This window comes from Lissotriton vulgaris, chromosome 9, assembly GCF_964263255.1.
Source record: "Lissotriton vulgaris chromosome 9, aLisVul1.2, whole genome shotgun sequence".
NCBI classification, from domain to species: Eukaryota; Metazoa; Chordata; class Amphibia; order Caudata; family Salamandridae; genus Lissotriton; species Lissotriton vulgaris.
The window spans coordinates 209921335-209993423 of NC_141697.1; positions in this window are offsets into that span (position 1 = coordinate 209921335).

The window sequence follows — 72089 nt, forward strand, 5'->3', positions numbered from 1 at the left end:
CACCACTGGATTCAAGCTAGCTTGGCTGATGAGGGGTGATACCCTGAAATCGGTCCCGGGATGCTTGATTCCGGTCCTGGGAGGACCTTGCTTGGCAGTTTGGGCTGGAATGTTCACGTGAGGAGCAGGGTCAAGACTGATTTGAATATGGCTAGGTCCAAACCAGGGTGGCATGGTGAGCAAAAGAATGATGGATTAAACCCAGATCTTGGTGACTGTTGGTGACTGTTTGCATTGTTCATCATTCCGTCCATCATTTGTTTCTTTTGCTTCTGCCCAGTACTGGCAATGTCAGTGTAGAAACATATTGGCTTATGACGGATGGTGAGACCATTGTACCCGTACACCATCCCCTCCTTATCTCTGGATTCATCCTTATCCAGTTAGTTTTATTTAAGAACTCCCTCTTATTTTACATTGAGTCTGTCATGGTACTCTGTTCTTACCAGTGTGGGAGGAAGTTGCCTATGATGACGCTTCCCACAAATAATGATTGAGGCCCGCTTTTCCAATATAACTGGCTCTCTGGATAGCTGGTCCTTCTGGACCCTAATTGGAATATCCTTGAAGGTTTAAGTCACAATGAGTGTGTTAACAAAGTTGCAAGCTAGTGATTAGGGGTAAATGGTGATGCATGTGGGTGGCTGTTAGTGAGTGGGTTGAGGCGAGTGGTGTTATGAGTGACTATTGGCAACTATGTACACCTGATTGTATATGTATGGTGCTATGTATGATTTGCTGAATATCGGTGATTTTGCATGCCATTAGCTTCTGGCAGATGGTGTTGAGGGAGGATGTTTCTGGGGAGTGGTGATATGTAGGAATGTTTCTGATTGAGTGTTGTTGCACGTAGGGGGCAGTGGGTGAGTAGGGATGTTTGTGGCATTTTATATGTGTATTGATGCTGCTGACTGTTGCTTTGAGAAAATGAACAACTGTAGAAGAATAGTGTTGCATGAAGACAATGGATGATTGATGTTTTGTGCCAATTGTTGTAAGTGAGATGTGAACTGCACATGACAGTTTAAATGAATGCTGCGTTTTGTAAATGGCTGTGTGAAAGTGCTGTGTTATATCATGTGCTGTGGAAAAATGATGTCTTGTAATAGAAGAGTAAGAGTGGATTTGCACATGAGTAATGGTGGGTGTTTCATGCAATTCGCGATTGCCAGCCTTAAGTAACTTCGAGGGGGTATGGTAAGGACAACGAATTGTGATCATGTTAGTAGCTATGGGAGAGTTTTTTTCTTTTTAAGTGGCTAGGAATTATTGAAGTTTTGATATACTGGATTATGCAAATAATGTTTTGAGTAATTTGCTATGGTTTAGTGCCCATGTGAGATTGGTGTGTGAATAAGTGGCTGTTTTTTAATTTGAATGATTTTGAATGAGCATAAATGAGCTAGCAAAAAGAATGAGTTGGGATATGAACAAATGGTTGTAGATGAGCACCTGGGAGCACGTGGCCTTTTGAGTAAGTGCGTGTGGGTATGTACGGAATTGCTATTGATAAGTGATGATTGTGAGTGGTAGTGGTCAAGACCTGTTGCATCTGAGTGGTTGTGGGTGAGTGATGTTACATGCTAACGGCTGTTCCTGCATGTTCATCACTGTGCATGAATTACATTGCATATGAGTGGTTGACTGGTGCTGTACCTTAGTTGAACTGAGTGGTAGAGTTACAAAAACGGCTATGGTTCAATGGTGTAGCATGCAGATGGCTGTGGTAAATTGTGATTCATGCAAATAGCTCTGGTTGAATACTGCAGTCAGAATTACTGTGAGTGTATGTTTGTATGTTGCTGTGTATTTGTTTGTGAGGCACTGTGGGCATATGGTATGCCATGGAGCATTTGTCTGTGTGTAATGCCACACATCAGTGGTTGCTGGTGAACAGTTTTGTAAATGTTTTTAATGGGAATTGTGTTGTATCACTGTGAGTAGCAGTGTACAGTGTTGCCTATATATGTATACTATTGTGAAGGATGCTTGGGCAAGTGACACTGCCAGTGATTTGTCCTTTGAGTGATTTGTAATGTAGGAGTCTTTTGACAAGTAGCATTGCTTTTTGCATGTGTCATTGCGTGCGTGTTGTTGCATGTGAAGGGCTGCAAGGGAATGGAACTGTGTGTCAGGGATTGTGTTGGTGTGGTGCTGTATGGAAGTTCCTCTGGGTGAGTGCTGTTCCATATGAGATACCCGCCACCCCCTCTCAACGCAAATCCCCAAGGATGGGAAGACGGAAACGGTTCTGAACTTTTGGAAGGCGGGAGGGAGTTACCCTTCCCGGCCGTATTTATTAAAAATATGAAACAAAATTAAAACATTAAAATAACAGTTTCATATCATGTACAATTTCATTTATACAGTACGATGTTCTTGGCTGACCTTAACACATCTCTAATACAAAGGTTCTTCTAGCCGATACTAAACATCCTGCAAATGCATTTTCTGAACATTGAAATTGTACATCCTAACGTTACGGGCCAACGGCAAGGTCGTAACCGGTGTCAGATCCCCAATACCAATTCCCCCCTCACTTGTGAGGGGCGGGCGCACAGAGGACTGTACCTCTGTGCCAACTTCCAATTTCCCCTGCCTTAGCGGGGGCCCCCTGTTAACTCAACGCCATCTTAGTGGTCGTCCGAGGACTCGTGTGAGGTGTCTAGAAGGTAGCGTAGACCCCCCTCCCACCCCACACAACTTACCACACCTGCCGTCGCAGATGTCCGGGCCCCGGGAAATTCCGAGGAGGGGTCCGTAGCCCCTCCTCCCCAGTGAAGGGGCCTATGGCCGCCTTCCCTTTCGGCGTCCCATCCTTAGATGGGACCGCCTCCCGTTTGAGGGGCCAATGGCCGCCTCCCCCCGGGCGCTCCCATCCGTAATGGGTGACGCCCAAACCTCTAGGGATCTTCCAATTACTGCTCACCGATCATGACCTTACCGCCACAGGCCCGGATAGTTGACCGGCTATCCGGACCCCCCACAAAACTCCTACTTAAAGGTCATGGCTACAAATTCCTCAACCAAGCTATGAAGTCTCCTATGAGTAAATCATTCCCCACCCGGGACAAATGAACCCCGTCCTCCAGATACATCTGATCCCCCCTGATACACCCATGCGGAATAGAATGCAATGTATTTGTACGAAACAATCTACCAAGTTTGTTATTTACTTTCTTCACAGAATGATTTAAAGCAGACACAGAATTAGCCCCCCGCCACACCTTCCGTGGGATCATGTGGGACCATGCAATTGTGCACCCAGGGACCCTTTTTGCCAACCAACTTACAGTGGATAATATTACCTCGAGAAGCACTCGCCGACCAATGGTCACCAAATCATTGCCCCCAAGATGCACTATGAGTATAGATGGCGGTGACCTCGTCCGCCCTAACAAACCCTCCATAAAATCCTGAAACTGGTCAATACAGAGCCCGCCCCTTCCGTAGAAGGTCACCCTGTACCCGTATTCCCCAGCCATGTGAATCATGTCACCTGCTTTGAATACGTCTGCGGCATGCCTCACGTATGAGTGTCCCACGACCCACACCACTCTGTCCACAGCCGGTGTCCTTTGACCGCTGGTCCCCTGGTGTCGGGTCGACTGCACAGTCTGCCCCGCCTCGTAAGCTTGCGAAACTGTAAAACCAAACAAAAACAAGAAGCGTGAGTTCATGATATTAGCTTCACAACATGTGCAACAGCACGTACCGTTTATAACAGTTCGAGGACCAACGCCCCAACTGTTTTACTTTATCAACACTCAGACCCCTGGCTGTGGCCTCAGTAGCAGCCCCTATCCTGAAGGAATGGGTCCCAAACTCGCACGGGTTCAAGCCTGCGGCTGCAATCGCCATCGCCAGCACCCGTTGGAACTGAAACCTCGTCAGTGGGGTGGCGTCGGCGTGCCTCAGTAAGCTTCCCCCCATGCTGCCGCCCTCTGCGCCAAATATTCCTCAACGCAGGCTACCGGGCACATGGGCGATCCGGGAATCCGGTGGACTACTACACAATCCCCGTTCGCTCCCTGATCGGTCTTGGACCTGGCAAACGAGACCACCATTGATTCCCCTTTAATTCGGATGTGCTCTCGGCACAGTCCCCCCCGTATCCTGCTTGTTCCTTGCTACCAGCTCGCTTATCCTCATAGCCCCATGGAATGCTAATGAAAAAGCGGCTCTAAATAGTACTGTCTCAGATTGAGATGAACACTCTCTCCCACGAGGTCTTGTAGTCCGGGGCACTGAGAGACCAGAGAGCTTCGGGAAAAGGTGCCGCCACCGGGTCCGCTGAGGGTAGGAAACCCCAGAAGGCCTGCATACGGGAACGAGAAAGCGCATCAGCTGCATGGTTTAACACCCCTGGCACATGTCTTGCCCTAAAGTGGACGTTTAGCCTCATACACAGCAAAACAATTTCCTTCAGTAATCTCAAGATCCATCTGCAGCGGGCAGCCTGACTATTGATACACTCAACAACGGTCATATTATCAGACCAGAACACCACAGCGCGGTCCCGAAATCCCTCGGGCCATGTTTTCAAGGCCACCAGAATAGGGAACAGCTCAAGAAATCCTATGTTACCTGTGAGCCCATTCTCGTGCCACCATGCCGGCCAGGTTTGTGCTGACCAGTGATTACCAAAAATGGCGCCAAATCCGACACTCCCTGCCGAGTCCGTCCACAACCCCAACTCCTCCGAGGAGACCCCTGGTTTGTTCCACACGACCCGACCGTTGAAATCCGCCAGGAATGCCAACCATATGAGCATGTCCTGCCGAACCTCTGCCGAGAGCCTTGTGCGGTGGTGGCCTTCCTTAAGGCCAACCATGGCCTGCGCAATAGAGCGGGAAAACGGGCGTGCCATTGGGATCACTCTCGGGGCAAAATTTAGTTGACCCACAACCTGCTGTAGCTGATGCAATCTCACTTTCGTCGCGCTAATACATGCTTTAAGCGACGCCTCAAATTTTGCCACCTTTTCTTTGGGCAAGCGGAAGCACCTCTCTTCGGAATCGAGCTCTATTCCAAGAAACTCGAGCGAAGTAGACGGCCCCACTGTCTTACCGGGTGCCAATGGCACGCCAAAGCGCCTCATGAGATCACAAAATTCATTCAAAGCTCGTGCACACTCTATGTCCCCAGCTGCCCCCAGGAACAGAAAATCATCAAGGTAATGCATCACATGAGTAAACCCTGTTACTCTTGTGAAGGCCCATTGCAAAAAACAACTCAATCTTTCAAAATAATCACAAGAGATGGAGCAACCCATTGGCATACATTTATCCATGTAATAGCGACCCTGAAACATGAAACCAAGGAGACGCTGATCGTCTGGGTGTACCGGGAGCAACCGGAACGCTGACTCGATATCTGATTTAGCCATCAGCGCTCCGGGCCCTAGGCGATTCAAAATGGCGACGGCCTCATCGAAAGATGCGTACCGCACCAAACAAACTCCCGGGTCAATCGCATCGTTCACCGAAAGACCCCTTGGAGCTGACAAATTATGTATCAACCTGAATTCCCCCGGATCTTTTTTGGGGACTACACCCAGGGGTGAACAAACAAATTTAGCAACTGGCGGGTTGTCATATGGTCCAGCAACCCGACCTCGGGCCACCTCCTTACCAATCTTTGCTTGTACCACTGCCGCATTCTGCTGCACCGATAGTTGGTTCTTACATCGTGCTTCACCCTGAAAATCCCCCGCCGGGATGCGGAAACCATATGAGAAACCATCTCGCAACACCCCAGCGGAGGTATGATCTGGGTATTCATTTAGCCAAGGGATCATTGCCATGATATCAACCGGGGTCGGTAGCGGCGCCCCCTGGACCATTTCAGACCTGTTTGGCGCTACCCCTACTCCCCGTATCGCTAGTCTTGGCTCTGCACGTATTCTCCGGATGGGAGGACTGGCCACACCCCGAACATTCGTGCCTGAATTTACAAGAACCCTGTGGCCTAGTACATTTTCCCCTGTTAAAGCTCCAGCAGACCCCTTTTTTCCCTGTGCTGCCGCTATTCCTTGAGTTCCAATCATTGTTGGAACTTGCTTGAAAGGGCGTCCATGACGAATGGCGGGAATACTCGGCCATCTCTCCCCCCAATGCTGGTGACTTCCCCATTTCCATATTTTGCCATGAAATGGAGTCAAAACAATCCCATGTCAGGGATGAATCATGTTCCTTGGATTTACGAAATATATTATCATAGGCAAACCTTTGATTTCCTCCATAAGTTTCATAAAAACCGATGATACGTGTCTGATACACAGCCAATTCCCCCAACACATCGGGCCTACGTTCCCCCATAATTGCAGTGAACATTCCGAAAGCTCTGCCCCAATTGCCTATCGATTCATCGACTCTAAAACCGGCCATCCTGGCTCGCCACACACTTGGATGCAGAAACTCTTTCTGGTTTTTTACATGCTCGATTTCGTAGTGATCGGTCAACAAGGAAAATATGTTTACATATTTGTCTGCCCATATCCTCTCCTTCACCTCCTTCGGGATATGCTGCACAATTTTCTCCCTCCTCGAAGGTACCGATCCCTCCCCAACCATCGGCAATGGCTTACCTGAAGCTGCCGCTGTAACTGTCGACCCCGCCGTACCAACGCCTGATCCTGGTTGACCCACGGGCGCCTGCGGGGAAACAAAAGGACAAGGTGGTTTTGCGGCCTCCCGTGATTGCCGCAACTGCCTCATTAATTGCTTGGCCTCCTCGGCCGTGTCCCCTGGGGCAACGGAACCCACGTCGTTACTACCCAACCATGCCGCCAGCTGGGCGGCCAACTCCGGGGGCATGTCCCCCTCGTTCACCGGGGTAACCACAACAGGGATTGGCTGCCCCGCGTCGGGAACCGGCACCGGAGCCTCCACCGGTCTGGGAGGGCTCGCCTGGGGAGCCTCCGGAACTGGGACCTCGTCTTCATTTGCCCCGTTCCTGGCCCTCTTTCTTCTCCCGGCAGGGACCGCCCCTGGGATGGTTCTTTTTGGCCGTCCTGCTCCATCCCTGGCCGCCATTTTCCTCTTCATCTCCGCCATGTCTTTCATCAGCATACGGAGCATTTGGTCGGTGCTAACCTTCTTTGCGACCCTTTTGCCCGGCATTTTCCTCACGTAGATGGAAGGTCCTGGACAAGACTTGTAGCGCTAGAAGAGAAAAAGAGAAATTACAAATTTCAAAATTGGCTCTTCGTTCCGTCTCGAGCTCACGTGCAACGCAGGGGTGCAGCTTCAGAGCACAGGAACATGTGTGTGTCAGTGATTGTGTTGGTGTGGTGCTGTATGGAAGTTCCTCTGGGTGAGTGCTGTTCCATTTAAGGTGGTGTCTGTGAGTTTTGTTCTTCTTTGGTGGCTTTATTTGAGGACCATTGAGAGCAAGGCTTGGTCAAATTATTCTGAGATACCAGTTCTCCATCACAAGCGTGCCAATGCTAGTTGCACCCTCTTTTGAACCCCTCCATCTGACCCATATTAAATATTTAAGCGAAGACAAGAAAGAAGATAAGGGAATAAGAGATGAGTATATACCAATATTCTAATAGGAAGTAATCCCTCAGTCTTTGCTCGTCTGTTCTGCGCAGCAATTCTCTATTTGACTGTTCTGTCATATGGGTTTCAGAAGAAACCACAGTGAGTACCTAACCCTTCGGTATCCTGACGTATCTTCTAAATGCCCTCTTCTTTTATCACCCACATTTCTATTTGTGGGCATCTCCATGGCAACTGCATATATGTGTGCTCTCATGTATTTATCTGTACAGCTGTTTACACTAATATCTTACATATTTGTTTGTTATTATGGATTTGCATGCCATCTCTTGTAGTTTATCATACACAACTGGCTCCTTATTATTGCTCTTCAGATTTCCATATATTATCTCATATACCGCAGACAAATCTAAATACCTATCAATTCTTAACAGTGGAAATTTCTATTCTTTTGTCTGGTGAACAAAAGTCTCTGGACTTTTATCAAAAGATACAGGGCTCAGAAATGTAATATTCTCAGGAAAAAGGTTCAAATATTATCACTTATATTCTCAAAGGATATATTACTTAAAAGGATACATCCACGGATATGCACTTTCATAAGTGCAAGCTCTTCCTAAAGTGTGCAAAATACTTAAGTGATGATCACATTGATGTAAAATATCTCCTAGCCTTAGTCAGCAAAACACTGTTGAGGGCTGGTGACAAGCCCTTCTCCTGAACCGCCTCTATCACCTCACTGTTGGGTCAAGCTTGAGGATGCTATTCAGCTTCTCCAAGGAGCAGCTCTTTAAAGCACCTCTATATCCTGACGGAGCAGGAGTGGTGTGTGCTGACATAATTGTGGACCAGTTTTCTAAGTCCTGGCCCCACCCACCATTACTCCTTGGACCTTGCAAGAACATGAGTGTTGTGTTCCTGAATCCCACAGAACACACGCCAGACGTCGTGGTGATACACAGGTACCTTTATTATAGATATTAGCGTAGATCATACAGTGTTCCTTATCCTGCGACCTCTCGCCCTGAGGTCCTGACCCAATGTGTCTCCCTGATCCCTCCCCTGACAGGATGTGGTGTCGGGTGTCCCTTGTCCCCGACCCCTGCCTTGCAGGGTCCTAGTGCCACCTTCAGGGCACGACATCTCCCCCTTTCTTGTAAACACACTTTGCTTGTCCTTAGCTCAGTGTCTCGTGAGAGAGAGAGAGAGAGAGAGAGAGAGAGAGAGAGAGAGAGAGAGATCTCTCGCACGTCTGTTCCTGCATCTCCGCCTCCTTACATCTCTTCAATCAGTCTTTTTACATTCCCTTCTTGGTCGCTGGTCTCCGGCGTCTGTTGGTTGCTCCGCCTGTGTCGCTTCTCCTGCCTGCTCTTGTTTCGGCCCGTCTTCTTCTTTTGTTCTCAGTTCTTTGAAGTGAGAGCTGTTTCTCGTAACATGGTGCTGACCTGCTGATGCGGTGATCATTGGTCCATTTATTTTTGTTACCTTCAGTAGGTCTTTGGAGAAGGCGCAGTCTGACTTCCTTGCTTGCTGCTGCCTCATGAGCACCATGTCGCCTTCCTCTATTTTGCCAGTCACCACGTGCCTTCTTTGGTTGGCGTATCTCTTCATCTTTTCTTTCTGTTTCTGGTCTCTTCTGGCAATGTCTTTATGTTCTGCCTTCTCTCCTTCTTTGATTTGCGGCAGTCTTGTTCTGCTTACTCGCCCTAGCACCAGCTCAGCGGGGCACCGTCCCGTGGAGCTGTGAGGGGTATTTCGAATAGTCCCTTGGTACTTGACATAGGGCTTGGCCAATCGATATCAGTGTCAATTTTGCCCTTTGTACTGCCTTTTCGATGGTCCCCATGAACCGCTCCGCCATCCCGTTTCCTTGCGGCCACAGTGGTGTTATTCGCCGGTGGTTTATTCCCAGGTATAACTAGAGTGAAGGGGGAGCTCGCACAGCTTAGTTTTTTACAAGTGATCCGTTTTGTGAATGTGTAGTGTGCTACGAGAGGAAACACTGTCGGGCCAAGCAGTGTGAAATCCAAGGAACTCGTACAAAGCTCACTCTATTGAGAGAGAGCACCTCTGTGCACAACTAGAAAGACTCGTGGGTCTAATTCATTTAAACATCAAGAGTTAATGCAGATTAAACGACGAATAGTTCATTAAGTCTTCACTGTTTATTTAACAGTTGTTGAAATTGCTGCTTCATAATCAACGTAAGATATCCAAAATTAAATTTCCATCATCAGATAAATCATTCTGAAGCAGGTTATCACAAACCCCGATGCATTTCGGGCCACGCCCTTCTTCAGGGAATTACTTTAAAGCCGAGGTTGGAAAACTACGCGGAGTTCCGCGGAGTCAGTGTTATTCCCAGGTATGCCATAAATTTCTTGAACTCTTCCCCTGAAAATGGTGGACCATTGTCTGTTTTAAGTGTTTGGGGTGAGCCCCATGCTGCCAGAACATCGTCTAGCACTGGTAGTGTCGCACTTGCTGAGGTTGATGACAAAGGTCTCACAATGGGGAACCTTGAATACTCATCTATGATCACCAGCAGGTAGCTTCCTGTTTCCAGGGGGCCGTAGAAATCTGCCGCAAGCTCCGTCCACACCGCTATTGGTAGCAGGGACATTTGCAGTGGTTCTGGTTTAGACGGCGGCCCTATTATTTGGCAGACATGACAGTGTGTCACTATCTCTTCCACAATGCTGTCTAGTCCTGGGAACCACACCTTTTCCCGCAGCATCTTCTTTGTGGCTACCATGCCCCAGTGTGATTCATGTGCTAGCTCCACTGTTCTTCTTCTCAGGGTCCTGGGCGTTACAATCCGCGTGCCTCTCATTATTATCCCTTTGTCACTTTCAGATAGTTCTTCGTTGATTCTTTTGAAAGCCAGCAGCTCCTCCTTGTCTACTCCTCTTTCTACGCTGGTGTTGGCGTTTACATGTCTCCAGCGTTGTGATTTGGTGATCTTCATGATCTCCTGCATGGTATTGTCTTTTTTTGTTTGGTGCTCTAGTTCTTCTAGTGTTATTGTTGCAGGCGTACTTAGCTTCATTGCGAAGTTGAGGTATTCTTCCGCCATTGTCGTAGATTCCGACTTCTTTGGTAAGGGGTGCCGTGACACATAGTCAGCTGGATTTTGCTCTTTTCCGGTCTTGTGTATTATCTTGAAGTTGTAATCCATTAAGCTGATCCCCCATCTTTCTATCCTTGGCGGTATTTTTGCATTTGGGTTGCCGTATATCGTTATCAGCACCTGGTGATCCGTTATGATTGTGAAAGGCTTCCTGTATATGAACATGTGGTAATGTTCGCAGGCCCATACCACTGCCAAACTCTCCTTCTCTGGTTGGGAATATCCCTTCTCAATGTCTGACAGACTCTTGCTCCTATATGCCACTATGTTTCTTGGGGAGTCTTTTCTGGGTTGATGCTGTGCCAAGATCGCTCCTAGTCCGACGGGACTCGCATCCACAGTTAGCTCTGTGCACAGCTTGGGGTCGAAGTAGGCTAGGTGATCCACCGCTGTCACAGCTCTTCTTATTTCTTCAAACCCTTTGTCACACTCGTTTGTCCACACGAAGCTCTGCCCTTTTTTTGTCAGCTCTCGTAGTGGTGCGCTTACAGTGACAGTCGCTACAGTGATGTAGCGCGCACAGTAGCTTGCTAGCCCTAGGAAGACCTTACTTCCGCCACGTCTGTGGGCGTCTTCGCCTTTTCTAGGGTCTCCACTTTGCTGTGATCCGGCCTCATTCCTCTCTTGGAAAAGATGTAGCCGAAAAATACGAGTTCGCTTCTCCCTAGTTCGCATTTTTCTTCGTTGAGTGTCAGACCCTCATTCTCTAGTTACGAGCACACTTCTCTGAGTGATTGGTCGTGCTCCTCGTCTGACTTTCCGAACACCAGAATATCGTCGCTATAATTTAAGCTGTTCTTGACCAGTCTTATTATTTGTCATATTGTCTCTTGAAAGATTTCTGCTGCGGAGGAGATCCTGAAGCTCAGGCGCTTGTACCTGAACAGGCCTAGATAAGTGGAGAATGTTGTGATGTATCGCGACTGAGGATCTAGTTCCAGTTGGTGATACCCTTTGCATAGATCCAGTTTTGAGAACCTCATCGTGCCTGTGAGACTGCTAATCATATCGTCCAGGTGTGGTCCAGGATGTCGCTCTCGCTCGATTGCTTTATTTGGGATCCTCATGTCCACACAGATTCTTATCTTTGATTTATCTTTCTTTGGGCCTGCCACTATTGGTGATACCCATGGTGTCGGACCATCTGCGGGCTCTATTATGTCTTGTTTTAGTAGCTCTTCCAGTTCTTCTGCCACTTGTGGCTGCAGATGTATGGGCACTCTCCTGTGGTGTTGTGCAACTGGCCTGACCGCCTCATCAATGTGCAAAGTTTTCTGCCGTGCCTTTAGTTTTCCCAGTCCTTTTAGCAGTTTGGGGTATTCTCTTAGAATGCTCTTCCTGTCAGACATGTTGTACGTCATCTCTATCTGCCCCATTACCTGGGCCGTGACGTTGCTCAAGAGGCATGGCGCGGGGATGTCCCCTTTTAGCACGTGTATTTCTTCTCTCAGCCTTTGATCCTTGTATTGTAGTTCTTCTTTAAATGTTCCCAAGTTGATCACTGGTCTCTTCGCCCCCCAAGTGAATACTTGTACTCTTGATGGCTTCAGGGTTGGTTGCACCTTTATTTTTTCGTACTCGGAGACTCACATGATGTTGCACGTCGCCCCGCTGTCCAGGACGAACTTCGTTTTGTGTGGTCCTACCTTGATGGTCACCAATTCAGTCTTTTTTATTTTCTTCTTGTCCACCAGACATAGTCTTTCTTCACTTTCCTCTTCCTCTTCGTCTGATTCTGCGGTGACATCTGTCATGAGGTACAGACATTCTGTTCTTTCTTCCTCACCTTCCTCTCCTGACTCCGCAGACGAGCTTCTCACTCCCGCTTCAACATGCCTGATGTGTCTGCTTGTTGGCATCCGTGCTCTTCCAGGTCTTCCCCGGTCGTTACTAAATTGTGTCCCTTGGCACACGCTGGCGTAGTGATTCCGCCCGTTGCATTTTCGGCATGTCTGGCCAAATGCTGGGCACTGACCTCTGTGCGGAAACTCCAGTCGGCATGTGTAACAAATCCCCTCCTGTTGTTTCTTCACTGCCTGGTCTCCTCTGTCCTTCCTCCAGCTTCCTGAACGATTGTTAGTTGTCATCCGTTGTATCTGTTCTCCTCCTCTTGCTTTGCCTCTTTCCATCTCTTTTGCGTGAGCAGTCGCTCTTGCTTCTGCCCTTCCTAGTGCTAGGATGTTCTCTAGGGAAATTGGTTGTTTTAGTACCCTTGCTCTAAACTCTGTGTCACGGCACCCTTTAATAATAAGAAGCCTTATTGCCTGCTCATTGTCGAATTTGTCGAATTGACAATGGGTGACCAGTTTCGCAGCCATGTTGCGAAATCATCCAGGGACTCCTCCGCTTGTTGGAGCGCAATCATGGAACTATACCTCTCGAAGTCCACATTCCTATGCGGGTCAAATTTGGCCGTTAGACACGTAATTAGCTTGTCAGATGTGGCGATTTATTCCTTTGGCAGTGTCACTAGCAAGTCCTCAATCTCGTCTCCAACTAAGTTTAGGAACAGCCCTCTCTTCTTGGCCGCTGTGACATCAGTTGCGTCGACGTAGTTTTCAAAACGTATAACACATTTTTCCCATCTGATCCCAGTCTGTGGTTCAGATAAGCTAAATGGCAGTGGCCTCCTATATTGAGCACTTGGTTTTGGGTCTGCCATTTGCACTCCTTCCTTTGTTCTTTGTCTCCTCTTGTTTACTTTTTCTTTTATATGTTTTCCTTTTTCATTTTCTCCAGTGCCTTTATTTCTGCCTTTTCTATTTTGTGCCCTTTTCTGTGACTCTTCGTCACTTTTATGACCTCCTTTGCCTTTGTCTTGTTTCCTTTTCCTTGTGTTTTGTTGTCTCTATTCTTTCACCCTTCTTTATCTTTTTGGTGATCTTTATTTGCTCTTTGTTCTTTTATTTTCTGTTGGCCCAGTCTTTTACACTTTGTATTTGTGTTTGCCAGTGCTTTTCTTCACTTTTAGGCAACTTTTCCTCCTCTTCGCGCTGTGCCTGGCCTCAAAATGGCCGCCACTCTCGATCTGGGCTCCTATTGGCTCAAATGCCTGTCTCTAAGATTGCCGCTGTGTTCTCGCGGGACTTCGCGGCCAATCACAGTGCAGCCTGACTTCAAAATGGCCGCCGTGCTGACTCTTATTTCTTATTGGTTCTAGCGCCTGGCCCCAATATGGCCGTCGAGACTCTCGCAAAAGCTCGCGCTGGCTTTCCAGTTCTTTTAAAGTTTGCGCTCTTTTTTTTTTTTTGCTGGCGCTTACCGGATCAGTTGTTTCTTTACTCGCTGCGATCGGGGTGGGCTCCCACGTCGCTGCAGACACTTCAGATGGCACTTCACTCTTCTTTTTTTGACCACGACGCGATCCAGGGTGGGCTCCTGGTTTTAAATCGCGATTCCTGCACGCCGGACCGCGATCCTTCCTTCGTCGCCAGATGTCGTGTTCCCGAAACCCACAGAACACACACCAGACGTTGTGGTGATACTCAGGTACCTTTATTATAGATATTAGCGTAGGTCATACAGTGTTCCTTATCCTGCGACCTCTGGCCCTGAGGTCCAGACCCAATGTGTCTCCCTGATCTCTCCCCTGACCGGATGTGGTGTCCGGTGTCCCTTGTCCCCAACCCCTGCCTTGCAGGGTCCTAGTGCCACCTTCAGGGCACGACAATGAGCTCTCAGAGAGGAAGTGCAATATCAGAATATCCCTGATTCTGGTGATTCCTCCACATAGCTCTTCTGCTTCCTGATACGTTTCTCTCACTCTGATGTTACTCATTCTTACCACTGCAATGTGACAAAGCATTAAGCACTGACCTTCTTTGCCACCCTGTATTTGTCTCCTACACATTTGACAGCCATTGCAGAAGTTGTAGCAGTGATCGTTGCTATACTTCCTTGAGGCTACCTTCTCTATTATTTTATGTTAAGAATATGTCCTCCTATTGATCTAGACATAGATGCCATTCCACATATTACCCAATCGGACGCACAAGACTCTCAGTGATCCTAAAAACATGTGATTCTTTTGGGTAGATTGTGTTGGTTGAAATGAGCTATTGGTGTTTGGTGTACATAAGCATGACTGTGCAGTATTGTTGCCAAATTTCTTTTGGGTGAGTGGTTTATTAACGTGCTTGACTTCCAAAGAGTAGTGATTTATGTTGTGTTTGTTGAATGGTTTTGTGCAGGAAAGAATAAAGTCAAGAGGATCTGTGCAAAATTAGCTGTGGGTAAGCACAGTTTATTCAAAGTGGCTATTGAGTACTATTGCATTAAAGGGGCCGGTGGTGAAGCATGCTGAACATGTATGGATGTGGTTTGGTATTGTGAAAATATGAGTGTATGGAAATTATGCTAAGTTTGAGAGGCTGTGGACTATTGATGCTATGTACAAGAGATATACTGATTGGTGAAGTGAGCAGCCGTGGTTCGAAGAGTGTAGCTCTTCATCAATTAAGGTACATGGAGCACACAGCTAAGCATTATTGTATGTTATGAATTAATAGTAATGTATAGCGTGCTGTGTGGCAGAAGTGGCAGATGTTTAGTGTGTTGCATAGTTGGTGTTGAAAAGAAAATGAGTGGTCTATATTTTCAGTGTGAGGTGTGCTAGAGTCGATAGGTCTACGGATGAGGATAAATGATGTGATAAGATGATGGCTGCAGATACAGGACTTTAAGTCTTTCCTAAGAATGACTTGATTGATATTGGATCTCTAATGTAGAGACAGAAGATCCTATTGTTTTGGATGCACAAACAAGAAACGACCACCTTGCTTTGGCCTTTCATAAGCAAGTGCCTTAGAAATCTCTGCTAGAGATGAGCAAGTAAGTTGTTTTTCGAAAGGCAGAGAGCAAATGGTACTATGAGTAATTGTAGATGAGAGGGGTTGGATTGATGAAGGTAATCTGATTGTTTTTCACATAGCGATAAGAAGGGATGTAGTCAATAATGTTATCAATCAATCAAATAAAGGAGATAGCCCCCTGCAAATCGATGCGGGCACTGTTAGTTGCTCCTCAGGCAGGAGCCTTGGGGCAGAGTCCCTTGTTTGTGTCACCATGAAGTGAAGGAGGGCTAGATGTGGAGTCATCAGGAGGCACCCAGGAAAGGTGCACTTAAGGCAAAGAGAGGCAGGGATCGGCCTCTTTTTGTCTCCACTACGCTCCAGCTTTCAGCAGGTCGGTGCTCACACCCATCCACCCACACACACCTGGGTAAAGGTAGAATTGGCAGAATGTTTAGCAGCAGAAAAAGGGGGCTACCAAAAGGTTTGCACCGATTTACTGAACTGACCCCTTGGAGGGGTGTTGATTTGTGTGGACATGGAGCAGGCAGAAAGGGGGGACTGACCTGCTGGTGGTCCTGGACCTTTCTGAACTACCCCGGTATGCCTGGAGTTTAACATTCTAAGGGGATTTGTCTGGTGAAAGGTGCCCCAGTGGCAGGGAGGAAGTGCTAGGCTAGTGTTAGTGTTAGTAGGTAACTGCGGGTATTGCCCATCCCTCTGTGTGGTGGGGAAGTTTCTACTAAGGCATGCTTGCCAATAATCTCCCGGATGCCCTTGGCTGAGGGCAAGGGTGACGGTTAAGAGAAAGGGGCCCTCTGGCACTTTGCATCCTGAGTGTTGCACTGTATATGGAAAACTGAGACAATTGTTGTATTGCTTGACATCCTTGAGCTAGTTTTGCTGATCTATCTACCTCTATCCTCATAACAATAACACTGGCACTATGTGTCTATGTGAATAAAAGGCTACGTCGTTTCAGGGGAGGGCTGCGACTTGTACATTGTGAGTGCACTATCATTATGAGTATATTGTGAGCAGAAGATAAATGAAGGAAGATGTGTATTGGTAGTGTCTCTGGATGTCTGATCAGCAACTTGGATGATTTTTTGGGTAAATGTGAGTCAGCATTAAGAAGTGCATGTTTAAATAAGGGTATGTGTTTAGTGTGTCAGCCGCAGTTTGTGATTAATGTAAGATGGGTGTTGGCTTGAGTTGCTTGGTAGTAGTGGGATTAGTTCAGGTCTGTGTGTGAGGAGAGTAGTGCAAGTAGCACTGTGAATGCTCCTGTGCCTGACACCTCCTGGGGGTATACGTGGCAAGCAAACAGTGGGATAAGCAGAATCTTTGCAACTGAGTAATAATGGTATTGATGACAGTGATTTTTCACAGTGTGACTCGTGGTGATTAGAGCTGTGACTTGATATATTACACCGGCTTTGTTGAGTTTAATTAAGTAAAGCATAGCTTGACTTTCTGTTATGAGTAGCCTTGTGAGGGATACCTGCATTGCAAATAATCATTGAGCGTATGAGAGTGATTTCTTTTGAGTTACTGGAACACAGTAGTATACTGAGTGTGCTGTGTGAGTGAATGTGGGCAGTACCTGTGAACAGAGTTGTTAAGAAGAGGTGTCACTATCGGAAAATGATGTCACACCACAACAAAGCATGCGTAGGTCAGAGCAATTGGACCTGAGATAGCCAAGGTAACTGGTAGTGGCACTTCAAAGGTGGCTGTCAAGCTTGCCACAAGTCACAAGAAAAATTGGAAAAGAAGGAGTTAGGGGCCCTCGATTTAAAGCACTATGACATTTGAGTGGAATGTGAGTAGTGAGCGTTTGCTGAGTTTGTGTGGTACACAGCAATGGGACTAGACAGCTAACTCACAGAAACACAATGCTCGCCCATGCCATCTCCATCCAGGTCATGTGGCATGTCATGTCATTCAAAAGCTAGACACAACCAAATAATCAGCCCAAAACAACTATTTTGCTTCTCAACCCTTTATTTCTCTTAATTACATGATTTGCTCTGCAAGGGCCTTTCACCTTCTTTCAATATATTTTTTGCAACGCTTTTCTTGCCTCTTTTCTTAGCGCGCAAACTCCTCAAAACAGAGTTCAAAACTGTAAGAAACTTGAGACATAAGAAATCTATCTTTTGGGAGGGCGTACAGATTTATAATTTCTGCAATCTTTGGAGCTGTATTTTCCTAAAAAGTTTCTTTCTACATAAGATATTCTTCTGTAAACATTTTTCTTGTATACAAGTAAAGGAGTTAGCACTCATTGGAATATTTGATTATGCATGCTCTGACCTGACCATTTTATTATTGTTCTTCACAAGTTTTCTTGATTCTATTTTAAACTGCGATATTGTGATTGATACAACCATATAATGGACGAAAAATTGAAGGGTATCAGGTTGGCACGATTCTTTTAGAATCCACTTTTTTGTAGGTGATTCATTCAACTATAATTTATAATTTATAACTTTCCTTGAGGAGGGAATAGTGAAACAAGTGGTGGCTGAATTATTTAAAAAGATTTGAACTATTTAGAACGTTTTGATTAGTAAATAAATTATCTACACAGTAACAGACTCACTGGTGTCGCTTCACATTTTCTTTCTTGATTCATAATGCACTATGGATAAGGGGTACATGTCTGAGTACACTCTAGGCCATTTCTATCAATTCAGCGCTGGTCAATACACCTTGATCATAGCCTGAGAGGAAAATGAGTTAGCAACAAATGTGAATCTTAAGATACAGTGTGATCATTAGGATCAGACAAATACAGTCTGAGTCAATAACCTGCAGTTAAAAGGTTTATTACAAACTCAAAGCCAGACTAATATTAATCAATCTCAAGAACACCCTATAAAAGTACAGCATTATCAAACAAATACCAAAACAACATACAATACAGGTCCTCAACAGCAAGGAGTCTATAGGAATTTTGGTGTCAGCAATGCAAAAATTAAGGAAAAGGATTTGATGACTAGACTAATAGTTTAGTTCCTGCTCACCATACAATGGAAACATTCTCAACATCTACAAAATCCTACACTAAACAAAGGATAGGGGAAACCCTATTGAATCAAGAAAGCAAGAAAGGTGTCAGTATCAGAACCTTTGTAGGAGTTCAATAGGTAAGGAGTCATGTATTGCATGAATCCACACAACCAGAGATGACAATGAAAGGTCTGTACCTCTCAACATCTAAAGAGAATCTGACCAAACCCAAGATGGGTTCACTAATTTAAATGCATGAAGAACATTTGAGAAATAGGACCTCATACACATCATTTTTCACTATCCAAGAAAGAGCATGGTGCCTTGAAAATTACTCCAATAATCCATGTTCCGCTTCCAAGGAATCCTTGGATTCCTCCTTTGTCTAATAGTATCAGCTGGTAACACTCCCTTTGTTCTTCATTAAAATGATTCTTTTTGTTCTTCCTTGCTTTACTAAATCTGAAAAAGAATGTACTTATTTACTAATTAACGAATGTCTTTGGTCTGCTGTAGAAAAACAACAGTCACGTTAGTATTAAATGTCTTAACTGTAAGCTTAAAGCCCGCAATCACACTAACTTAACAGTTTTCTTTAAATGTATATTAATTCTACAACTTAAATATAATTCAAGAAATGATACTGTACTCCTATATGTGGCACAAAAAAACTAATACATGTATTATGAACCAAGAAGGCCAACTGGCCACAATTTCTAAAGAAAGCATTGAACACATATACGATTCATTCTCACTAATCCTTGGGGAATGTACTGTATAAAATGCTTTTTAGCTCACCATCTTACAATCTAAACCTATAGAAGAGTAATATTAGCAATCCAGATGTCTCTGAAAAAGGAAAAACAGTATTATTCACACACATATATATATGTCTAAACACACAATATATACACCTTCTATACCTTTAGTGCACCATATTTCATTAGTATAATTGCATCACACAAGTATAAGTTAAGTATATGTACATGGCTTAGACAAATGTAAAGGGATGGAGCCAAAATGATGCTACTTAATGTATAAGTACATAAAAGGAGCATGAGCTGGTAGAGACTGGACCCACAAACTCCAGTGCCTTCCATAAAGGCTGTTGAAAGAACCTTTATAGCCTTCAAAGTAAAATAAAAATTCTTTGACCTGTGTTTTCTCTACTTCTGGCATTTTTATAACTAATAATGAGGATGAACACTCGAAAAAGGGTGCTGTCTCCACATATGTCTTTCTAAACCAGTGTGATAAACTGTGGTATTCCTTTGCAGCTCTTGCAACACCTATTGGCTGACTTGGGGGGCTGGGTGCCCCTCTGATACAAAAAATCTGGCTTCCAATCCCACTGCAGTGATACTGAAGTCTATACAAAGTGTTGCAATTGCATATTGTCCTGTAAAATGTACGAGCAACTGCTTATTGTAAACTTCAGTCTAAGTTTTGATTTATAGTGTGTCATTTTTTTCATATACATTATATCAAAGAGTTTCGCATTCAATGCAGAAACTGAGCTTTTGAATGTTATGATAAAGCTTACATCTAGGGGGGCGTGGCTTACGCGCCGACGCAAGATGGCGGCTCTCCCGTGAGCTCTGGAGAGATACGGGCTCCCGATGATTTTCTAGCCTCGTATTTTCCATTTTGAGGCCGGAATTTCGAGTATTTATGCGGCGGAACATGTGCGGAACATGTGCGGCGCTGCTGGTGTGCAGCCCCGGAGCTTCTGATGCCGTTTTTGGAGTCCTACGAGCCTTTCCTTCTGCAACAGCATCGGGACGTGGGCGGCCGCCATTTTGAGCCGCCGAGCCCGCGTCGCTTCACAGGAACTTGCTATTGCTTCAGGCTGTCTTCTGAGCTATTTTTGCTCCACACTCCACCTACCTTGCAGCCCTTCATAAGGTATGGCGTACTTGCATCACTGGCTCCTCCTTCTGTGACTCACTTTTCTTATCATGACTTTTTTGCATTAATAAGCGATGACCGCCATTTTCCCAATTTTATTGCGCAGGTGTGCTGGGTACCTGCTTCTCTCAACTGCTGTGATGTGGTGCTTCATTGCTAGCTCCTACCCCTCACATCTTTAATGAACGCTTTGCTGATGCGCTTTTTACATCACCTTCTGTGGTTCTCCTCACCTTGCAAGTTTGCGGAGTCTGACTGACCTACTCTCTCTTACTACATTTGTACGGGGTGTGCCTCGGGGATCTGGAGCAGGTTGTCTGAGTCATTTTGCTCTTCCTTTTTGAGTATTTTATTTGCCTTTGGTGATTTTTTTGTGCTGCTTCTTCGCAACCATCATCCTTTTTATTTATTTTTCTTCTGCGCTCCTGGTGTGCCCCTATACTGGAATAATGACGCATGTCACAGGCAGCTTAAAGTCGTCGAACACAGGAACCACGCCCAAACGCCTTAAGAATGATTCTCCTTCTCCGATTCACACCTCCCAGAATCCTATTCTGGACTCCATCTTAGAGGAGGTTAGGGGTCTCCAACCCTTTATGTCTGCCACCAATGAGAAGCTCAAGCAGATTGAAGAGAGGTGGGTTGTTAAGGAAGGCAAGGTTTTGAATCTGGAGCAACGTGTTAGTGATATTCAAGATGTCTCTACTAAGATACCCCTGCTGGAAAAAGAAAGTCAACAGCTCAAACTACACACAGAGGACCATGAAAATCGCAATCGTAGGAACAACCTACGTATTTACGGAGTTCCGGAGAATCTTGAAGGGTCTGATATGGTGTCTTTCATTCGTAAACTCCTGCATGAGCTGTTGGACCTTCAACCGAATGCTCATCCCCTAAATATCCAGAGAGCTCACCGTCTCGGACGTCCTACTTCTATTTCCTCAAAACCTCGGGGTATCATACTCCTTTTCCTCGAGTTTACTGAATTAATGACTGTCCTCAAAGCTGCCAGGCTCAAACGTCGTCTTGTGTGGTCGGGTCATAACATCTTTATCTCTCAAGACTTGTCAAATGCCACCAACGCCCGACGTAAGGAATTTCTGAACCTCCGCCCTCAGATGAGAAAACTAAATATTCAATATGGAATTCTACATCCCTGTTTCTGCAAAATCACACATAATGGTCGTACCCGCGCATTTGATGATCCTCAGAAGCTGCACGAATATCTGCAATTTGCCTCTGCACCTAACATGGATGTTACTACTTGATGCCTTCCTTAGGCGTCTTTTGTTTCTCCTTTTCCTCCAGCCTTCTGCTGAATTGTTGTACTGTTTCTAGCCTCAACATGTTTTCAACATGTTTTCCTTCTCTATGTCGTGCTGTTCTTGGTTTTTCTCTACTTCTCTCCTGACGTCTTGGGGGGGTCTGTTTCTCCTTCGGCGTCTCCTCGCTCCAGATGTCTTGGTGTTTTCTTTCCTCTCAGATCCGGCATTCTTGCCTTGATCTGTCTGCGTATTCCTCTTCCTTCTTCTATCTCTTTTCTTTCCTCCCCCTAGTCTTTCTTTTTTTTTTTTTAACAGTTCCAACTACTTTATTTTCCAAAATAACATGTTATGTGGGGGTTGCGCCAGGAACAGCTGCTGCTTGGGAGTTCTGCACAGACACTCTGGTGTGGGTCTTGGCCAAGTGATCGGTGTATTCCTGGTATGGAGACTTGGTAAAGACTGTCTCCTTCCAGAGATCTGGGGTCAAGTAGCTGTAGGTCTTTGAGATAGCATCAAAGGTGGCCTTTGCAAAGTTGCCCAGCGTGGCTGTGCAGCCCCTAGCTGAGGTGTAACAGTCATCGATACCAGCCATCATCAGCAGCTTCTTGGGGACCGGCGCAGACACAATGCCAGTACCGCGGGGTGCAGGAATCAGACGCACAAGAACAGAACCACAGCGCCTAGTCACCTTACAAGGCACTGTATGGGGTTTGCCAATCTTATTACCCCAGTAACCTCGCCGCACAGGTACAATGGACAACTTGGCAAGAATGATATTATTAAAGATCACCAAATGGCGGACAACGCCGGTGAAAACAGGGGAGGCTTCCGAGGCGGCTTTGGCGGCAGGGGCCGCGGCCGTGGAAGAGGACGGGGTCGCGGACGAGGCCGCGGGGCCCGCGGGAAGGCAGATGAGAAAGAGTGGGTGCCGGTGACTAAACTAGGTCGGCTGGTCAAGGACATGAAGATCAAGTCTCTGGAGGAGATCTATCTTTTTTCTCTTCCAATCAAGGAGTCCGAGATCATAGACTTCTTCCTGGCCTCTTCTCTGAAGGATGAGGTTCTGAAGATCATGCCTGTCTAGAAGCAGACCAGAGCCGGGCAGCGTACCAGGTTCAAGGCTTTTGTTGCCATCGGAGACTACAATGGCCATGTTGGGCTGGGCGTGAAGTGCTCCAAGGAGGTTGCCTCCTCCTAGTCTTTCTTTTCTTGTTCTACCAATACTTATTTTTGTTCAACATCTCTTTCCCTTTTCTTTCTTTTTTGACTGTTCTATTCCTTGATTTTTGTTTTCTGTTACTTGTTAGTTCGTCTTTGGTACTTTTTGGCATATTTTCTCAAATCAATGTACTTTTCTCGGATATTATTTGTATCTCTAATGTTTGTGTTGCTTATCTCTTTTATTTTAGTCATTCTCCTGCAATGTGTTCGCCCTAGATGTTCGCCCCCTTCCTCACCTCCCATCATGTGTAATCTTGTCACGTGGAACGTTCGTGGTCTGGGTCACCCCGTCAAGCGTCAAAAGGTATTGTCACATTTATCCAAGCTTAATTCACAGGTTGCTTTTCTTCAAGAGACCCACTGTACGGATTCAGAATCTTCTAAGCTGAAGAGACAATGGGTGGGTCAAGTTGTATATTCTCCTGCTGTCAACAACAAGGGAGGTGTTGCAATTTTATTTCACAAAGGTTTATGTGTCCAAATTCTCTCCTCCAAGGCTGATACTGAAGGTCGATGGGTTATGGCTAAAGTTGTGATCCAAAACAAAACGCTGGTTTTTCTGAACATTTACGGTCCTACCCGCCCTGCTCCTGAATATTGGAATGATGTTAAAGTTCTTATTTCTTCTATTGACTGTCCCAATATAGTAATTTCTGGTGATTTTAACCAATGGTTGGATCCCTTTTCTGACAGACTCTCTTCAACTAAATTTCGTCCTGACAAAACTCATAAATGTTTCCAATCTGCTATCTCTTCCCGTCCCCTATATGATGTATGGAAAACTTGTAATCCTGATACTTTGGAATACACGTTTTATTCGAATGTACATCATACTAGATCTAGGATTGATTATATTTTAGTTATTAAGTCTCTCCTCCCCACACTGCACATTTCTAAAATTGGTTCTATTTTTATCTCAGACCATGCCCCCGTCTTTGCAACCCTTGACCTTACCCTCACCTCTTCCAAATTCAGTCGCTGGAAATTCAACACGTTCCTTTTGTCAGATGCTGTCTATATGAAAGAGGTTCCGAATTTTATAGCTGAATTTTTCACTTTTAATGTTCCTACGGACACATCAGTTCCTAATAATTGGGATGCCTTCAAAGCTGCCCTGAGGGCTTTTACAATCTCTAAAAAGAAGAAACTTAATACATCTAAATATTCGGAACAACTCACTTCCATTAAAAAATTGGAACATTTGTATTTCTCATCTAAAGACTCTGATGCCCTCCATATTCTTGTTAAAGCGAAATCTGAACTGAATAAAATAGCTACAACTGAAGCATGTAACACTTTGTTGAAAATTAAATCTAAGTTTCATGGAGGTCAGAATAAGGCTGGTAAAATGTTGGCGAATTACCTAAAAATTAAATCTGAGCGTAAAACTGTGGGCCCTATCCTGAATGACTCTACAAACACACTAGTTACCTCCGATGAAGATATTGCAGAAGTTTCACTGATGATACACACCCCACCGATCAAAATGTATCTTCTTTTTTTGAGAGTCTCCCCCCTCCTCCTACACTCCCTGATGAATTTGATCAATTAGAAAAGGATATTACCTCTCAAGAGATACTTCTGGCCATCAACTCCCTCAAAAAATCAAAAGCTCCTGGTCCAGATGGATTGCCAATTGAGTTTTACTCTGCCCTCCAAGCTATTTTTGTGCCTAAATTACTGCAACTGTTTAATTCCTTCATTGCTGATGCTAAGGCCTCAGGATCTTTCTTGGATGCACTCATCGTCATAATTCCCAAACGTGATAAGGATCATTCCCAATGTAAAAATTATCGCCCTATTTCCTTGATCAATTATGACTGTAAAATGTTTGCCAAAATCCTCGCATCCCGTCTTGATTCTATCATCCCACTTTTAATTAAAATGGACCAATTTGGTTTTGTTAAAGGCAGACTTGCTGCTGACAATGCCTGTATGTTTGCTAATGTGATTTCCCATAGTAAACACTTCAAAACCCTTCTAGCTGCCTTATCCCTAGATGCAGAGAAAGCTTTTGACCGCATTAACTGGCAATTTATGTTTCGCACCTTGCAATGGTTTGGTTTTGGTTCATCTTTTATCTCCTTGGTTAAACTCCTATACTCAGCTCCCCGTGCCAGTATTTTTGTTAATAACCAATTTTCTAGATTATTTCCCTTATGTAGAGGAACAAGACAAGGGTGCCCCTTATCCCCGTTACTGTTTATACTTTGCCTTGAACCCTTTCTTGAACGAATTTGTTCTAATCCCCAAATAACTGGCTTTAAACTTTCCTCTGTTGAAACTAAATGATCTGCCTATGCTGATGATATTTTAGTCTACATGTCTAATCATGTTACGTCACTTCCCCATTTTCTGAACGAAGTCCTCCTTTAATCCTCAGTCTCTGGGTATAAACTCAACTTATCTAAAACTGAAGTAATACCTTTAAATTCTACTTGCTACCAATACATGTTTTCCTCCACTGACTTTGCATGGTGTCCCTCCAAAATCAAATACCTGGGCATTTGGTTCTCATCATCCCTTATTGACACTCTCAAAGCCACATTCACGTCCCTCACTCAGAAAATTCAGTCCCTCCTTCAAAGTTGGTCCCCTTTATTTTTATCTTGGTGGGGTAGACTTGATACCATCAAAATGATGATTACGCCTCACATATTATATACTGTATCAATGCTCCCCATGAAAATTCCAAACATTTATTTTACTCGTTTAAACTCCATTTGCTCCAAATTCCTGTGGAACAACAAGCACCCTCGCATTGCCTTACATAAACGTATACGTCCTAAAAAGGAAGGCGGGGTTTGTTTCCCTCATTTCAATCTCTACCACTCTGCCTTCCTCATTAAGCAATCCTCTTCTTTAGCTTTTGACTTTCATAATTCCCCGATTCCTAAATGGATTACCTTTGAACGATCATTGTTACAAGGTTTTTCATTTCAACATACTGTTTTTATGTCCAACTGCTCGTTTTTATCTAAGCATACAGTTTTAAAATACTCACAATCTCTATTGTATGATATATTTGCTAAAGATTTATCTCCACTCCAATGTTTTTTGTCATCTTGTGTCTGGTACAACAAATTCCTCAAATATAAGGGCAGATCTTTCTATTACAAGTACTGGAAAGAAAAGGTTATTGTCTTTGTACATCAATTCTTCGCCAATAATGTCATTATTTCTTTTTCCGAACTGCAAGTTTTGTATAACCTACCCATGTCTTTTCTCAAGGAATATATGATTATTACTAATGCTATAACTTCATACTTATCAACCTTTCCTTCCTCTGATACTCTACCCTCATTCTCTCCTTCCTCCCCCCTTTATCCATTATTTTCCCTACATCAACCCAAAGCTGCCCTTGTCTATAAAATACTGTCTTCAAATGTTTTGGAACGGTCTAAGTCAGCTACTGAGCTTGCTTGGGAATCTGATTTGTCCGTGTCTCTTTCTGTTGATGAATGGAATTGTATATGGAGCAAATTGTTTAAGACTTCTGTTGCAGCCCGCATTACTCAATCATTATATTTTACTTATCATAGCTCTATTCTCACCCCTCTTAGTATTGCCAAGTTCTCACCCTCCTCTACTACTCTTTGCTGGTCATGTTCTTCACTCACAGGTACACTCAAACATCAGCTATATGAATGTCTCTCTGTTTTAGCTTTTTGGAATTCTGTTTGGGGTATTTGCATGCGCATGTTTCATTGTTCTGTTCCCTTATCATTCTTGAATGTGTTTTTAGGATCTGCTTCAGTCGATATTGATATTGCTCCTTCTAGTGTTAGATTACTGGATCTTTTTATTGCTATTGCGTTTAAAGTAATTTTATCTTGTTGGAAGGATAATTCCAAATTATCTGTTCTTACTTGGTGGAACTTCATATGCGATGAACATAGGATTGCTATTGCTTCCCCCTCTTCTGTCTCCTCTGAAGTTAAATCTGATCTTCTTTGGCTCCCCTTCTCCAACTATCTTTCAGCACCCCCTTCTCTCTGATTGCTGGGCCTGTACATCCTCTCTTTTTCTTCCTCCCTTCTTCTTTCTTCTCCTTTCTTCTTTCCTCTTCTCTTCTTTCCTCTCTCTCTTCTTATTCTACTTCTATCTCTTTTATCTCTCTATCTTTTCATTTCTTCTTTTACAGATGAACCGTTATTTTATAGCTTTTCTTTGCCTCACATGTGTTTCACTTGGTTCTAATGTACTATTGTACTATCTTTGTATTGAACTTTGTTTAAACAAAATAAAAACTTTCTTAAACTGAAAATGATAAAGCTTACAAAGAAATCACAGCAGTGAGTGTATGGTTTCAGTGAGAAATACAATTATTAAAATGTTCCCCAATCCATAACTGAAGATGGCTAATGCCTCCTGAAAGAATGCTATGGGGAATTGATAGTTGCTGGCAACTGTTTTTAAATGTATGGGTCCCGTTACTTTGTGTGCGTGCCTCAGGAAAAGAGGGACTCCACCATATTCTCTCTCATACAATCACTGTAATCTCCTATAACTCTAGTTCGCCCCCAATTGGGTGTAGTTCCTTACATGTTTGTTGGTTCTGAGGAACCAGGAGGCAGTGTGCATGATGAATTGTTACATAATATATGCCTTTAGACTACCTTAAAATGGTGATCACCATGCATACCTTTGTCCCTCTATTGATGTGATACAGGTAGTTTAGCATTGGGGACATGTACATCTGTTCTCTGCCAAACCCTTCATTACCTTCACTTTACCTGCTGTTCTCTTCTTCTTTACATTTTTTTCTGTGCTTAGTCTACCCGTGAGATCAGCTTATTGCAGGGTGTTTGGTGAAATCCACATCTTCAATAAATAGGGGGAACCGAATCCAGGGATACATTTGCTATTATTTAACAAAATGTGGAGCATTTGTGCTCTCTGATTATGCTTGGCCACTTGCGCTGCCTAGTGTCAACGCTGGCACCATTGCACCTTCCTGAAAAAAACAATCCTTAGAGGTATATTGGAAAAAGCAATCCTTTGAAGCATAGTCCTCTTTCTATGTGTGCTGTGGAATGCAGCACACTTTGAAAGGGTTAGATAACGAAGCCTGAGTGGAGTTCACGGACTTCCGCTACATGAAACTCTGTGAAGTGCAAACCGCTACATGAAACTCTGCGAAGTGCAAAAGAAACTGTGCTGCACTACACTGAGCTCCGCGAGAAGTGGAGTACTTTAGCCAAAGACCGTTTGCTTTGAGTTTCAGTGCCAGGTGCTTGCCGGTGCTTCCTTTCTGCTGCTCAAGTAGATTTTTACCTGAGCAACAGCTTTCTCAACGTGAACAGACAGTTTGGGAATGCGAACGGTCGCCAGCATAGGCTACCACTCACAGTGAGAAATCTTACCTCCCGTGTAGATGAATCTCACCAAGAGGTGGATTTTCCTCGCTTGTGCTCACCAACTTGACGTTGATGAACCTGAGCGAGGAAAAAACTCAGCTCTGCTGCATGAATCAGAGTCTTTTTTAACTCTTCGAGCTCCGCATAATGGGGAGTGCGGAAAACTCCACAGACTCTGTGAGCGGAGCGAAGTTCACTGGCCAGACTTAGAGATATAACACGTAGAAATAATGCTATTTCTCTGTATTATGCCTCTGTCACGTTGGAGCACCATTTTGGTGCAAACTCAAGTTTACAAGTGGGTTAGTGTCAAAATTGATTGGTGGATGCATGGAACACCCATGCTCCACCCATGAAAAGCCGACCACATGCAAAGAACCGCAAGGCAGGACTATGCTGTGTGTTAGGCTTCCTTGTATTTACTAAACCTAACAAAGCCATGCAAAGTGACTTTGCATGCCTTTGTACATGACAAAAATGATTTTATGTTGTGCTGCCCCACAAAAAGTGATAAAAACTCGATGCAAAATCATGGTAAATCTTGTCCCCTTGCTTTTGCTTCCCTTAAGAAAGATGGTAGAAATGCCTGTGGAGGCCACGTTTGATACATTTCTACCAATTGAATGGAAGGAGTGCATTATTTCATTGTTTTTCTTGTTGCACAAATAAACTGTCCCTACTACAGTTTGCACCCCACGGAATAAATAAGTATTGAGTACAACTAAGGATTGAAATTATACACAATCATCACCCCGGAGACAGCGAGAGGACATTTAAAATCGGAGTGGTGCTCATAAAGTGACAATGGATTATGACGGACTGACACCACCAAGTGAGCTGCATACGGTGTCTATATTTATTATTTACGCAGACATCTGTTTTTTTCATTTATTTTAAAGCTACATAATTTTGCTTGCGTATTTCATGCAATTTTGGGTGCACATTTTAGGCATGTTTTTTATTGTTTATTTGATGTGGGGGGCTTACATTTAGCTCACGGTGAATGGAGGAGTGGTTACCGGTGTATGCATGGTGTTTAAATGGGGATTGTTTTTCGTTTTTACCTTTTACTAAACAACTTTGAAAGCTGTCCCTTTAAACGTTTGAATTTCCACTGGATTAGGTCATGGGGGTTAAACACACCTGTGTCTTGTAGTGCACGTGTTTATAAGAGCATTTTTGGAAAGGCTTGAGTCAAACTGAATGCTGGAAGTGACGAATGAAGTTGCAGTTAAGATGAGCCTGCCGGTTTCGGCTTGGAAGGAGATTTAGTACTTTAGAAGTTAATAGTTTACTAGAGGGGTTGGAACTAGTTTAAGAGGACGTTTTTTACGGATGGCTTTTCTGTGGGATGGCATTATTGGGAGTATGGGCAATGTTTTGGGATTATTATTTAGCTCTTATTCAGTTTTCATGTCATATGCTGGACTAATTGTAATCTAGAGTCTAAGCAAGTGATGACGGGGTAGAGGGATATAATTAGCACTTGGAATGGAGGTTTATGTCTGTTAGCAAGGGTGAATAGAGGGCAAAATGAATTTTTCACGTAGGTAGCATTTTGTGTACAGATGGTTGAGATGTCTGTTTTATTATCCATTTCAGTGACCCCTGAGGAAGGGCCCATGTGGCCTGAAATGCATTGGGTGATAAGAAATAAATACCTTTGACGAGCCTACTTGTCGAATATGATTTATTCCAACGTGTCGCTGTTGAAGGCCCGGAGGGCATGCAGGAGACATTTGAAAAAGTACAGAAAATTAATCATGCTGCAATTACGCTGTTTTCGCTGTGATGTCAGAAGAATGGATACACTTTGGATGAAGGTTTTGATTACTGTTTGGTTCACTTTGAATACGAGGATTATTGAGAAATCAAAGAGGAAAAAAGTTGCTTACGATATGGAAATATTCCAGTTCTCGCAGTGCGACAGTCAGGGGCGCAATTCCGCTCCTTCTTTGTCATTCTTGTGGAGGGACTCCAACATCACTTGAGGAGTCTTTCTGGTTGAAACAAAGTCTGCATTTTATTTAGATCCACTATTTCTGTAAAACTGTGAATAACGCATGCCCCCTCTAGACAGTAAATTGCGTAACACATGGACTTCGAGAGGGGAATCTTCTCAGGGTACTGCTTCAAGTAACAAGGATTAATTAATTAATTAATTGTGGGTTTGTAATGCGCTAGAATCGACTCTCGAAGGAGTATATCTGCGCAGTAGACCGCTGGGGAACCCGTCCTGGCTTTCCCTGTGAGATGGTCCCTACTGGGTATCTCCAAGGTGAAACCAGGCATCCCCAGCGAATGTGGGGGGCCGTTGTGGAGATGAGGCAAGCTAATGCCCAGAGTTGCCGAGTGTGATCCCTGGTTAGAGTAGGCACCGAGGTGAGAATTATCGAGTCCGCTGACCCTGGTCCATGACCCTGCCGCGTCGGGAATTAAACCCTAAGGATGAGTGCCCTCTTGGACAAATGGAAGCTGTGCTGTATGATGAGAGGAATCAGTAACCTGGCTTTAAAGGCCAGAAGAAGACCCATCTGCCTTATGCCTGCATGAAACACCTCATGCGGAGTTGACCCACAGGAACCCTGCAGTCCAGCTGGGAAGATTTGACAAGGGAAGCGACTCAATAACTAGACTAGTTACCAAAGGTGACATTTATTAATCTAGTACAGGATGCTCCACACATATATTAACAGAGACCCTAAAAAATTAAGATGAGCATTTTGACCAAAATAAAACTCAAACTAAGTATAATCATGTATAATATTAATCAAAATGTTTGGCAAATGAAAAGGGGCCTAACTCAAATACTTTAAAAACTGAGTGAGTAAAAATTCTCCAGCCTCGTACATTCAGGAAGATGGCTATGTGACATTAATAGAGAAATAAAGCTCATGGAATTCTGTTGCCTGAACCACAGCTTGACAACAGACATATCCAATGGTGTGGATCATATATTAATTCTAAATTATTAACGTATGCTAATCATGAAACGTAAACTCCGCATCTATGTCTGCCTTGGGTGTATCAGAACGTAATAAGTGATTCATGGCATAGCCTTGTATTTTCCCTCTTTAAATGGAATTATCAACTCTAGAGAAATGTTCTTGTTTCTATTTTTTCCCTCTGACATGAATTACTTCCTTCACGTAAAGCTGCTAGATCTGTCTTGATTTCTTATCACTTCATTTCACAGAATGCTGGCGATTAGTGCAGCAGAACAGACATTCAAGTACTTCAAACATCTTTCAGAAAGTCTTTGCTGCTAATCTGCTTTGGAGCAGAAGGAACATGTATCCCTCTTGGACGAGATATGTTATTGAAATCATATTTTTAGTATTTAAAATGTGCGAGTTGGCACAAGCAGCAAGTGTGTTTACTTGGCATCGGAACTGTATTGGATGTGTTTTAAACAGTACAGTCTTTGAAAGGTCAGTAGAAGTCAAGAGCTCAAACATTCCAATGTTGTCGTTCATGGATGTTGCTGTGAACAAAGGGCTCAAGGAGGCACGGGGGGGGGGATTTATTTATTTGTTTGAACATCCTACCCTCTCGTAGTGGAATGTTCTAATAGCATTATAGCCATCCATAGCTGGCATAAACCAGCATTAAAGCCCCACCTTCGGCTCAGTATAGCCCAGCACAGCATGCTATAAGGCTATATTCTTTGCCATTTCATGTGGAAGGTTAAATAAAGCATAACTGTTGATTTGTATGTCAGGATTAAGATCTGCAATGTTCTTCATTTGATTGTCAAGGGAAGACTGATCATGAAAACTATGCAATTTGCACTCTCTTTTTCAATGCATTTGAATTGCTTTTTATTTTCTAGGTCAGAAGAAGATAGGTACACAGAGAAAAACATTGTTTAGATATTCTGTTGAAAATCTTTATTGATTCGTTTAATATCAGTTATGGAAAGTGGTCCAAATAGGGTTGGATTTCCCATTAATTCACACTTTTGTATTAGGCCATATCATAAAAACAAATCTGATGTGTTGAGTTGAAGATATAATCAAATGATCCCAATGGTACTCATTTCAATCAATAATGCATTAGTCCATGTTAGTACTAAGGAACCCCACACAATAGGATCTAACACTCTGATAAAAGCCATGAGGGAAAACTCTGTTCTTCAAGTTAACTTGGCCACCATAAAAATTGTGTGTGCTTTGTAGACATGGATAATAACAACAAAAGAGTGCCACAAGATTTGCCAAACACAATAAAATAATTGTGCCTTATTACACTATTTTATAGCTAGGGGCGGAGCTTGCCAGCGTCGATGTAAGACATGCGAGCACTGAGCTCCGCGCTTTCACCTAAGTAATCCTGTTAATTATCCTTCATCAATGGACACTGAGAGCCGCCAAGGTGTGGATACATCATATGGACCTTGCTGGGTCAATCTGAGAGACCACTGACGGAAAACAGTCGAAATCCGGGGAAGTTGAAGAGCACGCGGGCTGCTGGCGGACCAGGCCAAGAGCAGCGGACTTGCCTGAATAGCTGGCCGATGTGCGTGCTCTTACGAGCGGCCGAAGGGGGTGCGGCGACTCGGAGAACACCGAATCTCCTCCGAGGTATGCACAGTGGACGGTGTTTTGGAGCGCCATTCAAGTGATCGGAGGTGAGGCGCGGCAGTAACCGTCCCGGACCACCGCAAACACGCATATTGTCTTGCAAAAACGCCGGAGCTGGGAGCAGATATCCAACCGCACATCACGCTGCTTTTGGCAGTTCGGCGGCAGACCTCCCGGTAGAGCCTAGCAATGGACAATATTACCTGGGTGCCGCTCCCCCCCTGAAATGGTGTGCCCCTTCCTCACGGCGAGAGCATGCAGAGCGGCCGATCCTCATGGAGCTACATGCCCAACTGCACCGGGTCCCCTCTCTTTACCCTCGCAATCCCTACAGTGCAGTTGCAAGACTTCAGAGGAGCTGAGCTGGTGAAAGTCGACGGCCCTGAGAGAGGTGGGGGTGACCTGCACAGTCTAGTACGCAACCGCCTACAGACGCTACCTCAGTATCCCTCAGTATCCCGGCGGCACGTCTTGCACTAAGGGTTCCATAGGATTTCTGCTTACCCAACGAAACTGCAGCAGTGCCTATAAAGTGTGCACCATTTTGAAGGCCATTACCAGCGGGGATCTGGCACATATACAGAGGAAAGTGCGAGCAGTGTGAGCACTTCACACTGGGAAAAGCGGCTGGGTAGATAACATTGGAGGCCAAGTTGCTGCTCACCCTACGCAGATACAGACTGCTGCCCTGTGTCTGAGATCCTCTCTGGTGAATTGGAGTGAACCGCAGGACCCCTAACCGAGTGATAACTGTGAGCCACCGCAGCTGATTAGAGGCAAGGGAGTGGTCTTGCTGCCTACTAAGTCTGCAAAAACTGAGCCACGTGTGCTGACATAACTGACTATCGTATTCCCTAGACCTAGGAGCAGCGTATGCGCTGCGTGGTGCAAGCATTACTGTGATACGGGGGCCAACTATCGCAGTAGTCCCTAACCCTGAACACACGCAGTGAAACGGGATTCGGACTTCCCCGGCTACGCAACATGGGCAAGAGTGATAAGACCCAGACCAAACTGGCGTTTGACCAATGCAGAACAAAGCTACCTGAGGACGCAGCACCCGAACCGTCGCCAAGGAGCAAAGTCCCAGAAGGTACAATGTACGTGGATATAAAAGACATGCTTGTGTCAATGGAGAAAGGGTTACAAGACAGCATGGCGTCCATTGGCTCGAAGATAGACGCGCTCACCTATCAAATGGATCGCATGTCGGAGCGGGTGGATAAGCACGCGGAGCGGCTCGACATGTCTGAGAGGTGTCTCACTGAGGTAGAAGAAGCACAGACGGAATGGGATAAGGACCGTAAACAGTTCTCCAGACTCCTTCAGGTCATCCAGGATAAGTCGGAAGACTTGGAAGCCCGCTCGAGGCATTCGAACATTCGTATCACGGGCATTGCGGAGTCAACACAAACGGGGAAGATGGAACTCTTTGTGGAGAAACTTCTGATCACTCTGCTGTGGGACGAGGTCTTCTCGCCGATGTTTATTGTAGAAAGGGCTCACCATACGCTTGGACCGCGCCCAGGAGCGCCTCCGAGGCCGATAATAGCAAAATTGCTGAATTACAGAGACCGAGACACGGCGTTGCGTGTGGCCAGAGACAAAGGGAAGCTTCCATTCGAAGGCATGGAGGTCTCCTTGTACCCTGACTTTACGGCGAAAGTGCAGGAGGAGAGACGGCATTTCGCTCCGTACAAGAAACAAATGCAAGACCTTGGCCTAGACTATGCAATGCTGTATCCGGCAAAATTGTGGATCAACAGACTGGGTCACTCACATTTCTTTACGGATCCCAAGGAACTCCAGAAATCGCTAAAGGAGTGGTCCAGGGAGCAGAGGAGCAGCCCAGAAAGCCAGACCAAAGAACAAGAAGCAAGCAGCCACCTGGACGAGCAGGAATAGACTGCCTGGCGACCCGCTGGTCAGCCCGATTCCGAACTCACTTGAAACTGAGGGGTGTAATAACAATGGGGCATCGTCTTGTTGTGAAACCTGGACGTTGTGAAGTGCTGCTGACAAGAGACTGAAGTGATCGGAGATTAGACAGCTGCATTGTGGATGGGTGAGATCGTTTCATTATATATGTACCAGAAGACAGCCATCTGACTCTACTGAGACTGATTGGGGCAATGGTGTCAGCATAAAACTTAATGCACACAGCCATAGAAATGTAATATGAGGGGTGTGCGGTGGGAGAGGGGAGGGAACCAAATGGGAGACCCCCCCTTTACTGGCACTCAATGAACCCAGATCCGGCCTCAAGTTGATGATTTTTGATTAGGGTGATGGCGTTTGGGGTGACATTGCAAAGTACTATACCGATGCACTGTTTTGTGATTCTTCTGGTGACCTCTGCCCTAGTGCTTCTAGCTCTAACCGCCCCCAAGAGGGCATTTGTTGGGAATAAACAGGGATGCCTTAACAGTTGGGAGTTAGTGCGAGGGATCGGATCCTGCCAGGCCAGGTTGGGGGTGGTCGGCTGTGGGTGGGGGGAACTTGTGTGGGGAATGTTGTTGTTTTGTTTTGGGGGTACTGAAAGTTAAGCCAAGCAGAATGTTGCCCGATTTTGCATATAGGAGAATAACAACTGCAGATACAGCCTCACAGAGAACGTTATGCAGGTCTGGGAGAACCCCGTTTGCTACCCATTTAGTCGCACGGCTGCAATGACAGACATGATTGGAGTGACCGCTGAAGGCGATCCTGACACATCGAAAGTATTGACCTGGAATGTGAGAGGCCTCAATGACTACCGCAAGCTTAGGAAGGTGTTAAATTATTTTCATAGACATCACATTGACCTAGCCCTTATCCAAGAAACTCACCTCCCACTTAAGAGTAAAATGTTAACAGCTAAGGGGTTTGGGGGTAACAGTTTGGCAGCAGGGTTCACCACACACTCCAGAGGAGTAGTCACATGGGTCAGTCCTCGATCCAAGCTAAAGTTAACACCGATTGAGGTGGACCCAGAAGGTCGCTATCTAATTGCCAGATGTGTCGGCAAAGGACACAATTTCATAGTCATTAACATATATAGGCCCAATTACGACAACCCTGAGTTCTACGCGACTCTGGCAATGCACTGCAGGTCCTATGTTTCCTCCAAAATGCTATGGGGGGGGGTGATTTCAACTTTGTGTTCAATCCGGACCTGGACAGATCTAGGGGGTCGCCTCGCCGGCCGGCTGCTGCTGCCCTCCAAATGCAGGCTGAATTGGTTAAGTTAGACCTTGTTGATGTTTGGAGATCTAAACACCCCACACAGGGAGGGTATACACACTACTCTGCCTATCACAACATACACACAGGGATTGATTACTTTCTAGCTTCACAGTCAGTGCTTGCCGGTGTCAGGAGGTGTTGCCACGTACACTTTCGGACCACTCCCCGCTATTATTGACGCTGGTAGTACCGATGAAAAGAATTCCTCCATTTACATGGCGGTTTCCCCCTTATTCCCTATTGGATGATGTGTTCAGAGGCGAACTGGCAGAAGATGTAGATACTTTCTTCAAGACTAATTTGGGCTCGGTTGACAGTTTTCAGACTATATGGGACACGTTTAAGGTTTATATCAGGGGGATGGCTATGGCCAAACACTCAAGTGTCCTTAAGACCATAAGACAAAGGTTGAAACATCTTGAGGCTCAACTGAAAGACCTTGAGAGAAGTCGGCAGAGCAACCCAGATGTTGATACCATGGAACAGTTCAAATCACTTCTTGCTGACTATAATTAGGAGGCGGATAGAGAAGTGCAGCACATGGGCAAGTATGCTACTGCTCGTACATATGGGGAAGGGGAGAGACCTAGTTCTTTGTTAGCCAGAATAATGCGTCAGAATAGGCGACCGCTGGTGATTGATGATTTGCTAAGGACTACGGGGGAGGTGATCACAGATGAGACGGAGATTCTTGAAGAGTTCAGAGGGTACTATGCGGATCTCTACAAGTCAATATCCTCCCAGGTGGAGGAGGAAATCGATGACTACCTTAGCTACATAAAAATGCCCTTCTTGCCTGACTCGCAAAGGAAATTTTTGATGATGCCAGTGCAAGAGGATGAGATCTTAGAGGCACTGGAAGGGATGCATTCTGGCAGTGCCCCAGGGGCAGATGGCCTCACGGTGGGCATTTATAAAGCGTTTAAAGGCAAGCTAGTGCCACATATGATAACTCTCTTTGATGACATCTGCGAGGAGGGCAGTATGCCGTACTCGATGAGAGAGGCGCTGCTGATCACAATCCTGAAACCTTGGAAACCTCCCAACACATGTGGTTACTATATGCCACTTTCCCTTATAAACGTGGACACCAAACTGTACTGTATGCTAAGGTATTGGCCACGCGGCTAGCTCTGCTGGTTCCAGACCTTGTGGCACCTGAGCAGGCCGGATTTGTCCCAGACTGGAATCTCACTTATAATATCCGTACAGTATTGGGGACCATACAACACGTGCGGCAAGAAAACAAAGCACTAGCAATTTTCCTTGACATGGAGAAGGCATTCGACTTTGTTGAATGGCCGTTCATGTTGAGGGTCTTAAAAACTGGAGTTGGGTGAACCCTTCCTGCAGATGCTGGGGGCATTGTACTACAAGCCGACGCGAGATTGAGGATAGGGATAATGTTACAGAAGATTTCGAAATAAGCAGGGGAACTAGGCAAGGATGCCCCCTCTCACCCCTCCTATATGCGCTGGTTGCGGAACCTTTGGCATGTGCGATTAGAGAATACCATGGACTGGAGGGTATCAACTTTCTGACGTACAAAATAGGTATCTCCACGTACGCTGATGACACTCTGCTGTATGTCCGTGATCCGGAAACAAATCTCTAATCAGTGCTAAGCGAGGTGGTAAGGTTTGGGGCCCTCTCAGGGCTGAAAGTTAACTGGACCAAATCAGTGGTGTTCCCGTTAACTCCAGTTACAGTGCCGTTCGAGATGGAATACCCGCTGCAGTGGTCTTCGGACTCGGTCAGGTACTTGGGGATACATCTTCACACAGACCCAGACATGCTGATACGGGAGAATAATGGGGTTGCATATGCAAGACTGGTAGAGGATGTTGACTCGTGGTGCAGGTTGCCCTTATCGTTAATGGGAAGGATCGCCATCATGAAAATGGTGGTCTTGCCAAGATTCTTATTTTTGTTTACTAATATCCCGGTGGTCCTCTCCAAGGTCTTTTTCAAACAATTGACTCAAGGTCTCATTAAACTTGCATGGGGGGGTAAGCAACCCAGAATTCAATGGAAGGTCTTAACTCTCCCATACGAGATGGGTGGCCTGGGTGCCCCGGACATGGAGAGATATTATAGGGTGGCACAGGCAGCTTATCTGCATTCTTAGATACACGGAAATCCCCACATCCCTCACGTGATCCTTGAACGTCTGTTCGCAGAACCACTTCCCTTGCCGGCCACTGTCTGTTTCCCATTTGACCGCAGGGTAGGTCGGCTGGATTCCATAAAGACCACGAACCATGCTTGGCACGCGTTGACACGGGCGCAGGGCTGCGAACTGCTGTACTCCCGCTAATGCAAATTGATTGGGTGATATGGCTCCCCCCACTAAAAGAGAAAGGGGTCACAAGGGCACTGAACAAGTTGGGAATCACAAAATTAGAGGACCTATTTGTTGACGGGGTGGTGAAAGCCTGGGAACAGATGCTCCCCCAGCAGGCAGAGGCCTCACTTTTGACAGGCTTCCAGTATCACAGGGTCCGAAGTGCATTACTGGACCTTTTGGGCCCGGACCTGGCGGAGCCACCGGAGGTACCGGAGCTCACGTATGTGATTAAGACCGTGTCATCCCGCAAGCTGGTTATGAACCTCAATAAACTGGGAGCCCAGCATAAGCAACTTCAATATTCTAAAGCCAGGACAGAATGGCAACACAACCTGCAAATACAGATAGACGAAGAGATTTGGAAGTATTGCTGCACTAGCACATGGCTTGGAACTGTCCTGGCATCAATAAATTCTGGAAGGAAGTCTTTTCGGAGCTAAGCCAAATATTGGACGTAGAGGTAACAGCTAACCCGGCGCTAGCGCTGCTGGGATATTCGAAAACACTACCGGTGACACTGAGACGCCTGACGGATATGGCCTTACTAATGGTGAGACGCGTTGTGGCTGTTTGATGGATGAGGGGTCCGCTGCCTACAAAGAAGAGATGGGCCAGAGACATGTTGTATTGCTGTACTCAATCAAAAACATACAGTGAATTGCTTCCGCCTAAGTGTCGCCCCAAGAATTTCTGGGGTCTATACCAGACATATGTCAGCGCGAGCGAAGAAGGTGGGGAGACAGAACAGGATGTAGACACTGTTAACCCCGAGGCACCAGTGGAGCCAACTGAACATGATTAGCGGGAACCGCAACGGGAATGGGGAGTATATGGAGTAAAACAGGAATCAGGAGGGAAGTGACCGTAGTCAGCAAGGAGGGTAGGAGTGGAGAGCACATCGCTCACTAGAAGGAATAACAGGGTAACTCTCTGTAGGGTGTTTTGTGAGATACTATAGGTATAGAGTAGTAGTTTAGATTCTGGGCGGGGTATTAGATTCCCCCCCACTGTTCATAAGGTGGGGTGGCTTGACACTACATTTCTAGGATCTTAAATTGGGTAGGAAAACTGCTGGCATGTTGTGGGTGGGGGGGGGTTGTTGGGGTACGATTTAAGGATTGAGTTTTAATATGGAAGCTGTGTTTGACCTGCGACCTGCTGGGCATGGCGTGATAGTCTCTAGTAGACATGTTAACGTACATTAGCAGGGAGCATGAAACAACTATAATGCTGTGGAACTGTTGATAAACCTGGGGGTCCTCCCATTACATTATATTTGAACGCCGCCGGGCCTCCGGGATGCCGGCTACTTGGCTGTGTAAAAAAGATTCCTGATAAGTGTGAATATGTTCTTTGATAACCGCTGCCGGCCCAAGGGTTGTATGTAGGATGCACGCTGTGTACAACATCTTGAAGAGAATTAAGGTCTTTCCAAAATAAAAAATAAAATAAAAACTATTTTATAGCTCAAAAATGAACTAAAATGTCACTAAATAAAGAGTGATAAATAAGTAAAAAGTAAAAAAAAACTATTTTTCTAAAAAGAACCCTCATTCACCAAACTGGTGGTGACATGATTCATCATTGGGTTTCCACTGGGGAGACCGAATGTCCCCCCAGTGTGCTACAACACCTGATTTACAGCGGACCAGGATTTTTTTGTGTTTTTTTGTGCAAAAGGTGATGAATTGGTGATAGTGAAAATGTTTTTAAAAATAAACTGACTGCACCCCGTACAAAATTAATGAGGGGCCAATCAGCGTCACTTAAAAATGTACCAGGCAATACAGAGTTAATTATTCTGAAACTCTGTGTCCTTTAGTTATAAGGTCAACATGTTTCTGCTATAACGAGCCTTAATCGCTCAGCATTCGTCAGGACCAGAAAAATTATAATCATCCGGTGGTATGCGCGCGCTAAGGTCACCCTCCCGTGAGGATGTATGTGTAAAAAAGTTTTTTGTGTAACTCACGGATTTACCCATGGGGGCTCACCAAGACTTCACCAGGGCCCACAATCTGTAAAACAAGGAAGGAAAATGAGGAACACAAATCATAACAGATTAACAATGATTCACACATTGCCAGTTTTACGATCAAATGTGGCCAACACTATTATGCATTCATCTCAATTTTCCAAATTAAGATACCTTAATCACCCTTGTGTGACAATAACATACACAACATATTTAGTGTGATTCATGCTTGTTACCCTCAGAAATATTGGGGTAGATTAGTTTCAGATTCACTGCCAATCTTGACGCATTCAATATAAATTGGACTTTTCCTTGCTCACTTTCCCATCTTAATTAGGGTCATCGTAAAATAATTCATCATGCATGCATGCCCCGTAAAGGCTGATATTGCCCACACATATCACGGACAATAGTCAGAGCACCTTTACAATTAGTTTTAGGAAGGAAGATCATGGCCCAAAAATTATCAAACTCACTATGGCTGCTGGAGAACAGCGTTACATGGGCTCTCGTGGCAGGGGACAACTTCACGTTGTGCTATATCTAAGCAGACGAGGAAGAAAATAAAAACAAAACGAAACAGGCATTAGTGGTGTATTGCCACTCTAATTCTTTAGCATAGAAGATCATAGTGGTCTAGAAAGCCATACTTTCAAGTGACGGCTCCCCGCATGAAACCAGCTTGGTAACACATCAGTGGCCCAGAAACACTGAATGCCAGCGAGAAACGGAAATAAATCCTTCTTGCTGCTGTCACGTGTTCCAGGGAAGGCATGGCTTGGCAGTTCGGGCTGGACTGTTCTCATGAGGCACAGGGTCAGACTGATTTACACATGGCTATGTCTGAACTGGGGTGGCAGAGTGGGCTAAAGAACGGTGATGGATTAATCCCAGATCTGTTGACTGGGTGTGAGTGTTTGATTGGTTCAGATGCTCCGTCCATCACCACCCCCTTTTGTACCGCTTTGTTCACCCTAATTTGGCAGGGTATGCTCAGACGTGAGTCCCTTGCTCACTTTGCCACTGGATTCAAGCAAGCCTGGCTGAAGACTGCTGTAATTTCAGAAACCGGTCCAATGAAGCTTGTTTCCGGTCCAGGGAAGGCATGGCTTGGCAGTTCGGGCTGGACTGTTCCCATGAGGCACAGTGTCAGACTGATTTGCATATGGCCATGCCTGAACTGGGGAGGCAGAGTGGGCTAAAGAACGGTGATCGATTAAACCCAGATCTGTTGACTGGGTGTGAGTGTTTGATTGGTTCAGATGCTCTGTCCATCACCACCCCCTTTTGTACCGCTTTGTTTGCCCTAAGTTGGCAGGGTATGCTCAGACGTGTGTCCCTTGCTCACTTTGCCACAGGATTCAAGCAAGCCTGGGTGAAGTCGGCTGTAATGCCAGAAACCGGTCCTAGGAAGTTTGTTGCCGGTCCAGGGAAGGCATGGCTTGGCAGTTCGGGCTGGACTGTTCCCATGAGGCACAGGGTCAGACTGATTTGCATATGGCCATGTCTGAACTGGGGTAGCAGAGTGGGCTAAAGAACGGTGATGGATTAAACCCAGATCTGTTGACTGGGTGTGAGAGTTTGATTGGTTCAGATGCTCTGTTCATCACCACCCCCTTTGTACTGCTTTGTTCGCCCTAAATTGGCAGGGTATGCTCAGACGTGAGTCCCTTGCTCACTTTGCCAATGGATTCAAGCAAGCCTGGCTGAAGACGGCTGTAATGCCAAAAACCGGTCCTAGGAAGTTTGTTGCCGGTCCAGGGAAGGCATGGCTTGGCAGTTCGGGCTGGACTGTTCCCATGAGGCACAGGGTCAGACTGAATTGCATATGGCCATGTCTGAACTGGGGTGGCAGAGTGGGCTAAAGAACGGTGATTGATTATACCCAGATCTGTTGACTGGGTGTGAGTATTTGATTGGTTATGATGCTCTGTCCATCACAACCCCCTTTTGTACCGCTTTGTTTGCCCTAAGTTGGCAGGGTATGCTCAGACGTGAGTCCCTTGCTCACTGGATTCAAGCAAGCCTGGCTGAAGACGGCTGTAATGCCTGAAACTGGTCCTAGGAAGCTTTTTTCCGGTCCAGGGAAGGCCTTAATGTAATAGTCCAAACCAATGCTTTTTAACCATTTAGATCTAGATACTTGTCTCAGGTCGACCCTTGGTCGCGAAACCCTGTCTAGGGATTCTGTCTTGATTCAAGTAGGTACACTTCTTGCACAAATGCTCGGAGGTCGAGAGGTATTATGTTCATTTTGGATGGTGGAGACACCACTAGTTCATTACTATTAGAATGTCTAGTAATGGTTTTAATTAGTAAACCAACTCAAAAAAGGCAGGGAATAGATGCCTCATCCTCCTGATCTTGGTCTATATTTTCATAAGCTATGCAATCAAGTTCAGAGTCTGGGCCCACAGCCAGGACCCGTGATCATTTTTTCTCGGGGACCCCTAATCTTTGTTCCATCCACACAATCTCAGAATTAATTGGACCCATTGAGTTTGGTAGAAAATTGGTTATTGAAGTTGTTAGTGGTAGGGTCTTACCAGATCTAGTCGGTGTCATGGAATCAGTTCTCAACTTTCCGAACCACTATATTTCTGATTTTGAATTTCAATACAAATTTGATATAGAGACATTCACCCATATTCTGAAATGTATTCTATTGAAGAATTAAGTCCATACGTTTCGAATAAGTTATGATGTAATGCTTAGTTATCCCAAATGATTACATGTATATGTTAAATTGTTCTTTAAACAAATCCTTTGTTGCCACCATATACTACCTAACTCAGCCCACAAGGGAATTTTTGGTTTCCCTTTTGTGTTTAATTTACTTTTCACAAAGTGGATATTTCTATTCTCTTACAACTCTGTGTGCCTTGCATTGTTTCGTCCCCAATACTCTTTGTGCATCCCTCTAGACAGCCACAAACACAGAATAAGTGGGTGTGACAGAAGACTCATCTGCATTCTGATAGCCTTCCTGGCAGAAAGGGGGAGAGGGAGCTGGCACTTACATCTGAATAGGCAGTGTCCTGAGCCCCACTCAAAGAGCTGATTATCCCCTACAGATGGCCTGTCAGACAGGGGTGAGATACAATGGGGCATGTGCACTTCAAGGAGTGCCTTGAAAGTCACCCCCACTGTCACTTGTGAATAACTCTGCCAGAAGTAAAAATTGCTGTTCTACAAGGATTGCCACTCTACTTGACTGACTGTTCTAAGGAACTGCTAGTGGTGGCTCCTCCATTAAGGCAGAGGAGCGTCCCCTCACTGCTGTCTCAGCAGTGCAAACAGGAAAAATTAAAAATTAAAATAAAATGATGTTATTATCTGTTGGACAGGCCACATGAAGGGCCCGCTCCCCCTCTGCCCGACCAGGCCCGAGCACGGTCCCTCAAGTGTTACACACCACCACTTCACGTTTTCCGTCCCCTCTGGGACCCCTGCCTCTGAACATCTCGACCTCTTGGGCCCGATCCACTACTGGCCCGCGCGGCCGACCTGGGCGCCATCTTGGACAATGCACCACGAGGCCGCGTGGCCTCCGATCGACCCTGACCCTGGGCCTGGCCAGGCCTCAGACATCCCGGCACCACCATCCACCCAGGAGGTGAGCGGACTACTTGGCAGGTCAATGGGAGAAAGAGGTGTCGATGGCTCTCCCCCGCCAGGTACCGCTCGCCCCCAGCCTCCCCGGGCGCCGGCTCCACCCCCCTGCTGGGTGTCTGAACTCCCTCATCCTGGACCCCCCGACCTCCAAGTGCGAGGGTCCGGACATCAAAGGGCGACGGCCCTATAACTGAGGCAGCTCCAGAGCAGGAAGGCAGTTGTATCCTGGAGTCGAGAGACGCAGAGAAGAACTCATCCTTGACGGACTACTGGCGCTGCCGTAGCCCTACTTTGTGAAACCATCGTCCTGCCTGCTGGCGCTGCCGCAACCTTCGTAAACCTTCATCGTCGTCGGGACCTGCTGGCGTGGCCGCGGACCGTTTGTACCTCCATCTTCATCGGGACCTGCTGGCTCCGCCGCGGACCGTCGCTACCTTCAACCATCTCGGGACCTGCTGGCTCCGCCGCGGCCCGACCACCTAGAACGCCGAGCTCGAGGATTGAGAGCTATCCATCCACCCATTTGGTAACAAGACTGTCCCGCTACCCCTTCCCCGAACCAGAGACTAGAACCGAGGGGACCCCTGAGTCCAGACCTCCTTGTATCATTTGGCCGTACTCAAAGAATTGCTGATAAAGTATCGTTTGACCTTATCCTTGTGTGGTGTCCGTCTGTGGGGGGGAAGTTACTTGTCTGTACGATCGCTGGAGACGGCTCTCCCTGGAGACCTCTCCCCTTATACTCGGCCGACCCTCCCGGTCCGTCTAACATTATCTTTTTGTTTTTCAGCACTGAGGCAGTATAGGGCATTATGGGCCTGGGCTAAGATACGCTAATGGAGCAGGAAGGAGGAGTTACGGGTGCCATAAGTAAGCATGTCTGTTTAGTCAGCCATCATAGGATGGCCAAAACAACATGTGCACTTATCATTTCTCCATCCCGAGCAGTAATGCACAGCTTGGTTGAGAACAGACACTAGCTCTCCTGGCCCTGTCTGAGCATGAAACCAAGCTACTCAGACCAATCATGTCGCTTCTCTCAAGTCAGTAATAGTACTACCAGCATGACAGCAGCAATGTGATTGGCTTTGGGGAGTCTGGGAGCCTGTGCACTGCTGTGAGTCAGGTTACCTTCCCAGAAATGGAGGCCCTGTGAACACAGATACGGTTCAAATTTCTACAGCACGAATAGCCTTTGCTTCAACATAAGCCAATAACAAAGATAAGGGCAGGGTTCAGAATTGGGTCAGATAACTAAATAGGTTAATGCACTTGCTATGGAGAGAGATGTGTAACCAGCAATCAGGCATTGAGGTTAAATTTCCATCAAGGCTGACTTAAATGTTCATCCTTCGTATGTCTAAACATTAGTTCCTCATGAGAAGACTGATGCTGCATACCTATGCAAATTACAGTTTCTATTGGGGCATGACTTCCTACAGGAAGAGATACAGGGTAGGAGATGAGGGGATATGTTTTATTTTGGTTTGGGTAGTGCCAACATGGTGCTTGTCGTTGTGGTGTTGGGGCACCTGATACATTAACAATCAGTGGCTGGACACTCCCATACGAATCCTGTTCAAGGCTGTGATTTTGAGTTTAGTTTTATATTTTGGGCCTCGTTGAGCTCTGGGCTACTTGGGGGCATGCCATGTATTGACAGCTCCCTTTGGCATAATTGCAAAGACATTCTTTAAGCACAGTTCAGGCACCCATTGCCTTTATGTACACTAAATTGTTGTTGCTTTAACAAAGGAAAATTGCAATGTGCATAGACCACAAATATAAATACAACATTTCATGAATAACAAAGTAAAGTGCATTTTGGCAAACACTGTTTTGCAGGAAATAAATGAATAACTGAAATCATGTCATCTACCTCTAAAAATGACATCAACAAAACACGCAAAATACAAAAAAACAACCAAAGTTCACTAAAGTTATCAATCTCTTGGAATAAGGATAGGTAAGTTACCATCGTGACAGCGGGCATGTAAGTAACCATTTCTTTTTTTTCTTCCCGGTGCTGCTCCTCTACCTCTGTTCCACAGCAGCCGCTACTGGGAACTTCACTGCTTCACTGCTGTGCTGAGCTGCCATGCTGCCTGCTGATCTATTCCCTGCTGAGGTCAAGGACTGGACCATCTCACTCGAACCCAGGGTGACAACTAAATATGGGCCAAAAATTAATTCCGCTCGCAGAATTTGTGGATATTGCGCAATTTTGCAATCCGCAAACCTTGCAAAATAGAGGCAAAATCAGCGAATCCACGAGCAGGACGAATTTTGTTCAGAAAGCACTTACAGGGTTACAGCAGGTGCCCAAGTTGAAGCTAATTTCTTTGTAACCATTTACAAAATGGTTACAAAGAAATTAACTTCAACTTGGGCACATGCTGTAACCCTGTTAGTGCTTCCTGATTGGCGCCTCGTTGCCTACTTGCAACTATTCTCTGACTCTGCTCTGACCCTCGAAGCAGGGTCAGAGAATAGTTACAAGTAGACAACGAGGCTCCTGTCACAATAATTAAACGTGAACAGGAAGCACTTACAGATATAGATAAAGCAGGTGCCTGAGTTGAAGGTCAAATTCAGTAACTCCTTAATCCGCCCCAAAAAATTGTGCGCTTTGTCGAGGCTGGGCAGGTGTGCTTTCTCCCCATATCTACAGTCGAAAACTAGCTATGATGCTTAATGGAGGCCTTTGCATCCTTGACTTTCACGAGTGCAATCCCTGTGCAGTTCCTGTAACCAGTAGCTTCTTTTTCCTCATCTGCTGCTCTGATCTGTGCCTGACCTTTTATACACACAGGAGGCATGTGAACTCGCAAAGAAGCCCCCCCACACACACTAGCGGTGTGCACCGTCTTCTCGCCCTTTACCCACTATGATGGACAGCTCACTCGAGGGACCCCGGGGCCCTTCGGCGCAATGGCAAAGTTTTTTTTTTTTTTTTTTGAAAACCTTTATTTAACAATTGCAATCAAATACAGACAAGGGCCTACAACCCCCAGGGCTGGCCGCTAAGCATAGGATCTCAATTCACAAAGCGCATCGGTTGCATAGGTAATTCAATTTAGACACAGGATAGGAGGTTTTCATTTTAAAATAATAAGTAGAAAGAGCCAGGTGTCGCACAGTGTCTCGGATTACAAAAGGGGGCGAGCAAAGAAACAACGTGTCCAAAAGAAACTCGCTATCAACTAAGTCAACGGAGTTAAGACGTAAGTCATCAGGATAAATTAGCGCATTGTTGTTTGTCTACTCCCTCAGTATTGTCTGCCCCAGAGCACCAAAACCTCAGAAAGTCAAGGTACAGATATAGAATCAAGGATGTAAGAAAGCCGAACCCACTACACTAACCCGGAAAAGGAAAAGAGAAGAAGACAAGGGAAGAGAAGGAAGAAAGAGGCCATAGAACAAAAATAAAAATGAACACCCATCCCCACACCCCCCCACCCTGCACCCCTGCTGATGACTACGGCCACCCCCCTCGCAGCGTGCCTGTCGCCCAATAATCAGAACCCGAAATATAGAAGAAGAGAAAGAAAGAAAAGGCAAAGAACCCCACTCGGTGAGGGAAATCGGAGGAGGGCATATTTCTACGGACTCCCGGTCTCCTTTCCCAGTCATAACCAACCCCACTCCGGACTCCGTTAGATCAAGAAAACAATCCCGTTAAACCAAGTGCACAATTAGAGACCCAGATAACAATCTCAACCCTGGCCCCGTCTATCAAATTCATTAAAGTCGTTAATTAATGAAAGCCCTTTCCACAAATTACTGCAAGAGTCTACAGAACAGGAGTACACAGATGAGAAAAGTGCAGCAGATCTCAATGTGGATGGTTGGTGCCAGTGTTGCCCCTCCCTGTCTCCGAAGCCAAGCTTTAACCCATCCGCCATCTTGAAGGACCGACAGGGGAGGGGAATCGACAAGATCCAAAGCAGCAAAGGATAAAAAGTAGAAAGTTCCAGAATGGGGATGTCATGTAAATGTTCCAAGGGATACATAATCGGGGGTTCCAACGGCTCCATTGGGTAATCGGGCACAGTACCATCAGGTAGATCCAGTACAGTAGGAGCAGACCCTGCTTTCAGCGCCGGGTCAAAACAAGTCTCCGAGACATATATTTAAATGCAGGCTGGTTGTCGGGGCACGGATGTCGAGTCAGGATCCGCTCTCAGATCTGTGAGTCCATCCGTCGCAGACAACAAACTGCATGTCTGGACTGCAATGGTTCCCTTAAGTGCCATGAGTGACTCCAGCACCGTTCGCAGTGACAGGCCAGTTCGAGCCTGCTCCCCTAGCTGCCTTTCTTCCTCCAACATGGTGGTCCCCACGGAGTGGCGCCTTCTCCGGGGCAAATTTAGACGGAGCAGGAGTAAGCCATGATGGACTGATGGTTAGCAAGCAATAGTACGCAGCGAGGTACCGACCCAGGGGGATCGGCAATGCGAATGTCGAACCCCCGGTCAGGGACCCCCGCGACACATCGCCGTTCGTCTCTCGTCACCTCACCTACTGTAGGACACTAGGCAGTTGGTGGTAGTGGACCAATCAGAAGTCCGAATGTTCCGGAGAGCGGACCCGACCCGACCACCTTCAGCAGTCCGTTGTTATTCAACTCGGACCCGGCGGAGCCCGCACTCGAGACCCCGGCGTCTCTGCTGGGTTAGGCCTCAGACGACCATCGATGTAGCTCCGCTCCACAGCGGCGGAGAAACTCCGGGATTGCACCACTGGAAAGCAGGTCAGATCACACACACGGAACCAGTGCGGGTAACCAGGATAGGCGACAGGATAATAGATCGGAAGACGGAGGTCAGCGGAGCCGGGAGACTATGCGGCCATCTAGGTTGGTGTCGTAGCTCCTCCTCCCGCAATGGCAAAGTTAATCAGCCCAAAACAAATGTGCATTTTGTCGAGGCTGGGCATGTGTGCTTTCTCCCCATATCTACCATCGAAAATTAGCTATGATGCTTGATGGAGGCCTTTGCATACTTGACTTCCACGAGTGCAATCCCCGTGCAGTTCCTGTAACCAGTAGCTTCTTTCTCCTCATCTGCTGCTCGGATCTGTGCCTGACATTTTAAACACACAAGAGGCATGTGAATTTGCAAAGAAGCCCCCAGCATTTTCCCCCCCATACACTAGTGGTGTGTACCCACTATGATGGACAGCTCACTCGAGGGACCCCGGCGCCCTTCGGCGCGATGGCAAAGTTAATCAGCCCAAAACAAACATGCGTTTTGTCGAGGCTGGGCAGGTGTGCTTTCTCCCCATATCTACTGTAGAAAATTAGCTATGATGTTTGAGGGAGTCCTTTGCATCCTTGACTTTCAAGTGTGCAATCCCCGTGCAGTACCTGTAACCAGTAGCTTCTTTCTCCTCATCTGCTGCTCTGATCGGTGCCTGACCTATTATACACACAAGAGGCATGTGAACTCGCAAAGAAGCCCCCTGTTTACCCCCCACACACACAAGCGGTGTGCACTGTCTTCCCGCCCTTTACACACTATGATGGACAGCTCACTCGAGGGACCCCGGCGCCCTTCGTGCGATGGCAAGGTTACACACACGGTCACTGGAGGCAACTCTTCTGGCCCTACGCTGCTGTAGTCTAGGAAAAGCACTATACATTAACCCAACGAGGTAGCACTTACTGTTTAGCCAGTAGAAAGTACTCCAGTTAAGTATGGTGCAAATCGCGAAAAAATCCACGATTTCGCTGGGAAATCCACAAATTTGCAGATAATTTTGTAATTTTGCACGAATTCGCGGACCGCTGATTTGCAAAATTCGCCCATACTTAGTGACTACAAGGTTTTGCTGGCTTGCCTCCTGCTTTCTGGAGCCTCATGGTTATAAAAGGCTTCTTGCACCTCTAAAGGTGCTGTTGGACTCTGCCATCTGTAAGTCCAACCCTTGCCTGAGGTGCCCCCTCCAGCCCTGGGCCTTAGAACTGGGTTCTGCAGCTGTTTTTGCGTCAGAATTGACTAAGGAACAACTTTGCACTGATTGAAACTGACGCTTTTCTCTTCTGCACCGATGCAGGAGCCGATTGATGACATTGCCTCGAAGGACTGCATGGCTCAAGGATGATATACGTTGCAAAATAAAGGGTTATACCCACAAAGTCACTGGGACCTGGGGGAAAGTGTAGTACAGGGAAGAGGGGTCTCAGAATGTAGAAACACAAAGAATGTATATAGATAATAAATGTGACATTAATACAAAAATAGTGACAACATTGTGATTTAATCACAATGTGTAGGCACATAATACCAAAGATGAATGCCAGCATTCTTGATTGCTCTGTGGATTGACATTTAGTACACCATTACGAACTTTTCCATTCCAACCGACCGCATTGCGGCATCACCAACGTGTATAATCGGACGTTCATTTTGCCGATATTTCCACGCAGCTATTGGGATGTTTCTTCCTTGAATGATTCAATACTTACCATGACACCAGGACAATCTGCTTCATGGTAACCGGCCTACCACCGTCCTGATGAAGACCCCCCAGCAAGGCACTTACATTAGACTGCGTTTTCCGTGAGTCGAAACATCGACAGACCTCTCACAGTCCATAGATCAGCTTCCTTCCACAAATATCATTTATTGTAATTCTATTGAAAGCATGATGTATATGATTTGCCTTTGAACTCAGTTTTTGTTTTCTATGAATCAGATCTACCTTATTGCTTATTAAGGTCTTTTGACCATTGCTATGTCACTACTCTAAATACCCTACACTTTTCCCAACACCACTTCCCCTCCCACCAGATCTCCTTCTGGGGCACTTATTTGCATTGAATTTCGCTTGCATTAATCTGTGGTATTATGTGCCTACACATTGTGATTAAATAACAATGTTGTCACTATTTTTGTATTAATGTCAAATTTATTATCTTTATAAATTCTTAGTGATTCTACGTTCTGGGACCCCTCTTCCCTGTACTACAAGGATGATGTACAGCGTGGCTTGACATCAATGCAATGCCTGCATTGTCAAGAGGTTTGACACCAAAGTTTTTATCAGCTGCGTGTATCTGGGCCGATGCTTCACCTCCATCCACGGAATAAACGTGTCACCTCCTCGACTCCTTGCATCGATGTCCATGCTTGCACCAACCAAGGTACTTTGTCAGTAGGACCTGTCTAAGTCCTGTAGCCAGCCTTCCTTCCATCATGGTTGTCCTGAACTTTGGATGTACTCCTGTCTAGCCTGACCTCAAGTAACCCCTTAGCACTATTGACCTCAAAGCACTATTTTAGGTTTATTCTTTAAAAGTTCATCAATGGTAGGTGTGCTGTTTTGGTCTTGTTTTACTCAGATAAATATTCTCTATTTTTTAAACCTGTGTGAAGTCTTTTTTGTCATTGTGTTACTGTGTGTTTGTTTGTGTGTGTGTGGTGCAAAAATACTTTACACATTGCTTCTTTAGATAAGCCTGACTGCTTAATGCCAAACTACGAAGGGTGAGCATAGGTTATCTTTTAGTGTCTTTCTAGCTTATTGTGACTTGAGTGGTGATTTGCACTTAGACAGGCTGCATACCTCTGCATCAAACAGTACAAGTCCTAGTTCTAGTGGCAATACTTGTTAAATTAAGAGATATTTTTCTAACTTGGTGTGGAATATTTTTGTGTGCTATTTTCACAGTTTTATTGATCTGTAAACATCACTGGTTAAACATTGGTCACCCCAGGGAATCTCATAATCTAGAGGATATCAAGATGTCTCAGTCTATTGCCCTTATAAAAAGCAACCTGGCTCTGATCTACACATTTAGAACAACACACAACCAACAATCACCTTGGAGGACAACAAAAAAATGTGTGAAAAGCGAGATGGCACCTCACGGGCGCACCACCAATGGGACCCCTGGCTGGTACTCACCAGGATGGCCCTGTTCTCATCAGTGGTGCCATCAAGCTTTAACGGAAATGTGTTTCAAACCCAAAGTAAAAGGACAGTGAATGGTGCAGTGGACAAAACTTATATGTGACAAAAACATACAACATTAAACAATTACCATACAAGTTACCGTGCAACTAGGACAGTACATTTTACTCATATTCCTTTCTTTGTTGCAAGCAGTAAACATATAACCATAAAAAAGGAGAATGTGAATACTACCTATCGATTCACACCCTACTTACAGCCGACATGTTTCATTGCCTTGGTTTATATCAGGCAATTTCCTCAGGGCAATTCAATTTAACTGCCACTGCCAAAGACACTGTGCTTTGAGTGCCTTCATGCAGCCTTGCCACTCATACCTGCCAAGAGGAATTTAAAATCAGGAAAATAGCCCCCACAGGTGAGCGTAATCCTCTCTCCCTTCAGTTCAGATACGGTGGAGAAAGGAAGTTCTGCGTTTACTCAGCCTCCCTTGATGACAGCATTGACATCAAAGCCGAAATTGCTTCACAACAGAGCTGAAGCATTGCTGTTGATGCACCAGCAGGATCAGCGCATCGCAGCTAAATACCCGAATCAACCTTGATGCATCACACTATGTGCTTGCAACTCCTCTGTCAACAGGATCTTTGATGTCGAGGCAGCCCCAATCAATGTACCTTTGCTCAGCGAGCACAACCAGATCACTCACTCTATCGCAGTCAGCCTTAAAGTTTGACTTTGGCCTGGTCTAGCGAGACCAGGTGCCTCTTTTTGATGCTTAGTGCTTTTTGGCATGTAATTTTAAAGCGCCGTACCTGCACCACCCTTTCCCCACGCAGCAGACTGCATGCTGACGTAGGCAAAGGATTCACAGCTGTAGCGACTGGATTGGCCTGTCGCCAGGACACGCCCACTACCGAAGGCACGCCCCCTTTGACACAAAACGCGCGCTGATCACGAGCGCTGCGTTTGTTAGCTCACAGCTCTTGAGGCACAGCCGGGAGCAGGGACAGACAAATCTTTTTTAAAACTGCACAGATTTACATGTAATTTTAAAGCACCGTACCTGCACCACCCTTTCCCCACGCAGCAGACTGCATGCTGACGTAGGCAAAGGATTCACAGCTGTAGCGACTGGATTGGCCTGTCGCCAGGACACGCCCACTACCGAAGCCACGCCCCCTTTGACACAAAACGCGCGCTGATCACGAGCGCTGCGTTTGTTAGCTCACAGCTCTTGAGGCACAGCCGGGAGCAGGGACAGACAAATCTTTTTTAAAACTGCAGATTTACATGTAATTTTAAAGCACCGTACCTGCACCACCCTTTCCCCACGCAGCAGACTGCATGCTGACGTAGGCAAAGGATTCACAGCTGTAGCGACTGGATTGGCCTGTCACCAGGACACGCCCACTACCGAAGCCACGCCCCCTTTGACACAAAACGCGCGCTGATCACGAGCGCTGCGTTTGTTAGCTCACAGCTCTTGAGGCACAGCCGGGAGCAGGGACAGACAAATCTTTTTTAAAACTGCACAGATTTACATGTAATTTTAAAGCGCCGTACCTGCACCACCCTTTCCCCAAGCAGCAGACTGCATGCTGACGTAGGCAAAGGATTCACAGCTGTAGCGACTGGACACGCCCACTACCGAAGCCACGCCCCCTTAGACCCCCCCTCCCTCTGCTACAAAGCATGTGCCTCCATCGGAAGCGCAGCAGACGAGCGCAGCGGGCGCGACGAATGCACGCCGAAGGCGCGCATAAGGCAAGCTCGTCTGCGCTCGTCGCGCCGAAACCGGGCTCAGGGCCCCCCCCCCCTGCCCGTTGCACACAAGCCCAGGATGCGCTCAGATACAGCAGGAGCACACTCATGCTACTGAACGCACAGGCAGGAAAAACTGAGTGCCCTCGCTTAGCTCCTTATGCAGTACAACAGGACGATAAGACTTGCCCCCAACTGTCTAGTCCGGCTTCCATACATCAATCCCCTCCCCCCCAAATCTATCCTGATGCCTTATCCTAGCCCTGACAACATCAAGACCCTTTCCCCATCTACCCAAGGGGGAACCGAGCCCAGCATTACAGGGGAAATTAATCAACGGACTGCTAAATGTCCGATCACTCCCAAAACACGCCACTGAAATACAGCTTCTGTTCGAGACTAACAACCTCGGCATCCTGTTCCTAACAGAGACATGGATGGCTGAAGGGATAGAGTCAGAGCTAGGCCTAGCATGCCCTGACGGTTTCAAGATCATTCAGAAACCTAGACCACCCTGGAAATTGACACCGTTCCCTCTGTTGAAATCCTCGGGATTTCTATAAAACATGAGTCCGAACATTGCCTCACGGCCCTGGTATGTTATAGACCTCCGGGGCACTTCAATGCCTCCCAACAGCAGGAATTTATCTCGGTCATAAATAATATGTCTATCTCTCACAACAGGCTGCTGATACTGGGCGATTTTAACATATGGGACAATGACCAACTACGTACGTCCCTACACAACATCACTCAATCCTGCCACAATCTAGGGCTGAAACAGTGGATAAACACTCCTACACATATACTAGGAAACACGCTTGATCTAATTTTTGCGGCAGAAGACTCACTGACCTTAGACTCTACTCTCCCAGTAGGCTGGTCAGACCACTATCTCCTCAGGTTCAAAACCCATATCCCGTCCCACACAGGATCCAAGAGACCGCATGTTAAAACCGTCCTAGGTCGCGACTGGAAGGACCTGTTAAAGAGAAAAGAGGAGGGAAAGCTCGATCTACACCAGATCGGGGCCTCGTTCAAAATAGAGAATGATGTCACCACAAACTATCTCTCCTTTTGCCACGAAACCATAAAAAAACTTGATGCCATCATCCCACTGAAAACAATCACAAAAAGGGGAAAACCCTCCGCCCCCTGGTATACAGATAAACTGAGAGGAAAAGCTACTCAGACCAGGAGAAAGCGCGTTGGAGGATCACTATCCTACAATACAAGAAAGAAATAACCATAGCCAAATCCAACTACTTTGCCGAGATCATCCTCAAAAGCTCCAATAAGACCCAGGATACCTTCAGGATCCTCAAAGAACTCTCTCACCCCGCCTGTGCTAACAGCCAAATCAAGCCCTCACAAGAACTCTGCGATGGACTCGCAGTGTTCTTTCAGGACAAAATCAGTAAAATCGTAGATGGCATGAAGAGCTATCCCACCTCCTCAATGCCAGACAACAGCTCTCTATCGAACAACACCCACCCCATCTCAAATGCTATCATGGAAAACTTCTTGATCCCCTCGGAAAAGGAATTTCTAACAACTGCCCTCAACACCTCCTCAGGCTCTCCTCTAGACCCTCTTCCCCACAGAATAGCAAAGAAATTCGAGGACGATGTTCTACCAGCTCTGCACCAACTATGCAATCAATCTCTGCGTACAGGCTCTGTGCCCAAAGACTGGAAACTGGCGATTGTCACCCCGCTCTTAAAAAAACCAAATGTGGACCCCAACTGCCAGAAAAACTACCGACCCATATCCCTCTTACCATACCCAATAAAGATCATAGAGAGATGGGTCAGCAGATCCCTAGCCCTCTTCCTAGAAACCAACAACATCCTGGAAGAGGAGCAGTTTGGCTTCAGACCAGTACATGGAACGGAGTCAGCCCTGCTGACAGTCATGGATGACCTGCGAATGAGGGCGGACAGGGGAGAATCAGCAACTCTGATTCTGCTAGACCTGTCCGCCGCATTCGATACGGTGAACCACGACATTCTGATTGAAAGATTGAGGAACATCGGAGTCGGAGTGGTCGCGCTTGACTGGTTCCGCTCCTAGCTGACAGACAGATGGCAGGCAGTGGCAATCCCCCCTACCAATCAGAATTCATCAAAGTTCCGCACGGGGTCCCGCAAGGGTCTGCTATCAGTCCCATACTTTTTAATATATACATGCAACCCCTGATGCGGATCATTAAAAGCCATGGCATCAGCGTGACAAACTACGCAGATGACACCCAGCTGATAATCTTGCTTGATGGTACCCGAGCAAGCTCCATGGAAACCGTCCACACTTGTATGCTGGAAATGTCTCTTTGGCTCAATCAGAACTCACTAAAATTTAACAGTGAGAAAACTGAAATATTGCACTGCACGGTAGGTAAAATCCCCAAAAATCTTCCACCAGACTTTTGGCCTCAGTCAATAGGGGATTCTCCTACCCCAGTGAGCTCAGTTAAAAATCTCGGAGTCACTATCAACAACAAACTAAGCCTTGAGACAAACGTCAACAAGCAGGTCAGCTGCTGTTTCGCCCTACTGAGAGGACTCCGCAGGCTGCTACCTCTTCTGCCCCCACAGACCAGAGCCGACATAGTCAGGTGCACTATCCTCAGTCGCCTGGATTATTGCAACGCTCTCCTGCTGGAATCCCTGCCTATCTCATATCCAGACTCCAGAGTGTTCAGGCAGCTGCAGCCAAACTGGCACTTGCCCGTGAGCGAAGATCCTCTACCACCCTTGCCCTGGCCGACCTACATTGGCTGCCCATACACCAAAGGATTTGTTTTAAATCCCTATGTATCGTCTTCAGGGCAGTTCATGGACTAGGCCCACGACCACTCCAGAGCAAATTCAAGTGGTACGAGCCCACCCGGTCCCTCCGATCCTCATCCCTACACTTCATTAGTGTCCCTAGGTTCAAGAAAGCAACCTGCGGGGGACGAGCCTTCAGCATTGCTGCAGCCCACCTCTGGAATAACCTCCCCATCGACATCACAAAAATCAATGACCTTCTGACCTTTCGGAAAAAAGTAAAAACCTGGCTTTTTCCAAAAAACTCTCCCAAAACTCATCGCCATAAATAAACTTATTCTCCTGTCCACGCTCCTGCCACCCCCATAAAGCTGTAGCCACATAACTAAGCACCAGGATGCCCGCAGGGTTACAGAGCGCTCTATAAATGCCATAAATAAATAAATATTTTCACTTATTCTTTTAAAAATCAATATCACTGGTTCTACTTAGTGGTTTTTTGCTGTTTTTGTCTTGTTTTATTTATTAAATTAAGAGATATTTTTCTAACTTGGTGTGGAATATTTTTGTGTGCTATTTTCACAGTTTTATTGTTTGAAGTGTTCCACAATACTCTAAACATTGCTTCTTAAGTTAAGCCTGACTGCTTTGTGCCAAGCTACCAGAAAGGTGAGCATATGTTAATGTAGGGTGTATTTGTGACATACCCTGCATAGAATTTCAGGTCCTACTTGGACAGGGTGTATATCTCTTCCAACCAAAACCCCATTTCTAACATTGGTTATCAGCGGTGAGGATAGGACTTGTGTTTGTGAAGTGTCATAAAGTAATCTGGTGTACACTATCATTCCATACCTAAGACCAATGTGAGTCAATTCTCCCTGATTGGCATTTTTAATTTTTTTACAAATGTATCCTCTCTCAGCCTGCCGATTTTACCTGCAACAATGGAGCTTGAGGTGGCCAACCTGGAGAGCTACACTGTAGCCCAGCTCAAGCGCTTTTGCCACGAGAAGGGGGTTGTTTGCCAAGAGTAGCACTTAAAAGGAAGAGCTCCAAAATGCTTTTAAGGACATGGGCAAAGCCTTATCAGACGCCACCGACAATGAGGAGGAGGAGTTGGATGATGAAGATGAATTGGACCAAGACTCACAGGAGGGTCTTGGGCTGCTATCTGTATAGGAGGGAGGGGCAATATCCTCTCAAGTTTAGAGATTCCATCCAGGCAGGGAGAAGCCTTTCCCCAGAGGAGGTGTAGGACAAGAGGGAGGAGAGAAAGCTTAAGTTGGAGCTTGCTAAGCAGGAGAAAGATTAAGCTTTAAAAGAATGTAGGCTAGCCATTGAGGTAAACCCGATGGCCCATGAGCTAAGCCTCAAGCAGCTGGACATCAAAGCTATGCAGGTGAGGTCCTGCAGTGTCCGCTGGAGAAGAATAAGTATGCATCCCAAAGGATTCAGTACCCAATTAAATAATGGGGGATGACACTGAAAAGTGGTTATCAGCATATGGCTCAGCTCTAAGGTTACACAAGGTTTCTGAGGAGTACTCGGGAGGGTAGCTTGTGAAGGTCAATGCCCACAGTGGAGAGGAACTCACTCCTAACATTAGAGATAGAGAATCAGACACAGTACCCTCCTTGAAAGCTATACTTATCAGTACATTTTGGTTTCCCCCTGAAAGATACGGACAGAAGTTCAGGGGCAGCCAAAACCCTCCTATAGAGACCTCGGTGGGCTTTCTAGACTATTCCAGCAAAGGCAGTGAAGGGCTGGGTGAGGGGTACCAAGGTAGAAGATTATACTGGGCTGTACAACTTGATTCTGAGGAAGCACATGCTTGATAATTGTTTTACAGAGCTGCACCAACACCTGGGTGATAGCAGGTTGACTGAACCAGGGAGCTTACTGAGGAGGCAGATTTCTGGATCAGCACCACAGTGTCCAAAAAGGTACCTGGGAGTGACTTCAAGAAAGGTGGTTCAGTTTTTCCACAGCTGAGTGAGAGGGAGGTCAAGAGAGACCCATAGAAGTTTCAGGTAAAGAGGGAAGGAAAGGGTTCCTATGTACCATCTGAGAAGAAAGAGGGAGGCTATGTGGTTGGTGATCTTGAAGTAATTCGGGGTTCCCAAGGCCTACACACTCCAGAGATAACCCACTTACACTCAAGAACTGTTGGCACGGAAGCTGTAAAAGGCAAAGAACAAGTTTATTAAGACCCCATGGGGTGGTGGTACACTCAAACAGCACCCTTCGGTAATGCAAGAGGTATCACACCGAACACCGGTGTGACCCCGTTTATATACAGTCTTTGGGGCAATAAAAGATAGGCGGCACAAGTTAGAACACATTTAAGGACATATATGGTCATGTTTTGGAACACTGCCAGCTCATTGGAGGGGGCACAACTCCAATGATCAATCAACTCCGCTGGTCAATTTGGTGCACATTCCAGAAGGTTTACGGGCCAGTAGGAACTGCGCATGTGCGACTTGACCAGTACTAAAAATAGCCTGTTGCTGGGCAGATAGGAGTGGTCAGCGGAACGGACAACGGACTAAAGGGCACGTCGGCCACGAGGCCGCGCATGATCTAAGATGGCCGCTGCAACATTCAAAATGGCGTTTTCATATATAGCCAAGTTAAGGAGGACAACGTGTAGGTTCAGCTAATCGCTAATGCGGCCGGGCCAATTACAACAGACGACCCTTTTAGCGGTTAGCTGAAGCTACCTCATAGTGAACATAGTCAGGATGTTCGTCCTCGATGTCTATTAACATTATTTGTGTTACCTCCTTGTGAAGCATCATTTTGTCATGGGCAAGAGCTCGTCTTGATGGTATACAAGCTGATAAACACATTGAACATAAGGCTGGGCCACATTGAATACATAAACATATGAAAAACATTGCTCCCACAAGTATACAGAGAATTGTCAACAGTTTCCAGCCCCAAGTTGCAATCGTAGACCAGAACCACCCTGAAAGTGTCCAAGTTCCATTGTCCGGGTGTATTTCAGCAGCTATTTTATGAAGCTTGGAAATAGCATCATACACAGATGGAGAATTGTCCGGGACATATACGCAACAGCTGCTTCCGATAATTCTACATGCCCCCCCACGATCAGCCAAAACAACGTCCAATACCATTCGATTTTGGAGGGTGACAATTCTGGAAATTTGTAGTTCCTCTGTAATATTCCCCAGGGCAATGGCAGTGTCATTGGCAACAGCCTCAACAACACGTGTCAGTCGTCTGATTTTCCGGCTGTTCAGTGCAGCCCCCACAAAGGAGAATAGTCCCAGATTAAAGTCCACATACTGTTGTAACGCAGTGTCTGTTTGGTCAATGTCCTCCAGGGTAACAGTTCGTTTAACCCTATTCAAAACGAAATCATGGTACAGTGTATAATCGTTGTGGTACATCGGAGGGGCAATGAATACAGGGGGTAACACAAACGATACGTAGCACGTGCCCAACCACCCCACTGGAAGCTGATGGTATCCCTTCGTTCCACAGATAAAGTATGTATTTCGTGATGCAACAAATGAGATGCCATTCGGGCTATCAAACGTAAGAGAAATGTTACATTCGCTTTTCCCCACTGCAATCGTGCCCTTGTTTCTGATACATAAATCAGCTTTTGTGGCAATGACATTTATAACATGAGCACTAGATACATTAACATTCCGCTGATTGCTGTATACACGTGGGGCAGATATATTGTCAGGCCTATACTCTTCCCATTCAAAACGTGTACCCTCAGCCCGGGGAAACCCATCCTTGTCATGGAAACATACTTTATTCAAACGGAAAAGCACCCCCCCTTTAGTTGGCCATCTCAAAGTAAAAAGGAGGGTGTACCAAGCGTTGCATGACCCATTGTGTGAAAACGGGAGTGGAATAAGTGGGGTGCCCCCTCTCTTCTGGTGCCCAGGCAACATTCCACACACCCAACAATTCGAGGTATTGGTCATGTTATGTGTGTGGTGAAGAATCTGAATGAAGCTGTTATTTAAATACGTTTGGCGATGGCGCTCTTCATGAAAGGGCAGTGTGAAATGAAAATGGTCAGACGGTGCCGGGGTAGTCGGCAGCAAATGTTCACGTACAGGCACCACAAGTTCGACTACCCAGGCTATAACAGCTATCACCACGATAGTCAAGACAAAGAAAAAGGCACCCAATATTTTCTTATCACGAGATGCCGTTGATGCCATATTTCAAGAATATTCGTGTAAAATCTCAAATAGCACCAATTGTTCACAAATTGTCCACAAATTGTCTCAGATACACGTACGTGTATACCTAATAAAAAAGAAAAATGCGGTGCTGAACTCCGAGGTAGCCGTTGTTTTCTTCTCCGGGCCAAGACGGGTGTCGCTACTCTGGCAGAACTGATCCCCCCCCCTTGGAATTCCTGGTTTCCGTTTCACAAACCTGGAGCGGTAACCAACCAGTCATTTAAAAAAGGACACAAAAATCTTCTTATCGTGGACGTAGGTTGTAGCGCTCTCTCCCAATCGCAGTTTGGTCCGGGAAGGCTCCCTCCACTTCGGCCGACGTCACAGCTGGGCTCTTTTCTTTCTCCAAAATCTCCTTGTAATCAGTCAACACAGCAGGAGTCACCAGATCCGGAGAGACACGGCGACAATGTGTCGAATGCACCCACCGCTTCCTGTTTGTCACTCGTACTGCGGTGCGGGTCGCCAGGAGGACCTGCTCGGGGCCCTTCCACCTGGGCTCCAAACTGCTTGCTCTCTCAAACGAGCGAACCATTACATGATCACCAGGACGAAGATCATGGCCTTCTCCAGTAGAGTTGTCTGGGAGCGCTTCTCGAACCTGTTGATGAATAGAGAGCAAATCATTTGTTGATCGTGCCAAATAATCATTCATCATAACACAAGGCACATCATGTATTAATCGCGGCTTGGGCACCCCCCAAATATTCATAGGGCGGCCAAACACCACCTCATAGGGCGTAAGGCCGGTTCGTGAGTGGGGTACTGATCTAAGAGATAGTAGTGCTAGCGGCAACGCATCTGGCCACTTCAATGATGTAGACGCCACAATTTTGGCCAGCTTGAGCTTCAACGTGGCATTGTACCGCTCGACCAAACCTGCTGACTGAGGGTGGAATACAGCGTGGAACTTCTGCTGAATCCCTAACCCCTTCAGTACATATTCCACAATCTTTCCAACAAAATGGGGCCCATTATCGCTCCACAAAAATTTGCAAACTCCAAAGCGAGGAAAGAATTCCTTAAGCAACACCTTAGCTGTTGTCAAAGCTGTATTGTCTTTCGTGGGGTAGGCCTCAACCCATTTGCTAAAAGCACACACCACCACTAAGACGTACTTCAGGTTGTTGCAGCGCTCGAGTTGGATGTAGTCCATTTGAAGCACTTCAAATGGTGCCGAAGGTGGAACGAAACCTCCTTTCGGAGTATGGGTCCCCTTTCCAGGATTGTGTTGCAAACACACCAGGCAGGTCTGCACTACTCTCGTTGCAGTATTAGCAATCTCGGGATGTTCCCAAACTCGTGTTAAAAGCCGAGTTATTGCAAGAGCTCCGACATGAGCCAGTCCATGTGTCATCTGGACCATCGCCTGTAAGTAAGCCGCAGGCAATTTCCACTTCTCCATGTTTTTGCTTCTCCAACAACCCTCGTCATCTAGTACCCCATCTGCTGCCCAAGCCGCAAGTTCAGATTCTGTGGCTGATTTTTGGATATCCCGTATCTCTGCTCTAGCATCACTCCATCGCTCAGCCTGTGATTGTACCACGTACATGGGGGAGCTAGTTCGGGACATAGCCGTTTGCCTTGCTATACTGTCTGCAAAGGCATTTCCTTGACCCACTCTATCCGTAATCTTTTTATGGGCACTGCACTTTACTATCGCTACTTTCTTAGGGCCAAGCAACGCATTTAGGAGATCACGCACTAGCTCTCCGTGCATAATGTGCTCTCCGTGTGATGTCAGAAACCCGCGTTCTCTCCAAAGAAGCCCGAAGTCGTGGGCCACTCCAAAGGCATACCGGCTGTCCGTGTATATGTTCACACATAATCCGGCACTCAATTCGCAGGCTCTTGTTAAAGCTATCAGCTCTGCTGCCTGAGCTGATTTTTGTGGTATCCTAGCTGTTTCTACCACTGTCTTAAGTGTCGTGATCGCATATGCTGCGGAAGTCGTGCCATCCGGCAGCCTTAGGCACGATCCATCAAATCACAGTTCCCCATCCACATCTGGAAGTGGCACATCCTGTAAGTCAACACGACCCTTTGTCTGTTCCTCGGTCAGGAAAACACAGTCGTGATGTTTTTCTTCCTGACCCTCCTCGGCCGGATAGGGCAATAAAGTGGCAGGGTTCAAAGTAGCGCATCTTTTCAATGTAATATGTGGTGCCAAGAGTGTCAGCTCGTATCCTGTTAGCCGTGCACTCGTGAGATATTGGGTCTTGGTTTGGTTTAACAGGGCATCTACTGCGTGAGGAACTAACACCAACAATTTGTGTGATAACACTATTCCCTCACTCTGTCGTATGGCTACTGCAGTTGCTGCTACCGCTCGAAAACACCCTGGCAACCCTCGTGCTACAGGATCCAAAATTGCAGAGAAGTATGCACATGGTCTCTGCTTATCCCCGTGTAATTGCACTAACACTGACAACGCGCACCCATCATTCTCGTGCACGTACAATGTGAAAAGTTTCGTATAGTCTGGTGTACCTAACACGGGTGCGGAACAAAGGGCCTGCCTCAACTGCTCAAAAGCTTTCTGACATTCATCTGTCCACTCAAGAGGCATTGGTGTGGCTTTGGACAGTAATGCTAACAAAGGTTTTATGATATGCGAAAAACCCATGATCCATTGCCTACAAAAAGACGTCAACCCTATAAAGGCACGTACATCTCTCTGCGTGCGGGGGACTGGTGTGTCTAAAATTGCTTGAATTCGATCAGATGTTAATGCACGCCCCTCCTTAGACAACAGATGACCGAGGTACGTCACCTGGGGTCTACAGTATTGGAGCTTCTTCTTCGAAACCTTGTGATTGTTTTGCGCCAAAAAGGAAAGCAACGCAAGTGTACTCTGTTCACATTGTGCATAGGAGTCAGCGGCAAGCAGAAGGTCATCCACGTACTGGATGAGCGCTACGCCGGACTGCAATTTAAACGAATCTAGCTGCCTTTTCAAAGCCTGGCTATAGATGCTAGGACTTTCAGTATATCCTTGGGGAACACGACAAAATCTATACGATTTATTATTGAGCGTAAAACCAAACAGATATCTGCTATCAGGATGAACAGAGATGGAAAAGAACGCATTCTTTAAGTCAATAACACTAAAGGTGGTGGCTGTCGGTGGAACTAAGGTAAGCAAGGTCGTAATATCAGACACCACCGGGTATTGGGGAATGACAATTTTGTTAATCTCTCGCAAATCGATAATAAATCGATAGATCTTGCCATCAGTGTCTCTCTTAAGAATCGGTAGAATAGGGCTGTTACAAACATTATAAGGGACCTCCTCCACCACCCCTGCAGAAATCAAATCCTGAACAATATGTGTCAATGCAATTTCACCTTCTTTCGAAATCTTATACTGTGGCACTCGTGGTAGAGGGGCCCCCTCCTTAACAGTAATATGTATCGGTGGAATACGCATCTCTCCCACATCCGTATCTGAGGTCGCCCACAACGTGTGTGGCAGAGAGGCCAAAGCAGGAATGTCTAAAATGGCATAAAATCTGTCAGGGTCAGGGCAATCGTCAGGGTCAGGGTAATTGTCATTCAGAATAACCCGCACTCCCTCTGGAGCGCACCGTATTGTCGCTCGAAAATATTTAAGTAAATCAATGCCTAGGATATTGTCTGGGGTATGGGGTGATAACAAAAATTGGCCAAAACTGAAATATTTGTCAATGCATAGTGCAAGGGGCTTGGACAATGGGCTGGGGGAGGGTGTGCCATCAAACCCTACACACGTAATCATTTCGCCAGACAGGGGAGCCCTCGGAACCAAGTTTTTCGACAGAGCGCTACGAGTAGCTCCTGTGTCGACTAGAAATTGATCAGTAGAACCCAAAATACCCGCTGTTACATATGGACCTTGCTGATCTACCGGCACTTCAACTGATTCCTTACCCCATCCTACGCAATCCTATGCATGCACATAATCCTGGTGTTCCACATTCTCTCCTTCCAAAATCTGATATTGATTCCGTCTATCAAACGTATTTCGTTCGTCCCGGCCACGGCCCCTCTCCTCAATCTGTCTACGATCACTTCCGCCACCCCTCGCTCCAGTATAACCTCCTCTCGACCTTCCACTTCCTCGACCACGCTGACTACGCTGTTCACGAAGTACTGGACAATCTTCGGCCCAATGCCCAAACTCCTTACAATAAGCACACTGATCCTCCGCAATGTCCGTACGACCATACGACGCATTTCCTCCACCTCGTCTACCTCTATCGTTCCCTCTGCCCTGTGTTCCCCGAACCTGCGCCAACATCACCTTCGTTTTCAATTCCTTCGTCTTTTTCTCTACACTTTCTTTAGCCTCCACTTCCTGCCGCTCATAATACTGAGCCATAGTTAACAAGGACGCAGGGGTCGCTGTGGCCCAGGAACTTTCACTCGACTTCAATCGCTTTGCAATCTCTGGTAGGAGATTAGCTACATACTTATCTACAAACAAATGCCGACCCGTATCATCTGTTAAAGATTGACCACTGTAATCATGAAACGCTTCCTCGAAGCGTGTAAAGAAATCTGAAACCGTTTCATCGGGTTTCTGCTTGCACGATGTTAGCATAGTCCAATCAATCTTTTTGGAGGGAACAAGCGTTTTTAATTTATTCAAGATAGCTGCCGGCAGATCTAGAATTAACTGGCAAGGCTTACAGGCTGGTTCTCTGTCTAAATCTGCAGCATTTATTTCCTTCCATGTTCCCCCCAATATCGTTTCGTCATTATTTTTGCGAATTTGCCTCCACATATCAGGTGGTAATATTAGCCCAAAAAACAAATCTATATCCACAAGAGTCATCACACAAGATGATATAGCCCCTTCCACCCCCTCATAAAATGCCGCCGGATTCTTCCGAAGATCAGGTAAAGAATTTTTCAGTGCCATAACATCCGCTCTATTCCACGGCGTATATACCCAATTATACAAAAAATACCCTTTCGCATCCTTCGACAATTTATCATCATCCGTACCTTCCCCTTTTGGCGGAACATACAAAGGTGCGGCTTCACGCATAGGCATAACATGCAACGCAGAACTCTTATCTGAACCACGGAGAGAACACTCTTTGGCCTGCCCGTTATTCTCCAATTCGGACTCCTTTTGCCTCTTTTTCCGCTCCTCCCGCAATCGGGTTGTCTCATCCCGCAGCTTGATCAATTGCGCAAACAGGTCATCGACATCTGAAAGATCAAAATCACCTTTAGTCAAATTTTCACGGTACACTGACAACGCTTTGGGTTCTAACGTATCAGAAAGATCACGATATGCGCCTATAACCTCATCGGCCAAAGTAGACAGAAAATACATCAATTCAAGATCCGTCCACCCTTTCTTTTCTGATACCAATTGCTCCTGAGTAACGCTACCTTTATTCACTTTACGAGCCCAACTACGTAGATGAGCGGACCTCTCCGTAGTAAACCTGAGAGCAGATATACCCTTCTTGCCCGACTTATCCTGTCCGTCATCATCAGAATCCACAGCTGGAGCCGTCGGCGTAACGTACGGAGGCGGTGACCGATCTAACAAAGAAAAATCATCAATTTCATTATTAAGGACAGGATAAAGCGGTCGGCGAATAGGAAATTGGCCAGTCGTTTGCAAATTACGTTCCCGTTCCTCCCTTTCTTTCTTCTCCTGAGCCTCCTTTTCCTCAAGCTGTAAAGCCTTATCCCGAGCAGCCTTACGCTGCTCTTTGTCCGCCAAGGCAACTTCACGCTTCATTCGCTCACGCGCCGCTTTCTCCCACATTCGCACACAATCAAACATATTTTGTCTAGACCTGCGTTGAAACATGCATTGCTCTACAAATTGTATTTTACTCAAATCGTAAGACCCGTGTAGAGGCCATTGCAATTCAGGATCGGCCTTGGTGTATTTATGCCATAATTTACTGTACATAATAGGGGGAAGGCCAAATTTTATGTACATGTCCCTATTTGGTGTTCCCTCTGGGGGAGCCGGCTGTGATTCCGCTAACCTAATTGAGGTACCTTCTCCAAGACAACACATTCCTCGGAGTGTGCTGAAAACAGGCATGTTCGAAAAGTATCACGAAAGCGTGACACCGGACAAAATGGCACTTACAGTTCTTCACACAATTGTGCCGCTCAAAGGGAAAAAAACAAAGTTAGAGAAACATCTCTACATGCCTGCCTATGTGAAGTGCACTACACATATAAGTTCAAAGATCACAAATTCACAATGTTAGCTAACTCAAATCAAAAATCATAGGACTTCAGCAAGCGTCCAAGGACTACCTTACCGATCACAAAGCACAGATTTTCAGTAAGCGTCCGAAAACTACCTTACCGAACACAAATCATAGGACCTCAGTAAGCATCCGAAGACCACCTTACCAATCACAAAGCTTACCCAAATTCCCAAATGTCCAGATTCCAACTGCCAAGGTCTTGTAAGCCAAATCAGCCAAACGGCACTTTCTCGGCGATGCAGACACTTCGGAAACTCAGTCGGAGACCGGCGCCACCTGGAAGGTCAGATCGGAAGGAAAGGAAAAAACACCGTGGCAGCCAAGACTCGGGTCACTCGTGGCAGCGCGCGTCCATGGCGAGTTTCCAAGCCTTCGTCACGACCTCTCCTTCGGGCATCCGAGTCGCCGATGAGTCTCTTCGTGGTCGCCAATTGAAGTAATTCGGGGTTCCCAAGGCCTACACACTCCAGAGATAACCCACTTACACTCAAGAACTGTTGGCACGGAAGCTGTAAAAGGCAAAGAACAAGTTTATTAAGACCCCATGGGGTGGTGGTACACTCAAACAGCACCCTTCGGTAATGCAAGAGGTATCACACCGAACACCGGTGTGACCCCGTTTATATACAGTCTTTGGGGCAATAAAAGATAGGCGGCACAAGTTAGAACACATTTAAGGACATATATGGTCATGTTTTGGAACACTGCCAGCTCATTGGAGGGGGCACAACTCCGCTGGTCAATTTGGTGCACATTCCAGAAGGTTTACGGGTCAGTAGGAACTGCGCATGTGCGACTTGACCAGTACTAAAAATAGCCTGTTGCTGGGCAGATAGGAGTGGTCAGCGGAACGGACAACGGACTAAAGGGCACGTCGGCCACGAGGCCGCTCATGATCTAAGATGGCCGCTGCAACATTCAAAATGGCGTTTTCATATATAGCCAAGTTAAGGAGGACAACGTGTAGGTTCAGCTAATCGCTAATGCGGCCGGGCCAATTACAACAATCTATGTTGCCTAAATTCTAACCCCACTGCTTTGATTGTTCTCAACTAGAACACAAGCAGGTGGACTCTGTCTGAAAAAAATACCCGCAGGAGGTAACTATTCTTTGGAGTGGAAAAATGTTGTGAACTCTTCTGCTATATATATAGGTCATCAAACTTGATGGATGTGAGCATGTGGGATCTGTTATCAATTCTGAACAGATCAAAGACGTTTTTAGGTCAGCTCCTAAAGAAGTCAAGGAGTGAAATAAAATGGTTTTGTTTCTAACAGAATATAGGACTAGATGTATGACCCTAAATTGCATGCGCCAATGGGTTTGCTACCCGTTTGCGCATGCAAAATGGGACAGGCCCATGTACAATTCCTAAATAGCGAGTCCCAATTTATTTGCGACTCCCTATTTAGGAATTGCGGTTGCAAAACACTCGCAAATTACCACCATCTTCAAGAGGGTGGTAATGCACTCGCAAAAGGGAAAGGGTCCCTAGGGGACCCCTTTCCCCATTGCAAATGCAGGGGAAAATATTTTTTAGTGGTAGGCAGTGGTCCCGACCAATGCCTTCCTTCAAAAAATGAAACAAAAACATTTCATTCTTTTTTTTTTAATATATCCCGTTTTGCTTTAAGGAAAGTGAGCTGCATTTTTAAAAAAACTGCTTTATTAAAAAGCAGTCCCAGACATGGTGGTCTGCTAAGCTCAGCAGGCCACCATCCTGGGGAGGACCAGCCATTCCCAATGGGGTAGCAAATTGCGAGTGGCTTATTAATATTCATGAGCCTCGCATTTTGTGACCCCATTATGAATCACTAACAGTGTCTAAGACACTGTTGTACATTGTGATTTGCGACTCTTAAATTGCAACTCGCAGTTTGTTGCAATTTGCGAGTCACAGATCACAATGGTCGTACATCTGGCCCATATTTTGCATTGTGTTCTTGCATTTTGGAGGCATGTGATGTTGCTGGTGGAGGCCAATTATCTCCATTATTTCTCCTCAATTCTCAAGGTCCTCCTTTCATCATACTAAGCTTGTAAACTATGAATGGGGGCAATTATTGAGGCCTTTCCTTTTTGTTCCTTAGTGGAGTTCTTGAATTTTTGACTATTGGGTCCAATTGAATCACTACTGGAAGCTCGTAATCCAACCTACGCAATCAGAAATAAAGCAGACATCAAACAAAGACACACATTTTGAAACATGTTTTTCAATTCACTTATAAAAAATATACAAAAATGTACATTTTTTTAATAGGAAGCGTGTATTTTTTTAACATTTGGTTTCATTTGTAAAAGGCTAAGGTGCATGCTCGACTCTAACGTGTCACTGTCTTTTTTGCATCATGAGCATCCCCGACTTTTGTCGGTCTATATACTAAGGCTTCAATTTATGTCATCAATATTCCCTGCGTAATTATGTTAACTGTACTTGCGATGCTCCACCAAAACGGTAAAGTTTTAGCTTCCAATTTCAAATTCCTTAACATTTACAAAACCTTTGACATTTTTTATTTCCATTTTTTCCCTTTTTTATGAGTATATATTTCGTATTAGTCGACTAATAATATTTATTATTTCATAACGGGCATTTCACCCAGACTCCAGTTTAAGTACCAAGTCGGAGGCCAGCTTTCACCCTGTAGTAATGTGACCCTCTTCTGAATGAGTGACCTCGTCATTTGACGCGCAGCAATCGCCCGACAGAACTGCTTATTACACTCCAAGGATTGGCAGTATTTAATCTGCTGGAGGGTTTTATGCATCTCTGTATCTGTGGCTAGAGTTATGTAAGATGAATTAATCGCTTGCTGATCCTGGATGCTGGGAAGTCCTTTTATTGCCAAAAGGTCCCTGCCCAGACAGCTTTAGAAAACACTGTTACCTGGGAATACAGAGGGCAGAAAATGAAGAACGGAGAAAACGTTGGACTCCAGCACACAATGAGAAAATCACAATTACCTTTTTCTTGCCACTCTAAGGAGACCTCCAGTTTAGAATTGGACGAACTTTATTGTTAAAGCAGTGAATAAACTGTTCTCTTTTGACATACCAAGCATGTGCCCCTTTGGTCTAATCTGGTACTATGCCTCCATCCTTGTTCTAGTACTCTTTGCTGGTTCATCCCCCAGAAATCCAAGTCCTTCGGGTGTTTTAGGTATCCACCCCCATCAGGTGCTTCCACTTCTCAATTCTCTATTTAGTTGCTCACTAATTACCCTTTTTTGTCCACACCCTTCTGGTCCGATGTATCCCCTAAATCAACATTCTCTCTTTATATGTTTCCTCAATTACCTTCAGGTATTTTCCAGCCCCGTGCAGGTACTTTCAAAATTCTCTCCCCACAGTTGTTTTATTCAGCCTTTCCTTGTCAGGAAATAGTCTTTGCTTTCACCCTTGTCAACAATGTATTCTTGTCTTTTTGACCACCTCACTTGCTAGCTATGTACCCTTTATTGTCCATATTTACTTTTCTTCTGGTACCCTTTATTCCTCTTCGGGTAAGCTCTTTCGTCTTACCTGTGTGTATCTGGGCCCACATCCTTAACTTAGAGTGATTCCTCAAATGGTAATTTATGGTTTCCCTAGCCTCTATCAAAATGTTTTAAGTGGCAAATAAAGCTGATTTTGAAAGCACACACGCTGAGCTCATTCATGTCTTCAGCACACATAGCCTTGGGTGCCGTGCGCAGGAAAAGGTCATTGCTGGACACGGAGAACAAATTAGAGGGAGCATTACCTTAATTTCACATTTCTGACCTTGTATGTCAATAATAAAATGCTGCTTACCCATTAGGGGAGACCGCAAATGGTTAGTAGCGGAAAGAAGGTCAGTGCCAGAAGCTGAGTCAACCTTTGACAGGACACTCACAAGGTATATGGAGGCAACTCACCAGGGAAGCATTTTTAGTCATGAGTCTATCTTTACTTGAAATTGAACCGGGCACTTTTTGCTTTTATTTTGCTGCCTTTGTGTGAAAGCAACTATAACCTGTCTGAGCACTGTGGGGGGTGCAAGAGATCACCACTGGAGAGAAGGGTGCAACCAGGAGCCAAATTGACCTGTGATTGGATTTTAAATGTTTAAAAAGAGCAACTTGTCAGAGTGTAAATATAAGAGTAATCCACCAATGTGTCATTTGAATGAAAGGTCATGTGGCGGGGGTTGCTACTCTGCCAGGGGAGGCTCCACCATGTGGGCGGAGTCGCCTCGCCCCACTGCTTTCTCGCAGTGCAAGAATCAGAAACATAAAAAGGTGTTATAAATACCATTTTATGTTTCTGCTTCTCGCACTGCGAGAAATTAGAAGGGTTTGGTTGGGGGCAGGCGGATCTGCTGAAGGGCAGGGGAGGAGTGGCAGCCCAATGCTGTGGGCCCTTTGGTCGGCTCTTTGTGGTCGACCAAACCAGTCATGCGGACTCTCTCACTTTTCTCCATGTAGGCTGCATGCTACCTGCATGGAGAAAATGACCTCCGAATAGGCGCCTGGCTGGTCGCCGTCCTCCCAATCACAATGCTTCCGTTGCAGTGTTGTGATTGGCTTAGGAGAGGGAAGGGAGGCTTCCTGTTCCTACAAGGCAGGCAAGCAGTAGCAGACCCAGCAGGGAACAGGCAGGACCTGTGAAAGGTATGTTTTATATATTTTTTTATCATTTAAATCCTCCTGTGCGACCCCCTTCCCTCGCGACCCTCCCACCCGTGCTACCCCGCACCTGCCCCCCCACCTGTGAAACATGCCGGCACTCAAGTCAAAATAGCCAGTGTGCCTCCAACCGTCAACGCTTAGAAACTCATTTGCTCTGGTTGATTTACAAAATCTGTTTTCATATATCCTCTCTATAGTGCCATTTAAAATCAAAGAAGTTACCGTCCGTTGGGACATCACTGAAAGACCCTCTCCCTAATGCAACAAATCAGGCAAGCAGAATCTAGGGAGTCTTATGTTATTTTTTATATATTATGTTATGTTAATATGATTTTTAAAGCGCACGAATACCCAAAGGTGTCTTGGCGCTGGACCTAGGTAGCCATGACAGAAGAAGAAGAAAGAGCATAGATTCAATGGACTTAGTTAAATAACCAGGTTTTCAGACTATTTCTAAAGGTAATGAGGGAGTTGGCCGCTCCTATATCAACTGGGAGAGGGTTCCAGAGTTTAGCTGTACAATAGCTTATACTTCGGCCTCCCCAATTTGCCATACGAATGTTAGGTACCA